Genomic DNA, 72,089 nt, shown 5'->3' with positions numbered 1-72,089 from the left:
GTTTAAGAGTATTGCATTTAAAGTGTCTAAATACTAAATGTTGGCTACCAGTTCTGTGATCACAAATGTAGTGTGTTGGTTTTTGTAATGCATATGAAATGACATCTTATTTCTCTGTACTATATGTTTTAAATGTGGAGAGTCTCGTCGTGCCATGACTTTCAGGAAGTTGGCTGCATTTAAGGCTCACATTTACAGGTATCATTAAAACAGGAAAACTGAAACTAGACCTAGGCTATATCATATAGGTTTTAATTTGACATGTCATTGAAAACTGCAATGGTAAATGTTGAAGACTTAAAATAATTTATATTCTCATCATTTAGGCAAGTGCCACAGTTGCTGATTTTGAAACCCTTAACCTGCTTGTGAGTCCTCTGATTTTTATTCTGGGTATGTATATATAATTGCAAGATACTCCAGAATGACAAAAGTTTAACATTTGAATTAATTACAGTGGAATTTTTGACCAATGCAAGATATTTGCTGACAGTGGAAGGACAAGTGACCTATGTTTGCTCAAGCCTCCATTAATTTCTGGAAAGGCAGCCCTATTCACCTTGTACTAAAAATTCAATTTCCAATATCGACAGGAAATTTCTTTCTTTCTCTCTCTCTACTTGTTTACTTCCTTCTCTGAATTAAACTAGCCTCTATTTAATGTTATCTTACCTGTAATTAAAAGTATTATTATATATAAAAACCTTGAAATATGATAACTTTACTGATGCAGAAACCCCATGTATGAAAATGGATTAAAAAATTCTAAAATTATCTGAAGGTAATTGCTTTTTAATATTTTGACCCGTTTCTGTTGGATAATTCTTTATGAAATTATTATGAAGGGCAGTTACTGTTTACTGTCATTCATTCATCTGTTGCAACCATTTAATTCTAATCAGGGTCATTTGTGGGAATCATTTGATGCAGTTGAAATTTGTGCTTTTGATATGTGAAATTAAAGGTCAAATACAGGATTTTCTGATTACTATGATACATTGAAATATTGCATAGCATATCAGTATACATGGCTTTTAGATCAGGTATCAAATTGAAATTGCAGTACTTTTGGGAAAAAAATGGTTTTGTTGAGTTCGTATTAATATCTATCCTCAGTCTTCACTACAAAAAGTGTGAGCAAGCGACAACTAGGGCTGGGCGATATGACCAAAAATTCATATCTCGATATGCCTAAAAGAAATGGAGATATATGATACGATATGACATTATGAAAGCCATAACAAAATACAATGTCAAAGTATTAGTGTTTATTTTTAGCACCAAATAGGACATGCTGCATTATCTAACTGTAATTATTAATGTAATTCACCCTTTACCTCACTCATTTGCTCTGATTACTTGCAGAAAAATAAAAATAAACATAGCACAAAAAGTAAGAAAATTTGTGTCTGGTTGATTATTTCTTTGTTGTAACAGTACTTCAATAAACCTTATACCATTACTGTTAATTTCTCTTTTAAATGGTGCTACATTTGTAAGAAACATGCTTTTGTGAGATGAGCAGTAGAGCTGAGTATGTGGATTGCGACAGTGAAAAATTTGTCAAATACTCACTGCCAGTGCCAAACAGCTTATTTTGTGTGATGGTGTGATGTGGCGTCTCTTTCACTTGAAAAATGAGGCTTATCGTCATTGCAAGCAATCTTAATGCAGAAAAAGATATTGAGATGAAATTCTACAACCAGTGGCAATCCCATATCTCCACAGTCTGGGACCAAACTCTAACCTCCAAAATGACAACACTTGCCCCCACAGAGCGGTGTTTATCAGAGACTACCTCCAGAATTTGGTAGTGGAGAGGATGGAATGGCCTGCTAGCTCCTGACCTCAACCCCAATGAACACTTGTGGGATCAGCTTGGGCGTGCTGTTCATGCCACAGTGACCAACACAACCATATGTGTGACCAGCAGTGTGTAACCAGGATGGTGACCATCATGAAGAGAAAGTCCTGGGCTGTTTTGGCTGTTTATGGTTCTTCCACACGCTACTGAAGCTCCTATTTGTTAAAAGAATACATTGTTAAATTGCCATTATGTCTTGTTTCTTCAAACTTCAGTCAGCCAGTCACAACTCACCAAACGAGTCAATGGCAGAATAAACTCTTTGGCATTGGCAGAGAGGATTGGGCTAATGTTTCATTGGCACAACCCACATACTCATTTCTACTGCTCATCCCACAAATGCATGTTCCTTATAAATGTGGCACCATTTCAAAGGGAAATTAACATGATTCCAACAGTATAAGATTTATTGCCAAGAAACATTGTTACAACAAAGATATAATCTACCAAACAAAAATATCCTTATTTTTGTGCTATGTTTAGTTTTAAAAAATATCTTGCCCATGATGTCATCTGATCTTCCCCTTACTGTATCCTCTTGTGTACAAAATTTTTATTGCAACGTTTTTGTACTTTTATTTCCACATGCTATGTTACTAACTGTGGATTTTTTATTTTTATAGACGCCTCATTGGTAAAAATTCCCAGGGGTGGTAAACGTAGAGAGCAACCAAGAAGTCCTCGACCATGCATCTGTGTGTATCCTTGCTTTAAAGAAACTGATGGACTTTGAATTAAATTTTATTTACAAACCGGATTCCAAAAAAGTTGGGCCACTAAACAAATTGTGAATAAAAACTGAATGCAATGATGTGGAGATGGCAAATGTCAATATTTTATTTTTAATAGAACACAGATGACAGATCAAAAAGTTTAATCTGAGTAAATGTAACATTTAAAAAAAATATATGTTCATTCAAAATTTCACAGTGTCAACAAATCCCAACAAAGTTGGGACAAGTAGCAATAAGTGGCAAAAAGGAGGAAATTGAGCATATAACGAACAGCTGGAAGACCAATTAACAATACTTAGGTCAATTGACAACCTGATTGGGTATAAAAAGAGCTTCTCATGGTGTCAGTGTCTCTCTGAAGCCAAGATGGTAAGAGGATCACCAATTCCACCATTGTTGCGCAGAAAGATGTTTGCTGTGCAGCGATACCAGAATGGTGTTACCCAGTGTAAAAAAGCAAAGATTTTTAAGTTATCATCAACCGTGCATAACATCATCAAAAGATTCAGAGAATCTGGAACAATTGCTGTGCATAAGGGTCAAGGCCGTAAAACTCTACTAGATGCTTGTGATCTCCGGGCCCTTAAACATCACTGCACCTTGAACAGGAATGCCACTGTCAAGGAAATAAAAGAATGGGCTCAGAAATACTTCCAGAGAGCATTGTCAGTGAACACAATCCACCGTGCCATCCGCCGTTGCCAGCTGAAACTCTACAGTGCAAAGAGGAAGCCATTTCTAAGCAAGCTCCACAAGCTCAGACATTTGCACTGGGCCAGGGGTCTTTTAAAATGGAGTGTGGCAAAATGGAAGACTGTTCTGTGGTCAGATGAGTCACGATTTGAAGTTCTTTATGGAACACTGGGACGCCATGTCATCCGGACCAGAGGACAGGATAACCCAAGTTGTTATCAACGCTCCGTTCAGAAGCCTGCATCACTGATGGTATGGGGTTGCATGAGTGCTTGTGGCATGGGCAGCTTACGTGTCTGAAAAGGCACCATTAATGCAGAGAACTATGTTCAGGTTCAAAACATATGTTCAAAACATATGCTCAAAACATATGCTCCCATCTAGACGTCATCTCTTTCAGGGAAGACCCTGCATTTTTCAACAAGATAATGCCAGACCACATTCTGCAGCAATCACATCATCATGGCTACGTAGGAGAAGGATCCGGGTACTGAAATGGCAGCCTGCAGTCCAGATCTTTCACCTATAGAGAGCATTTGGCGCATCATAAAGAGGAAGGTGTGACAAAGAAGGCCCAAGAGGCCTGTATTAGACATGAATGGGAGAGCATTCCTATTTCTAAACTTGAGAAACTGGTCTCCTCTGTCCCCAGACATCTTTTGAGTGTTGTAAGAAGAAGGGGGGATGCCACACAGTGGTAAAAAATGGCCTTGTCCCAACTTTTTTGGGATTTGTTGATGCCATGAAATTTTGAAACAACACATTTTCCCCTTACAAATGATACATTATCTCAGTTTAAACTTTTGATCTGTGATTTGTGTTATATTCTGAATAAAATATTAGATGTTGGCACCTCCAAATCATTGCATTCAGTTTTTATTCACAATTTGTTTAGTGTCCCAACTTTTTTGGAATCCAGTTTGTATTTAAAGGGTCATGTTCAACACAAAACTGACTCTAAGTCAGTAACATGTTGGGTTCACTGATGATATTTGAAATACAAAGTTTTAGCAATCCAGATTACATATTTTTTATTACATTTTTCATGATGTTTTACGGTCACTATTTGTGTTGTCTGGTAAGATCGAAATTCATGTGATATAACGTAATGTTTTACTATAAAGATTTGGGCACCTTTCTTGTAATTCATCAAGGCAATAATGTAATTGGATATTGTGAAGTATTTTTGGTTAGAAAAAAAAGCAAATATCATAAGGGGCAAAAATATTAAGTTCAAGTAAAAACATAAATGATTTGAACATGTTATGTAGTACTTGAAATTTGTCCACATTTTGCATATATTCAGTTTTAATAAAGCGTGTTACTGATTTTAATTCTGAATGTAGATTTGGACTTCTTTTGTGTATGTTATGGTTATAGTATTTTTAAAGTATTCATGCTTGGCAGACTTGATTTTTTTTTATTTAATAGTAACACTAATCTTAATACAAAAATATTACGTGCTGGTATTGTTCAGTATATATAAAGAATTGAATGTAATTTAGATACTGTTTGTAATTAGTGTTCCTCTGTAAAAAGGTATTGTTTCTGAAAAAGGCAGTAAATGGCTGGCAATTCTGCTGAAAATATTACTGTACATTTAAATATTTAGAGTAAAACATTGTATTATGCAATTACAGTAGTATTCTGTAAATTTTAAATGCAATCTTGTTCCTGTACAAATGCAGTAATTGGCTGGAAACTCTGTTGCCAGGTATTTACTGTAAATCCCAATATTTACAGTTAAGTTTTATTCATTTACAGTAGTATTTTGTAAAGTTGAAATACATTAATGTTCCTGTAAATATACAGTAATTGTCTGGGAGCTCAGCTGACAGTTATTTACTGTAAATCAGTTTTTACAGTAAAGTATTGTATTATTTAATTACAGTAGTATGCTGTAAATGTGAAATACGGTAGTGTTGAGGCTCTATGTCACACCAGTGTTGGGTTTAGACGTCGACCCGATTTTCATTACAACTAAAACAACATTGGAGCTTGACGTCACCCGAATGTTAATTTTTGAGTAATATCTTACTTTGATTACTAACCATAATTCAATGTCTAAACTACATTGAGTCTTGATGTCACACCAATGTTGGGATTTGACGTCAACCCAAATTTTCATTTCCAACTAAAAATCAACATCTATACAACATTGGAGCATGACATCATCCTGACGTTAAATTTTGAGTAATATCTGACTTTGATTACTAACCATACTTCAACGTCTAACCAATGTTGGTTCTTGATGTCACATCAATGTTGGGTTTAGACGTCAACCCGATTTTCATTTCCAACTAGAAATCAACATCTACACAACGTTGGAGTTTGACGTCATCCTGACGTTAATTTTTGAGTAATATCTGACTTTGATTACTAACCATATTTCAACGTCTAACCAACGTTGAGTCTTGTTGTCAAGGCAACGTTGGGTTTAGACGTCAACCCGATTTTCATTTCCAACTAAAAATCAACATCTACACAACGTTGGAGTTTGACGTCATCCTGACGTTAATTTTTGAGTAATATCTGACTTTGATTACTAACCATATTTCAACGTCTAACCAACGTTGAGTCTTGACGTCACATCAATGTTGGGTTTAGACGTCAACCCGATTTTCATTTCCAACTAAAAATCAACATCTACACAACGTTGGAGTTTGACGTCATCCTGACGTTAATTTTTGAGTAATATCTGACTTTGATTACTAACCATATTTCAACGTCTAACCAACGTTGAGTCTTGACGTCACATCAATGTTGAGTTTAGACGTCAACCCGATTTTCATTTCCAACTAAAAATCAACATCTACACAACGTTGGAGTTTGACGTCATCCTGACGTTAATTTTTGAGTAATATCTGACTTTGATTACTAACCATATTTCAACGTCTAACCAACGTTGAGTCTTGAAGTCACATCAATGTTGGGTTTAGACATCAACCCGATTTTCATTTCCAACTAAAAATCAACATCTACACAACGTTGGAGTTTGACGTCATCCTGACGTTAATTTTTGAGTAATATCTGACTTTGATTACTAACCATATTTCAACGTCTAACCAACGTTGAGTCTTGACGTCACATTAATGTTGAGTTTAGACGTCAACCCGATTTTCATTTCCAACTAAAAATCAACGTCTGTCCAACGTTGAAAATTGTTGTCAAGGCAACGTCGGGCTATGACGTCAACCCGATTTCATTTCCAACAAAAATTCAACGTCTGTCCAACGTTGAAGCTTGTTGTCAAGGCAACGTTGGGTTTAGACGTCAACCCGATTTTCATTTCCAACTAAAACTCAACGTCTGTCCAACGTTAGAGACCAACGCCTTTCTGACGTCAAATTGACGTCCTGTGCCTGCTGGGAAGGCTACACCCTGTTTCTGTGGTACTTGCATGTTTTATCAGCCTCTACCATAGCACTATCCCTCTGTATCTACATCACTATCACAAACACTACAGTAATGCAATAATTGCAATGCTTTGTTCCTCTTGAGTATAACTAATATAAAACAGCTTATATTTCATTCATTCATTCATACCTTTACTTTCCCACTGGAAGCATTTCATGGTTACAGAAGTTAATATTTCACATTGTGAGATTGTTCTATGAATATTACACGATATTCTGCTTGGTTTTTTCTTGAGACAAGTCACTGACAACATTCTGACAAAAGTTTCAATCATCTCACTGTAACGTGGCTGTGACCAGGGGTTCACAGATCTATAGAGGTCTTTAATATTAACAGGAGTGTTAAAAATTAGAGAAAGAGTGGAGGGAAAAGCCATGATTTATAGGAGCAATCACATAGGTGTGAGACAAAATGAAATTATTAAGGAGCAAGGTCAAATATCCAGAAGCACAGAGAAACAGCAAAATAAACAGAAGTGCAAAGCAAAAAAGAGAAAAGCAGTCAAGATACACAATAGCAACAAAACACTAGAAACTGCTCAGCATACACACACTAGAAATGTAAAAACACACAGGTGTATAGAATCACTGCTAATGTCAATATGATGAAACAGACTTTGATTGGATGACGGAGGGAATGTGACAAAGGCACATGAGTCAGAGGGATTATGGGAAGTCGAGAGAGTGGATAAGTTTAGAAGAGTGACACTCATATTAGTAAATATAAGATACATTAACTGTATTTCAGTTACTTTTATTTAAAATAATTTTGGCAAAGTATAGCCATAAACACAGATAAAGACATGGATAATACAGGCAAGCAACAATACATTCAATGAAAAGAAATAATACAATGCCTTAAAGTTGTTTGAAGCTTTCAGTTGATCTTTCTGCTGCATCTGAGTTCATCAGAAGATCTCTAAAATCTAACAATGTGTAAGTCTTTGTACAACAAACTCTCAAGGCTCAGAGTGAGCCATGAGTTTCCTGGACGTTGAGTGAAAGACTGGAGTAACACAATATAAACAGCTACTGATAACACAAAGTATATGATGATGAAATGAGGCGTGGGAATAGTAGACTGTCAAGAATGCTGCACTCCTGGCTGAGGAGAGGGAGTAGACAGAGGTGAGACAGTAGGTATTTCTTTGCCACATCATTAAATGCTGTTCAGATCAGGCTTGTGAGAATAACCTGTGCAGAGAGAGGAAGACAAATCTGTTTTTGAAGCTCCTTCCATCACACAGAGCCTGTGCCTAGTGGTAACAACCCTGAAAGGTATGAATATGGTTAGAATTGGCCTCATTTTCCTTTCAGTCAAGAGTCTCATTTTCTGGATCAGATATAATCAGAGATATTTATGTTTATGATACTAATAAACCAGTAACCCACATAAACATCCTCTAAAAGCAGATACTCACACGTAGCCTGGTTTTGGGCAGTTGGAATTTGTTTTAATTGTTGTTTTAATTTCTTTGGCTGGAATTTTAAAAGTGATGAAGGAGAAACAGCACAAATCAGGACCCGTGACTGCATAAGCTGAGGAAGAGGAGGGAAAAAGCTTTTTAAACCCATATAATTTAAGTGTGATTCTGCACACCTTTATTATTTTACTTTTTTTTAAATCAATGTTCTGTTGTGCACCAAAATGTCCTTTTGTATCTAATTTGATGATGCAACAAAGAACTGTTTTTGCTTCTCATTTAAATCATCAACATCCTATAATATAATCTGAATAACATGTAATCATACTATAATTTCATAACTGGGTGTAGATTATTTAAATTCCTGCACAATTTTGACATTAAGAAATTTTCTGAATGTCAATTATTTTTAGTGTAAACCTAAGAACCACAAACTGTTCTTGTGTTTCGATGTTAAGATCGTTACAAACAAAGGACATAACACATTTTAAAACTTCATATTTCATTATACGATGTTAGCCTCACTTGCAACAACAATTTGAGCAGTTGAAAGTCCATATACATTTTATCTTTAGGGTTAGGGTTAGGCCCTTTCCTTGTAGAGAGATAGAGTAAAATGTTTTCGAAAATAATTTCATGCAGAAAGTTTCAGAAAAGTCATTCAGCAACAAAGTGGGTAAATCAGCAGGCACCAGAAACAATTAAATCATTAAGAGGTGACTTTGGACAAAAATATAGTCACAGATGGACACAAATGTACATCTCTCTTGCTCTCGGGGGAGGCAGTCGCATTTTCTCCTGCTCGCTTCTCTCGTCTTGTCTTGTCTACCCTCGGAGTCTCTCTAATGCCGCTCTTCCAATTAAAATTAGAAATTGAATTGATCAGCTGGTCTCTCTACGCTATTGACACCATCTTCTCAAGGAGAAGCTTGGGCACGGGGGAGCCCACCTGCCCTGATGGAACGACACCGGCGGGATATGCCATGGATAGATGGGAGAAGTGGGGCGTGGTATGTCTGGCGCCTCTGTCCATTACGGACATTGAAGATGTATACCTATTTGGATTTATGATCAGGGGCTTTCTGCTTATTGGATTAGGCGGTGCCCTGGTCTATCGGAAAATTAAAAGAGTTGAGTTAGTTGTAAACAGCCCGAAGAAACTGACCAACATGATTGATGGGATGGGCAGAGCCATTGGCGCACAGACTGGGACTGGGACTATGAGTAGAAGCTTCAATTCCATCAAGGAGCATCTAATGGCTTTGAACTCCAAGATTGAACGTTTGGAAGACCAGAGCAAAAATGGAGTGGGAGGGATTACTAGCTCAAAATTCAGCTCAGGTCTCTTGTTAGGTGATCCTAACAAGCTGTTTGGATCTGTTTTGGCCGCCCCAGCTATTAACGGTTTTGGTGCTGCTGATAATTTCAACTCCTCCAGAGGAACGGTCGTCATGGAGATCTACTGCACTCCCCCTGTCTGAGTTGCAGGCTCAAGAACACATGACTGCTACTACATTCTTGGACATTTTCACAAATTAAACCTGCCCCCCCCCCCCCCCTCCCTTTTCCCCTTGAACACACCTCCTGCTTTTCTCTACATCACTGAAACTATTTGTGTGTATTGCTTTGTGTGCTAAAGGTGTTGTTTTTCTCAAGATCACACACTGTGCTTCTTTAAGGCACAGTCTGTGACCTTCTTTTTTTTAACACCACTTCCCTGTTGTAATCCAGCTGTTTTTTTTTTCTAGCTGTAAGATGGTGCAGGGCACCTGCTGCCATCACGGCTGTTGCATACACCTAACCCCTGTTTGGGTGAGTGGACAGACGGAAATGTAGTTTTGCTGCAAGCTGTACTTGTATATCTTTGTATGTGACAAATAAATCCAATTCAATTCAAAAGTACCACCTGCCTTTATTGATCCTAAAGTGAACAATGAGTCACTTACCACAAAATGACGCTTGTAAGGGGTTAATTAGGTGCTGTGTATGTAATTTGGATAAATGTACTGATGATCAGTATTACACAATTAAGCCATGATATTTGGCCACACAACGTCCCATTCTAATTCATCTTTAAAGTCTGGATAATCCCGCTTCCAAAACCAGTTTGGGTAACACTTTATTTAACTGTTTGATTCTTAATAGTTTATTAAATATTAACAAGCAGTTAATTAACAATAATAAACAGTCAATATTTACTTTTTATATATACTATGACATAGTTGTAAGAAAGTATGTATAAATGTATTTATATAATCTGTTGAATACTGGCAACTGAAGAGACATTCAGAATACCTGCTTTACTAAAGTTAGAAAACAACATGCAGTGTTTACCGCAGTTTTTATTTATTTATTTATTTCATCTTATTTTCATTGGTTAAAACTTCAGTGGTCATTAGATTGAAAGACCGTTTTTTTTTGTAATTGCACATCTAAAGTAAAACAGGCTCATTCTCACTTACAAGCACTTTTCTCTCAGTAAGGGCTTATTAATGTTGTGAAAATAGTTCATAAAGAACAACCTATATTAATAAAATATGTATTAAGGAATTTGCAAGAACACAACTGAGGTGTAACTTATTTATCTTTTATAACTAGTGATTTACACTTAGGAAGTGCTTATTAATGCTGTAGTTCATAGCAAAAATACAATAATGCACTGGAATATTAACCTGGTCTTGTAAATATTACTACATGCTAATCCTCAGATGCCTCCTCCAGGGTGTATTCCTGCCTTGCGCCCAATGATTCCAGGTAGGCTCTGGACCCACCGCAACCCTGAACTGGATAAGGGTTACAGACAATGAATTAATGAATGAATGAATAATCCTCAGATTTAGTAATACTAAATATTATTATATACTAATCCTACCATGCACAATTACTGCAAGTGTGTTCATTTACTAGCAATAACTACCATATTAGATCAGTCTGGATTTAAGTATTTTTAAATGTATTTGTCTGCCGTGACATTTGAGTTCTGCTTGCAATTTACAAAGCAAAAATATTTTGGACAACAATAAATAAACAGTTAATTACCATTGTAATTCATCTTAAAATACATTATATAAATAAATAATTTTTTATACATTTGTAAGTGCTTACAATGGATATGCTGCAATTAAATAAGCAATTGTTAATTAGCTTATTTAATTAGTTAATTAGCTTGCTAAAGTTAATTAGCAGTTAAGAAGCAAATTCGTCCAATCTCTGGTCAGGCACCTTGAAAGTAATAACTCTGTCATGTCCTACACACTTAAAAATGATGGTTCTACAAGGGTTTTTTTTTTTAGTAAAGTAAAGAACTTGAAGAACATTTTGCATGATGAAATATTGATAGAGAATGTGCAATAGCTGGATCTATACAGCATCTTTTACAGAAGATATTGGTATGGCCCCAAAACACAGTTCCCATATTGTTACAAGCTTGACATTGTAACAAAAGAAGAACCGTTGTTGGTGCCATATAGAACCCTTTTCTAAAAGGTGCTTTATAGAACCATCTATAGGCCATTCTCCATGCATTCAGGGTTTCTTTATAGAACCATTTTTGTTACTAAAAACCCTTGTAGAACATTCATTTTTACACATACTTGTATATGAAATTCTGAGCTTTGTTTTAAAATATGATTTGCCCCATGAACACTTTAAGACAACTGCTCTGCATTTTGATCTTAACCAACCTAGCAGCAAATAACAGCACTGCTAGATACTTACAGCTGCTGTTGGTGTAATAAAGTTGAATCTGACCCTCTCTTCAGAATCAAACCCTGAGTGAATCTGCTCTAAAGTGTTTGAGGTTTCAGCTGCAAAGTCACAAAAATGTGTTAAGCTATTATAAACTCACGCTGAGCATCTGAGGAGAAGGTTAATAGCAGGACCAGCCCCAGGACCAAACACACACAGCTCATCTTCATGTGCACATCATTTTCTTTGGAGATGCCAAAAGCTTCTATAATGTTTCAGCTTCTGAGTTGCTCTCTCTCTTTCTCTGCATTTTAAGCATAAATTTTGTATTTAACATGTTTAAAGAACAGGATGCTCTGCCCCCTGTTCACCACTTCCTCTCAGAGCACAGGTCTGGAGCTCTAATGTGAAGATCATCCATGATAACACGTCTAACATATCTGAGGTATCTGATAAACGCTGTGTAAGAGTCATCAGAAAGTTACAGAAAACTTATAACAATCTTCATTAAACAAGGAATGAGTCAAATGTTGTCTTTAAAATTCAGTCTGTGAAATCCAAACAGCTACACTACACATCCCAGTGAGGTCAGCTGTGTTCTGTTCACTCCTGGCCTTGGATGCAGTGTAAACCCTAATGTTCAAAGTAATTAACTGGACTGAGTGATTCTAACTTAAAATATATTGAAACATTCCCCTCAAATTAGCAATTAAATTATTTTCAACAATTTCTCCATTTAGAGTTTGTAAAAGTGTAAAAGTTTGCTGTAGCAGAAGCATGGCGTCTGAAGTCACAGACATGGGACCGTTGCAGCAATGAGATGGTGGATGGTCTGGGGTTCACTGCTGTTAGTGAATAGAGACAGGTTCATGTGTTTATTTCAGTGTGAGGGGCAGTGGTGCAGCAGGGACAATCACTGTCACACAGTTCCAGAGTCCTGGGGCCGTGGGTTCGAGACCTGCTTCGGGTCACTGCCCTGAGGAGTTTGGTGTGTTCCCCCACAGTGCAGAAACACACACTGGTAGGTGGACTGACCATGCAGGAGTGTCACTAGGTGTGAGTGTGTGGTGCCCTGTGATGGACTGTCGCCTTGGTTACAGACAATGAATGAATGTATGGTTAGATAAGTTAATAGTATTTAAGAGCATTCAGTACAAGAAATGCATGTTGTATCTGTGTATTTAAATACAGTGGAAATATAAATAATTCACTTGCACAGTTTTATTCCATGCACTGCTTTATTTCAATCTTCAGCATTAAACTCAACAAAACAATGGATTAATAACAATCATGTGGCGAGTGAAGAATCAGAAAAAATCATTAAGGCACTAAACAATTACAGACACAATACAGAGATGAAGTAGGATATTGATTGGTGTTGATCAGTTACAGTGTAGAAGCCACAGTGAGCTTTATTTGGTTTATGTGGAGCCTGCAGCACTGAAATATATTTTGTAATGAATTAACAGGGGTTTTTTTCAACACAGATTCTTTTCCCAGCCACCGTTGTGACCCTGAAAGACACAGAGAACACAGTGAGGATTAGAGCGGACCTTATTTCATCTGCTGATGTACAGGAGCTAATCATAAACACTGTGAGTCCAGTTTACAGACTCTTTTATGGTTGGTTAATTGAACAGCACATGCACCTACATCAATCAGCCTCAATAGAATATGGGGGATATAAAAACCCCCGACATCAGACTGAGTAGTGGAACTGTCAGAACCGTGTACACACTTTTTCTATAATTTGAAAATGCAAGGTGCTCTTTACACTTTATTAAAATATCTGATTGTTCCATGACTGATGGACTAATGGAATATATTGAAACTACGTTTGTGTGTGCGTGTGTGTGTGTGTGTGTGTGTGTGTGTGTGTTAAGGTAGATACTCACAGATAGCCTGGCTTTGGGCATCTTGCATCTAATTTTTCAACGTTTATCATTGTGCTGGTTGGAATTTTAATTGAAACAAATTCCCAACAGCAGGGATCAGCAGGAGGAGGAGGAGGAGGAGGAGGAGGAGGAACGACTGTGGAAGAGGAGTAAAAAGTAAATTTAGTTTATGTTTATTTACTGTAAAATACATTATGTTTTATATCTGTGTAAAACAATAATTTACTTGCAGTTTTCTGCCCTGAATTGCAATATTTCAATGTTCAACATCAAACAAGAACTGATCAAACTGAAGCTAATTAATGGATAAATATCAATTGTGTGAAGTGAAGGATCATAAAAAGCATTAAATCATTAAAAAAATCCTTGACATTAAAGAAATGAAGGAGGATATGGATCGGCTTTGATCACTGTACTTGTTTTACGTGGAGTCTCCAGCACTGACTCTTCATTCCACCTTGGACCGTGCTCCATTCCCGGGCTCCAGTGTGACCCTGAAAGACACAGAACACAGTGAAAACTAGAACTCTTTTCATCTGCTGATGTACAGGAGCTAATCATAAACACTGTGAGTCCAGTTTACAGACTCTCTACCAGTTGGTGAATTCAGACACTCACTGCAGACACAGGCATTAATCAACACAATGGGGCACACTGGAGTAGCTGCACATGTGCCTAACTTAAGTAGCCTCAATGTCAAGCATGGGGTATATAAAGACCCCCAGCATCAGGCTCTGAGTAGTAGAACTGTCACAGCAAAACTAGGTCTGTCCATTTTTGTGTGTAATTATAAATGTACAGAGATAATGCACCTGTTTGTGTGTGTGTGTGTGTGTGTGTGTGTGTAAGTAAGTAAAGTAGGCACTCACACATAACCTGGCTTTGGGCATGTTGCATCTAATTTTTCAACTTTAATTATTTTGTTGTCTGGAATTTTCATCGAGGCAAAGCTGAAACAGCAGAGATCAGGATCAATGTGGAAGAGGAGCAGAAAACATGTTAGTTGGTGTTTTCTACACTGTAAAACCAGTATGTTTTCATTATTGTTAAAAAGACTAATCCTTATTTAAAGCATAAAGTGATTAACAAAAAGTGTTAAGGATTAAATCAATCTCATATCATCTGATAAAGTCATGTTTATCTGTTTATTATGAAATGGCTGTAACTGCGCTCTGGCCAGAAACACACTGCGTAAAATGTTCTTAAAAAGTAGTGTCAATTTATTAATATAATTACAATTATTCATGCCACTCCTTGCAACAGTAAAATTATTTGATCAAACATAGAAATAATAATAATAATAATAATACGTAGTAGTAGTAGTAATTTTAAAAAATAGCATTATTGTTGTTAGTTATTATAGTAGTAGTCAGATCATTAGCATTTTATTTTTATTTGTTGAAATAAATACAGTCTGTCTAATAAAAGACTTTAAAAATTTTTAGTAAGGGCTGTGTTTTAATTTAAAACCTTAAATTTTATTATTACAACTATTATTGCTATTTTTATTAATAATTAAATAAAGAATATTGATAACAGTATGTCCATCCATCCATCATCTGTAACCGCTTATCCAATTTAGGGTCGCGGGGGGTCCAGAGCCTACCTGGAATCATCGGGCGCAAGGCGGGAATACACCCTGGAGGGGACGCCAGTCCTTCACAGGGCAACGCAGACACACACACAGTCACTCACACACTCACACCTACGGACACTTTCGAGTCGCCAATCCACCTGCAACGTGTGTTTTTGGACTGTGGGAGGAAACCGGAGCACCCGGAGGAAACCCACGCAGACACGGGGAGAACACACCAACTCCTCACAGACAGTCACCCGGAGCGGGAATCGAACCCACAACCTCCAGGTCCCTGGAGCTATGTGACTGCGACACTACCTGCTGCGCCACCGTGCCGCCCGATAACAGTATGTATTATTGTAAAATATAAATACATTTATTAATACTTATTTTAATAATACTATTAATACTACTAATGATGATTATAAAATAATTATTATTTACTTTTATCTTGTATAAAATGTTTGCCTTTGTAAGAGGTCGTATGAATTGTTTAATAATTACTCATATGTTATTGGTAATAAATTATAATCAGATTTTGGAATTGTGAATGAAAATTAGAGGTGACTGAAAATAAGAGCACTGTGATTATTAAATCTACTCTGAGTAAATCTGAGTGAATTCTGCTCTGAAGTGTCCAAGGTTTCAGCTGCAAAGTCACTAAAATGTGTTAAAATATTGTAAACTCACACGAAGCCTCTGAGGAGACGGTGAAGAGCAGGACCAGCCCCAGGACCAAAAACACACAGCTCATCTTCAGCTTGATCTTCGTTTTCTTTACAGACACCTGAAGCTCTGTTTCTATTAAGTTTCAGCCCCAGAGCCTCTCTCTCACTCTCAGTATTTTAAACATTAGTTTTATTTTTAATCATCCTGATTAAGGAGAGGTGGCCCTTCACCATTGCCTCTCCACGTTCATCACTTCCTCTCAGAGCACAGGTCGGGAGCCTAGTGTGAAGATTGTCTGTGATAGCATGTCTAGCAAATCAGAGGTATCTGATAAACACTGTGACAGTCCTTAGTAACCAAGAGTAAATTATATATGAATACTTTATTTACCTTCAAATTCACTTAAATCTCTCTTACATGAGAACTCAGCACTAAAGAACTCTTTTATCTCCAGTGTCAGATCTTGTTGTTCTGATGCTTGTCTCTGCCCTAGTCCCGCATTAGCTCCGCCCTCTCGTCAGTGTCTCCTTTGTAGTCCTGCCCTCTCGTTATTGTCCCCAGGTGTTCCTTGTCAGTGCTCTGTGTATATATAGTCCCTTTGTTTCAGTGTTCCCTTGTTGGTAAAGAAGGTTACACTGAGGATGAGGTTGTAAAGTCTGCATGGATTGTACATTAAATTTATTAACAGCACAAACAGATCCACAGATGATGCTCTTGCTCTGATGATACACACTGCCCTCTCACACCTGGACAGAAAAACACCTGCTGTTCATCCACCACAGTTCAACATTTATCACCATCACTCCAGCCAAGGTCCGTTATCATCATTTACAGCACTGCTCTGTTATATCTGTGTATTTCACTGTTGTGGAAAAATAAATAATTCACTTACACACTTTTATGCCATGTACTGCTTTATTGGATTCTTCAGCATTAAACAAGTGTTGTTAAAAAATGATCAAAACAATGGATTAATAACAATAGTGTGGTAAGTGAACTAAAAAAAAGTGAACAAAAAAATCAATAAAGCATTAAACCCTGACAGTACAGAAATGAAGTGGATATTGATTGGTGTTGATCAGTTAAAGCGTATTAAGCACAGTGAGCTGTATTTGGGTTATGTGGAGTCTCCTGCACTGAAATCTATTTTGTAATAAATTAACAGAGTTTTTTTCTAACACATCTTTTTCCCAGCCACTGTTGTGTGTGTGTGTGTGTTTAAGGTAGACACTCACAAATAGCCTGGCTTTGGGCATTGCACATCTAATTGTTCAGCGTTTATTTTTGTGTTGGTTGGAATTTTAATTGAGACAAATTACCAACAGCAGGAGGAGGAGGAGAAGAGTTAGGAGGAGGAGGAGCGGTAGGAGGAGGGATAGGAGGAGCAGGTGGAGAGGTAGGAGGAGGAGGAGCAGGTGCAGAGGTAGGAGGAGGAGGAGGAGGAGTGGTAGGAGGAGCAGTAAAAGAAGGAGCGGTAGGAGGAGGAGGAGGAGCAGGAGAAGTAGGAGGAGCAGGCGCAGAGGTAGGAGGAGGAGGAGGAGCAGTAGGAGGAGGGGTAAGAGAAGGAGGAGCCGTAAGAGGAGGGGTAAGAGGAGGAGCAGTAGGAGGAGGATGAAAGACTGTGGAAGAGGAGCAAAAAGTATCTTTTAGTTTGTGTTTTATTTACAGAAAATACCAATATGTTTTATAACTCTGTATTTTAATACTGAGCAACACTTAAAAATAAAACTGCTACAAAATGTTCTTTGAATGATGCCATAGAGTAATCACGTTGGTTCCATAAAGAACGACTTTTGCTGAAATGTTTAAATTGGTAAAGAACCTTAAGGTCGAGTGATGGATGTTTAAGCCTTTAAAATAATCTTCACACTCACACAGTCCTTAAACAAAAATGGTTCTTTATGGAACCAGACGTGTTTCCTCTATGGCAGCAATCAAAGAATCTTTTGTAGCAACTTTAATTTTAAGGGTGCAATATATAAAATTTACTTACACTGCCTAGCATACTGGACCAAGACGGTTTGTTTTTAACCCATTTACTGACATTGGTGCTTTGTAAAAACATTTGACTGGTTTTGAGTACGTAAACAGCCTGGAGAGCAGCAAATGATGAGGAAACATCCTCAGAATTAAATAAAAAGTGTTTTTTGATTTAAATTGTGAACGTCGCCTTTAAAGTGTTCCACAATAATTTACATTACAGAAATTAAACAGATTATGGATTGGCTTGGATTACTGTACTTGGGTTATGTGGACTCTGCTGCTTTGAGTTTGTACCAAATGAACCGAAGCTTCAAAACAGACCTTTTCCCCAGCCTCCGTTGTGACCCTGAAAGACACAGAGAGCACAGAGAGGATTAGAGCGGACCTCATTTCATCTGCTGATGTACAGTAGCTAATCAAATACTCTATGATTCCTCTTCCAGTTGGTGAATTTAGACACTGTAACGTCCTGTCTGTTTTCCTCACCATGTGCTCATGTAGCACATGGCTCTGGTTGTTGTTCTTGTCTCTGCCCTAGTCCCGCATTAGCTCCGCCCTCTCGTCAGTGTCTCCTTTGTAGTCCTGCCCTCTCGTTATTGTCCCCAGGTGTTCCTTGTCAGTGCTCTGTGTATATATAGTCCCTTTCTTTCAGTGTTCACTTGTCGGTACTTGTGTGCGAAGATGTGTGGTTCTCTTTCTCTGCGTCTCCCATGTCTACCCCGGTTCTCTGTCTGTTCCTGTTTCGTTCGTGTGGTTAGTTTGTGAAACTCCTTGCTCATGTTTGTATTGTTTCATGTCCTGTGTCTTGTTGTTTTCTAGTCTCTGTCTCCACTGTCTCTCCGTCATCGTTTCCCTGGTCAGTCTTTGTTTTGCCATCCTTGTTGTAAATAAAAGTCATTGTGTTTTAGCGTTGCCCCCGCGAGCCTGACAGACACTCACTGCAGACAAAGGCATTCAAACACAGCATTTGATTAGCCACCTATGAGCCTCAGTCGAACAGCCTCAATGCCAAGCATGTGGTATTAAAGACTTGTGGCATTATACAGTGGTTTTTTAAGGCTTTATGCAGTGGAAGTGTCAGAATAATCCTTGTAAATCCAATTTTTTTTCTCCTTATATTGTGTTAAAATATCACAATGAAAGAACCAATTAAAATTGTGTGTGTGTATGTGTGTGTGTGTGTGTGTTTGTGTGATGTACACACTCACAGATAACCTGGCAATTCCCATTTAATTTTTAACATGTTTATTACTTTATTGGCTGGAATTTTCATCGAGATAAAGCTGAAACAGCAGAAATCAGGATGACTGACACTTAGTGCTGTGTAAGAGAAGCAAAAAACCTTTATTAGTTTGTGTTTTATGTACTGTAAAAAAGAAATGATAATCCTGATAAAAACATAGAGAATTGAACAGATTTAGACTAGGATAAAGCCAATTCTAAAGCATCTTCTAAAATCATGATTAAATATAATTTATCAATTATTATACAGCTGTAAGAGCCTTCTAGGGAGAAACATACTGCTACGCCCATAAAATTATACAATTATTAACTATAATCTAGTATTAACTACTGCCATTATTAAACAACAGCATCAAAAATAACTGTAAACTCACGTAAAGCATCTGAGGAGGTGGCTATGAGCAGGACCAGCCCCAGGGCCCAACACACACAGCTCAACTTCATCCTCATCTTCTCTGCAGGGGTCTAAACCTTTCACTGGCTCTCACTTATTTAAAGACGAGTGGCTCTGTGCCTCCTCCTCCTGAGTTCACCACATCTTTCTCTCGGAGCAGAGCAGAGAACACGAACTCTAGTGTGAAGATCACCAAAGATAATATGTCTGATATATTTGATAGATACAGGACTGAGGGCCTTTGAAGCACTCAGTTTATTCTACAGGAACATTATAAAGAATCAGACGCTAAGTTCAGCACATTAATTTGTGAAGGATGCACGGACACACACACACACACATATGATAATTATATATTAAAAAAAAGATTATTCATAATTTGTACCTAAATGTGTATAATGCTATTAAACATGACATATATTTATCACACTACACCCTGTTTCTTTGGTTCTGCTTGTCTTTGCAAGTTTTTATGTTTCTAGCAGCCTCTACTAAAGCACTATCCCTCTGTATCTGTATCACTATCGCACACTATACGTAAACACTACTACAGTAAGGTAATCATTTCCCATGCTTTGTTCTATTTTAACATACACTGCAAAACATTGTGTTATCCAGTGTAGTCCTCTTCAGTGTAAGTAATATAATACAGCTTATATTTCATTCATTCATTCATACGTTTACTTTTCCGCTGGAAGCATTTCATGGTCGCAGAAGCTAATGTTTCACATTGTGAGATTGTTCTATGAATATTAAAAGATGTTCTGCTTGTTTTGTGTTCCAGAATCTAGTAAAACTGTCCTTTTTGTTCCTCAGATCATAATTCTTCAAAAAAGCAAAATTATCTACATGTGGAATTAGATATTTTCTTGAGACAAAATCACTGACAACATTCTGACAAAAGCTTCAATCATCTCACTGTAATGTGGCTGCGACCAGGGGTTCACAGATCTATAGAGAGATCTTTAATATTAACAGGATACTTAAAAAATTAGAGAAAGAGTGGAGGGAAAAGCCATGAATTATAGGAGCAGTCACATAGGTGAGACAAAATGAAATTATTAAGGAGCAAGGTCAAATATCCAGAAACACAGAGAAACAGCAAAATAAACAGAAGTGCAAAGCAAAAAAGGGAAAAGCAGTCAAGATACAGAGTAGCAACAAAACACTGGAAACTGCTCAGCATACACACACTAGAAATGTAAAAACACACAGGTGTATAGAATCACAGCTCACGTCAATATGATGAAACAGACTGTGATTGGATGAGGGAGGGAATGTGACAAAGACACATGAGTCAAAGGGATTATGGGAAGTCGAGAGAGTGGATAAGTTTAGTAGAGTGACACTCATATTAGTAAATATAAGATACATTAACTGCATTTAAGTTGCTTTTATTTAAAATAATGTTGGCATAGTATAGCAATAAACACAGATAAAGACATGGATAATACAGGCAAACAACAATACATTCAATGAAAATAAATAATACAATGCCTTAAAGGTTGTTTGAAGCTTTCAGTTGATCTTTCTGCTGCATCTGAGTTCATCAGAAGATCTCTAAAATCTAACAATGTGTAAGTCTTTGTACAACAAACTCTCAAGGCTCAGAGTGAGCCACGAGTTTCCTGGAAGTTGAGTGAAAGACTTGAGTAACACAATAGAAACAGCTACTGATAACACAAAGTATATGATGATGAAATGAGGCGTGGGAATAGTAGACTGTCAAGAATGCTGCACTCCTGGCTGAGGAGAGGGAGTAGACAGAGGTGAGACAGTAGGTAGTTCTTTGCCACATCATTAAATGCTGTTCAGATGAGGCTTGTGAGAATAACCTCTCTGTGCAGAGTTAGAAGACAAATCTGTTTTTGAAGTTCCTTCCATCACACAGAGCCTGCGCCTAGTGGTAACAACCCTGAAAGGTACAAGCCGGATTCCAAATTCACTAAACAAATTGTGAATAAAAACTGAATGCAATGATGTGGAGATGGCAAATGTCAATATTTTATTTGTAATAGAACATAGATGACAGATCAAAAGTTTAATCTGAGTAAATGTAACATTTTAAAGGAAAAATATGTTGATTCAAAATTTCACAGTGTCAACAAATCCCCAAAAAAGTTGGAACAAGTAGCAATAAATGGCTGGAAAAAGGAAACTGAGCATATAACGAACAGGAAGTCCAATTAACAGTTATTAGGTCAATTGACAACATGATTGGGTATAAAAAGAGCTTCTCAGAGTGTCAGTGTCTCTCTGAAGCCAAGATGGTAAGAGGATCACCAATTCCACCATTGTTGCGCAGAAAGATAGTGCAGCGATACCAGAATGGTGTTACCCAGCGTACAATAGCAAAGACTTTTAAGTTATCATCGTCAACCGTGCATAACATCATCAAAAGGTTCAGAGAATCTGGAACAATTGCTGTGCGTAAGGGTCAAGGCCGTAAAACTCTACTGGATGCTCGTGATCTCCGGGCCCTTAAACGTCACTGCACCTCAAACAGGAACGCCACTGTCAAGGAAATAACAGAATGGGCTCAGGAATACTTCCAGAAAGCATTGTCAGTGAACACAATCCACCGTGCCATCCGCCGTCGCCAGCTGAAACTCTACAGTGCAAAGAGGAAGCCATTTCTAAGCTCAGACGTTTGCACTGGGCCAGGGGTCTTTTAAAATGGAGTGTGGCAAAATGGAAGACTGTTCTGTGGTCAGATGAGTCACGATTTGAAGTTCTTTATGGAACAGTGGGATGCCATGTCATCCAGACCAGAGAGGACAAGGATAACCCAAGTTGTTATCAATGCTCTGTTCAGAAGCCTGCGTCACTGATGGTATGGGGTTGCATGAGTGCTTGTGGCATGGGCAGCTTGCATGTCTGTAAAGGCACCATTAATGCAGAGAACTATGTTCAGGTTCTAGAACAACATATGCTCCCATCTAGACGTCATCTCTTTCAGGGAAGACCCTGCATTTTTCAACAAGATAATGCCAGACCACATTCTGCAGCAATCACAATGTCATGGCTACGTAGGAGAAGGATCCGGGGACTGAAATGGCAGCCTGCAGTCCAGATCTTTCACCTATAGAGAACATTTGGTGCATCATATCCAGTTTGTATGAATGTGATTAGAATTGGCATCATTTTCCTTTCAGCCAAGAGTCTCATTTGCTGGATCAGATGTAATTTGGAATTCATTTTTATAATTTCTTTAAGTTTTTTGGGTAGAATTTTAAAAGTGATGAAGGAGAAACAACACAAATCAGGTCCCATGACTGCATAAGCTGAGGAAGATGATATAATTTAAGTGTGTATAATTTAACCCATATAATTTAAGTGTGATTTTGCACACCTTTATTATTTTCCTTTTTTTTTATATCAATGTTCTGTTGTGCACCAAAATGTCCTTTTGTATCTAACTTGATGATGCAACAAAGAACTGTTTTTGCTTCTCATTTAAATCATCAACATCCTATAATATAATCTGAATAACATGTAATCATACTACAATTTCATAACTGGGTGTAGATTATTTAAATTCCTGCACAATTTTGACATGAAAAAGAAAATCTGAATGTCAATTATGTTTAGTGTAAACTTAAGAACTACAAACTGTTCTTGTGTTACGATGTCGAGATTGTTACAAAGACATAACACATGTTTTAAAACTTCATATTTCATTATGCGATGTTAGCTTCACTTGCAACAACAATTTGAGCTGTTGAAAGTTCCATATACATTTTATCTTTAGGGTTAGGGTTAGGCCCTTTCCTTGGTAGAGAGATAGAGTGAGGTGGTTTGGAAAATAATTTCATGCAGAAAGATTCAGAAAAGTCATTCAGCAACAAAGTGGGTAAATCAGCAGGCACCTTCTTAGAAACAAATAAGATTATTAAGAGGTGACTTTGGACCAAAATATAGTCATGGATGGACACAAATGTACAAAAGTACCACATGCATTTATTGATCATAAAGTGCACAATGAGTCACTTACCACAAAATGACACTTGTGAGGGGTTAATTAGGTTCTGTGTATGTTCTGTGTACTACACACTAATCCTCAGATTTAGTAAAACTAAATATTACTATATACTAATCCTACCATGCACAATTGCTGCAAGTGTGTTCATTTACTACCAATAACTACCATATTACATCAGTCTGGATTTAAAGTATTTTTAAGTTTATATGTGTGCCATGACATTTGAGTTCTGCTTGCAATTTACAATGCAAAAATATTTTGGACAACAATAAATAAACAGTTAATTACCATTGTAATGAATCTTAAAATACATTATATAAACAAAAATTACATTTTATACGTTTATAAGTGCTTACAACGGATACGCTGCAATTAAATAAGCAATTGTTAATTGCTTTTAATACTTCATTGACTACTTGCTAATGTTAATTAACAGTTAAGAAGCAATTTTGTCCAAACTCCGGTCAGGCACCTTGAAAGTAATAACGCTGTCATGTCCTACACACTTAAAAATTATGGTTCTACAAGGGTTTTTTTTTAGTAAAGAACTTGAAGAACCTTTTGCAAAATGAAAGATTGATAGAGAATGTACTATAGCTGGATCTATACAGCACCTTTTACAGAAGATATTGGTATGGCCCCAAAACACAGTTTTCATATTGTTACAAGCTTGACATTGTAACAAAAGAGGAACCGTTGTTGGTGCCATATAGAACCCTTTTCTAAAAGGTGCTTTATAGAACCATCTATAGCACATTCTCTATGCATTTTATAGAACCATTTTTATTACTAAAAACCCGTGTAGAACATTCATTTTTACACATACTTGTATATGAAATTCTGAGCTTTGTTTTAAAATATGATTTGCCCCATGAACACTTTAAGACAACTGCTCTCCATTTAAGGTGGAATTAATAGTTTTGACCTTAACCAACCTAGCAGGAAATAACAGCACTGCTACTTACAGCTGCTGTTGGTGTAATAAAGTTGAAACTGACCCTCTCTTCAGAATCAAACACTGAGTGAATCTGCTCTAAAGTGTTCGAGGTTTCAGCTGCAAACACCAAACAACATTTATTTAATATGTTTAAAGAACAGGATGCTCTGCCCCCTGTTCACCACTTCCTCTCAGAGCACAGATCTGGAGCTCTAATGTGAATATCATCCATGATAGCACGTCTAACATATCTGAGGTATCTGATAAACGCTGTGTAAGAGTCATCAGAAAGTTACAGAAAACCTATAACAATCTTCATTTAACAAGAAATGAGTCAAATTTCTTGTCAAAGTCCATGAAATCCAAACAGCTACACTACACATCCCAGTGAGGTCAGTTGTTTTCTTTTGACTCCTGGCCTTGGACGCAGTGTAAACCCTAATGTTCAATGTAATTAATTGGACTGAGGGATTCTAACTTAAAATATATTGAAAAATTGCACTCAATGTAACAATTGAATTTTTTCAACAATTTTTTCTTTTTGAGTTTGTGAAACTGTATAATATTGATTTAGCTGAGTCCTGTTTTGTGTTTTGAGTAAAAATAGCTGTATAAGCTTGATTTAACTAAAATTAAATGCTATGAGTTTGTGTGGCATGGCGTCTGAAGTCACAGACATGGGATCAGTGCAGCAGTGTTCAGTCGATGGTCTGGAGTTCACTGCTGTTGAATAGGGACAGGTTCATGTGTTTATTTCAGTGCGAGGGGCGGTGGCGCAGCAGGGACAACCACTGTCACACAGCTCCAGAGTCCTGGAGTCGTGAGTTCGAGACCTGCTTCGGAATATAAATAATTCACTTGCACAGATTTATTCCATGCACTGCTTTATTTCAATCTTCAGCATTAAACTCAACAAAAACAATGGATTAATAACAATCATGTGGCGAGTGAAGGATCAGAAAAATCATTAAGGCACTAAACAATTACAGACACAATACAGAAATGAAGTAGGATATTGATTGGTGTTGATCAGTTACAGTGTAGAAGGCACAGTGAGCTTTATTTGGTTTACGTGGAGCCTGCAGCACTGAAATCTATTTTGTAATAAATTAACAGGGGTTTTTTTCAACACAGATTCTTTTCCCAGCCACCGTTGTGACCCTGAAAGACACAGAGAACACAGTGAGGATTAGAGCGGACCTTATTTCATCTGCTGATGTACAGGAGCTAATCATAAACACTGTGAGTCCAGTTTACAGACTCTTTTATGGTTGGTTAATTGAACAGCACATGCACCTACATCAATCAGCCTCAATAGAATATGGGGGATATAAAAACCCCCGAAATCAGACTGAGTAGTGGAACTGTCAGAACTGTATTTACATTTTTTCTGTGATTTGAAAATGCAAGGTTCTCTTTACATTTTATTAAAATATCTATAACTCTTCCATGACTGATGGACTAATGGAACGTATTGAAACTATGCTTGTTTGTGTGCGTGTGTGTGTGTGTGTGTGTGTGTGTGTGTGTGTTTAAGGTAGACACTCACAGATAGCCTGGCTTTGGGCATCGCACATCTGATTTTTCAACTTTTATAATTGTGCTGGTTGGAATTTTAATTGACACAAATTCCCAACAGCAGGGATAAGGAGGAGGAGGAGGAGGAGGAGGAACGACTGTGGAAGAGGAGTAAAAAGTAATTTTATTTTATGTTTATTTACTGTAAAATCCAATATGTTTTATATCTGTGTAAAACAATATTTTACTTGCAGTTTTCTGCCCTGAATTGCATTATTCCAATGGTCAACATCAAACAAGAACTGATCAAACTGAAGCTAAGTGATGGATAAATATCAAATGTGTGAAGTGAAGGATCATAAAAAGCATTAAATCATTAAAAAACATTGACAGTACAGAAATAAAGCAGGATATGGATTGGCTTTGGTCACTGTACTTGGTTTATGTGGAGTCTCCAGCACTGACATAATGGGGTTGTTTTCAGAGCAGATCTTTTTCCCAGCCTCCGTTGTGACCCTGAAAGACACAGAGAACACAGTGAGGATTAGAGCAGACCTCATTTCATCTGCTGATGTACAGGAGCTAATCATAAACACTGTGAGTCCAGTTTACAGACTCTCTACCAGTTGGTGAATTCAGACACTCACTGCAGACACAGGTGTTCAAACACAGCATTTGATTAGCCACCTATGAGCCTCAGTCGACCAGCCTCAATGCCAAGCATGTGGTATTAAAGACTCCTGGCATCAGGCTTTATGCAGTGGAACTGTCAGAATAATCCTTGTAAATCCAATTTTGTTCATGATTTCAGAATGCCAACTTTGCTATATTATGTTAAAATATCACAAAGAAATAACCAATTAAATTGTGTGTGTGTGTGTGTGTGTGTGTGTGTGTGTGTGTGTGTGTGTGTATGATGTAGACACTCACAGATAGCCTGGATTTGGGCAATTCCCATCTAATCTTTCAACTTTTATTATATACTTTTCTGGAATTTTCATCGAGACAAAATTGAAACAGCAGAAATCAGGATGACCAAGACCTGGTGCTGCGCAAGGGAAGCAAAAAACCTTTTTAGTTTTTGTATTATTTACTGTAAAAAAGAAACCAAAACATGGAATATTGAACAGAATGTATTTAGAAATCCACCAGTCTTTATCAATTATTAAACTGCTGTATCTGCAATAATTTAGCATTAACTACTGCTATTATTAAACAACAGCAAAAAAAAAAAAACTTGTAAACTCACGTGAAGCATCCGAGGAGATGGCCATGAGCAGGACCAGCCCCAGGGTCCAACACACAGAGCTCAACTTCATCTTCATCTTCTCTGCAGGGGTCTAAACATCTCACAGGCTCTCACTTATTTAAAGAAGAGTGGCTCTGTGCCTCCTCCTCCTGAGTTCACCACATCTTCTTTTCAAAGCACACACTCTAGTGTAAAGATCACCAAAGATAATATGTCTGATATGTTTGATAGATACAGCACTGAGGGCATTTGAATCACTCGGTTTATTCTACAGGAACATTATAAAGAATCAGCAGATTAATGTCTGCCAGTGATATAGCTGTTTCAGTACTGAGTTACTGTAGCTGACCATTTAAAGTCAGTACAGGTCAGAAACCAGTGAGGGAGGGTTTTACATAGCAACCACATAATCTCTGCAAACTAACGCCCTGTGTTTGAGGTAATGAGCAGAATATTACACATGTATTATTTAGTAACAACTAGAAATCTGACACTTCAACTTTAAAATGTTATCAATGTACTACCAATCTGCTCTATTCAGTATTGCCAAGCCCTTGAATTTGCAATAAGAGTAAGAGACCAGAATGCATGTAGTTTATCTTCTGTTTAGTAATGGAACGCTCATATTCCACTTTTGCTTTTAGACAAACAACACACAGTTCTGTTCCTATTGCTCTGTTCTTGTTGCAGCCGTATTCTGAAAAGTCACCTCTTGCTCTTAGAACAGTTGGTTTGCAGAGGTATGGACGAGATATACTGAAACCTTTCTGAAAAGTGTTAAACTTTTTTGTAAATCAAAGGGGAATGATTAGCACACGCTGACACACTTTATCTTTTTTTTTTTTTTTAACTATTATTCAATTAAAAGTCTTGCTAATTAAAAGACAAAGTTTTACTGTTTTAGGCTCTTCCCATTTTTGGCCCATTTCAAGTGTAGGGTTCACATTATAGAGATGGTTCAGACACAAGTGGCAAAGCGTTGATTCAAAAGCCAAAACAAAACAAAAATGCAGCATTTCAAAAACTAAACAGAGAATAAAACAGCTGATGAAACAGGCTCGCAAAGGCTCGTCTGTTTAATGCTCATTAAATAGCTGTTTCTGTACCCGTTTGGAAGCTGTTTTTAATGCTCATTAAATAGCTGTTTCTGTACCCGTTTGGAAGCTGATTTTAATGCTCATTAAATAGCTGTTTCTGTACCCGTTTGGAAGCTGTTTTGATCGCTCGGGTTTTCCTGTTTACTCGTTTCTATTGTTATTTCTATATTTATATCTGTTTTTATAACCTACTAACCATCCATAGATCTATCTTTTAGATTGTCTCCGCAGGAATATTCATTACAGAGGCACTAAAACTGCCACCGGACCCTGGAGTAACGTTCTTGGTGTAAGTTACTAAAATTCACTAAAAGCGGTAAGTACCTGCAATTCCATGGCTACTACTGGCTGTTTTGCCTGCTCAGAGTGTGGCATGTTTAGTTTAACGCCCTTTTCCACCTCTAGCGATAAATATAGTGGTTGTATTTGTAGTAAGTGTCAGCTAGTTAGCTCTCTGGTGGATAAAGTGGACCAGCTAGAAGTGCGCATCCGGAGCTTATTATTGTTGAGGGATAAACAGCGAGATTCAGTGTTAGCAACTCCGGGTGCCTTAGGGAGAGTTAGCACCCCCACGACTCCGGCGTTAGAGCCCTCACAGCGGGGTGAATGGGTGACGTCTCGGCGTCATAGCCGGAAAGCTAAGGCTGATGCTAACGCTGAGGCCAAAGCTAGCCCACCGGGACACCACGCTCCTCCGATTCGCGTGTCAAACAGGTTTGCCCCGCTCAGCGAAGCACCCGCTGAGGAGCCTGTTCAGAGTGCTCTGGTTATAGGAGACTCTATTGTTCGGCACGTGAAATTAGCTACTCCTTTAGGGGCGCCGGCAGTAACAGTTAACTGTTTATCGGGAGCCAGAGCGCCGGATATTAGTGGCAACCTTAGACTGTTAGCTAATAGGAGATATTCGAGGGTAGTCATTCATGTAGGGGCCAATGATATTCGTCTGCGGCAGTCTGAGGTAACTAAGGGTAATATTACAGAGGTGATTAAACTGGCCCAGACGATGTCCGATGCCGTAATCTGCTCTGGCCCCATACCAATGCGGCGTGGCGACGAAGCTTACAGCAGACTTTGGGCGTTAAACTGCTGGATGTCCAAGTGGTGTTCCGAAAATCAAGTGGGCTTTATAGACAATTGGCTACGTTTTGAGGGCAAGCCTGGTCTTATAGGTAGGGATGGTATCCACCCCACGCGGGAGGGTGCTGCCTTACTTTCTTGCAGTAAAGCACATAGTCTTTTAGTTAGTCAGCAGAGTAGTGTAGATAGCTGCTGACAATCCAGAGCCGGGACCAGGCCGCAGACAGACAGGCTAAACCGACCGTCTGCGAACTGTCTTGAGACGTCACCCAGGTTCAACTGTATTGAGACTGTGTCTTTCCCCCGAACTAAATGTAAAAGTAGAAAAACAAAATCAGCCTGTTTCAGCAACCTAATCAATATTAAATCATACACAACACCTAGCAGCAACACCTCAGAACTAAAATTTGGGTTACTCAACATAAGATCACTAAACTCAAAAGCACTCATCGTAAATGATATTATAAGTGATCATAAATTCAATGTTTTCTGTCTCACGGAAACGTGGGTTAAACCAAATGAATATTTAGCACTAAATGAAGCCACCCCCCTAGGCTATAATTATGCACATAGCCCAAGAATATCAGGCAAAGGAGGTGGAGTATGTGTAATTTACCAAAATACCCTAGAAATTAGTCTTAAACAATGTGACACCTTCTCTTCTTTTGAGGTTCTCTCCACTATTATTACAAATCCGGTCACAAAAAAGGACGCATTTTTATTATGCAACATTTACAGACCACCAGGGCCTTACTTAGAATTTCTGAAAGAATTCAGCAATTTTGCTACAAACCTAGCGGTGTGCAATCATAAAGTTATAATTGTAGGAGATTTCAATATCCATTTTGAGAAGGAAAGTGACCCACTAAAAAAGGCATTTACCTCAATCTTAGACTCTATTGGTATTACTCAAAATGTAACAGGGCCTACACACTACTGCAGCCACACTTTAGACTTAGTTCTGACACTAGGTCTTAACATTGACAAAATTAATATCTTACCGCAATCCTCAGCAATCTCCGATCATTACTTAATTTCATATGAGCTACGTTTTATCCATAATATATGTAAGAACCCTCGCTATTCTACAAGGCGTATAATAAAACCATCTACCGCCCTGCAATTTATAGAAAACCTACCAGAACTATCGACCCCAGTTCCAACTCCATCAGACCCAATAGACCTAGATGTACTAACTGATTACCTAGAAAATACCTGTCGATCTACTTTAGAAAAGGTAGCACCACTTAAACATAAAAGTATAAGACAGAAAAAGCTCGCACCATGGTATAACGATAAGACCCGTACTTTAAAACAAACATTACGAAAACTAGAGCGGAAATGGCGATCAACCAAGCTTGAAGTGTTCCATTCTGCCTGGAAGGACAGCCTTATAGAGTATAGAAATGCCCTCACTAAAGCTCGCTCAGCATATCTGGCCTCGCTGATCTCCCATAATAAAAATAATCCGAGAGCACTGTTTAGTGTGTTTTCTAGAATTACAAAAAATCAAGCAGGTTCTGAACAACTAATTCCAGCAACTCTCACCAGTAAAGATTTTATGGACTTTTTTAATAATAAAATTGAGAATATTAGACAACAAACTCTAGCCACAGGATCAAATCCATCCTGGCTGCCACCTGATGTGAATGAAATAAAACATAATATAACTGTAAAAGAAAGACTTGAAACCTTTTACCCACTCCCACAATTAGAACTAGAGAAGATTATCACCTCCGCAAACTGTACAACTTGCACACTTGATGCAATTCCCACAAAGTTGCTCAAAGAAGTACTACCAGCTATTATTGATCCTCTTTTAACTATAGTAAACTCATCGCTTAGTCTGGGCCATGTACCCAAAGCTTTTAAACTAGCAGTTATTAAACCTATGATCAAGAAACCAAATCTTGATGCTAGTACACTGTCTAATTACAGGCCTATTTCTAATTTGCCATTTCTGTCTAAGATCTTAGAAAAAGCTGTGGCCCAACAACTTAGTTCATATCTACATAAGAATCATATATATGAAAAATTCCAATCTGGATTCAGGCAACATCATAGTACAGAGACAGCTCTAGTCAAGATAACAAATGATCTTCTTCTTGCCTCTGATCAAGGCCACGTATCCCTGTTGGTGCTTCTTGACCTAAGCGCAGCCTTCGATACAATAGACCACAATATTCTCATAGAAAGGTTAGAAAACATGGTTGGAATCACAGGGACAGCCCTATTATGGTTCAAATCTTACTTAACGGAACGTTATCAATTCGTAAAAGTAAACAATCTAAATTCAAATTATTCTAAAGTAAGATTTGGAATTCCACAAGGCTCTATTTTAGGACCATTATTATTTACATTATACATGTTACCGCTAGGCACAGTTATAAGAAACCATGACATTAACTTTCACTGTTACGCAGACGACACACAATTGTATATTTCAGCCAAGCCCGATGACAAACACAGATTAAAGAAAATAGAGGACTGTGTAAAAGACGTGAAAGGCTGGATGTTGCGTAACTTCCTCCTTCTAAACAGCAACAAAACAGAGGTCCTGCTTTTGGGTCCAAAAGTGACAAGAAATAAATTATCAGACTTAATTTTAAATCTAGCTAACTTTCCAGTTAAACCTGGTTCAGCAGCAAAAAATCTTGGTGTCATAATTGACCCGGATTTATCATTTGATCAACACATAGGTAGTATCACTAGGACAGCTTTTTTACATCTTCGCAATATTGCTAAGATTAGAAATGCCTTATCCCTCCAGGACGCAGAAACATTAGTACATGCCTTTATTACTTCAAGGCTTGACTACTGTAACGCACTACTGTCAGGATGCACCAGCAGCAATTTAAGAAAACTTCAACTAGTTCAAAATGCTGCAGCTAGGGTCCTCACTAAAACTAGAAAATTTGAACATATCAGCCCAGTTTTATCATCACTTCATTGGCTGCCTGTTAAATTCCGCATTGACTACAAAATTTTGTTATTAACATATAAAGCTCTACATGGGCTTGCTCCTGAATATCTTCAAGATACAATTTCCTATTATGAGCCTCCATGTTCACTCAGATCACAGAATACTGGATTTTTAAATGTTCCCAGAATTCAGAAGGCCTCAGCTGGGGGAAGAGCCTTTTCTTATAAAGCCCCCCAACTCTGGAATGATCTTCCAGAAAATGTTCGGGACTCAGACACAGTCACAATCTTCAAATGTAGGCTAAAAACTCATTTGTTTAGTTTATCATTTGGTAGCTAATGCTCCCCCATAGATAAAGGCGGCAGATCCGGGGAGTCCATGGACACAGGGAATTATAGTAAACTGAGACGCTGGTGCTGTCGTCCCGCCGCTTCTCGCGATCACTCAGGTTTGTTGACGGTGGAGCGGAGGGATGCCAGTGTTTCAGGATGCTCCCGTGTCTGTGTGTCCTCCTGGTTCTCTCCTTTTAGTTAATGCTGTCATAGTCAGATCTGCCGGAGTCATTAGCCACACTCTGGAAATTTTCATATTTTCTACTTTACAAACACAAAACAGTTCAAAACTAATTCCATCCCTTTACATCTTTCCGAGTAAACGACTGCCCACCTGTCTGTCTGGACACTGATGGATGACTGTCGAGATCCTCCTCCACGCTTCAGACCAGCTGCCCACGCTCCAGCAACCACCAAGTGCCTTGAAGCTGTCCCTACACTGAAGTTCTCATGGACTACTAACTATCATCACCAGTAGATTGACCAGAGGAGGATGGGTCACCCCTTGTGAGCCTTGGTTCCTCCCAAGGTTTCTTCCTCAGCTGGGGGAGTTTTTCCTTGCCACTGTCGCCCCTGGCTTGCTCACTTGAGGGTTTTACATTTGTCTTTACATTTCATGTCAAATCTTGTCTTACTGGAATTCTGTGAAGCTGCTTTGTGACAACATCAGTTGTGAAAAGCGCTATATAAATAAATTTGATTTGATTTGATTTGAAATACATGTTTGGATTGTCTGAGTGCCACATTATCTTCTTACAATGAATGAGTCTCAGTTTAAACTTCAATTCACTGTTGTGTATATATATATTATTGCATTATATGCATAATGCTATTAAACATGGCACATTTTTATCACAAGACTACACCCTGTTTCTGTGGTTATGCTGGTACTTGCATGCTTTTATCAGCCTCTACCATAGCACTATCCCTCTTTATCTATATCACTATCACACACACTACGCAAACACTACAGTAATGCAATAATTTTCCATGCTTTTTTCCTCTTCAGTATAACTAATATAAAACAGCTTATATTTCAGTCTTTCATTCATACCTTTACTTTCCCACTGGAAGCATTTCATGGAAGCTAATATTACACATTGTGAGATTGTTCTATGAATATTACACGATATTCTGCTTGTTTTGTGTTCCAGAATCTAGTAAAAGTTTTTCTTCCTCAGATCATAATTCTTCAAAAAAGCAAAATTATCTACATGTGGAATTAAATATTTTCTTGAGACAAAATCACTGACAACATACTGACAATAACTTCAATCATCTCACTGTAATGTGGCTGCGACCAGGGGTTCACAGATCTATAGAGAGATCTTTAAGATTAACAGGAGTGTTAAAAATTAGAGAAAGAGTGGAGGGAAAAGCCATGAATTATAGGAACAGTCACATAGGTGTGAGACAAAATACAATTATTAGGGAGCAAGGTCAGATATCCAGAAGCACAGAGAAGTAAACAGAAACATAAACAAAAGTGTGGTACGGTGGCGCAGCAGGTAGTGTTGCAGTCACACAGCTCCAGAGACCTGGAGGTTGTGGGTTCGATTCCCATTCCGGGTGACTGTCTGTGAGGAGTTGGTGTGTTCTCCCCGTGTCTCTGTGGGTTTCCTCCGGTTTCCTCCTCTGGGGGTGCTCCGGTTTCCTCCCACAGTCCAAAAACACACGTTGCTAGGTGGATTGGCGACTCAAAAGTGTCCATAGGTGTGAGTGTGTGTCTGTGTTGCCCTGTGAAGGACTGGCGCCCCCTCCAGGGTGTATTCCCACCATTGCGCCCAATGATTCCAGGTAGGCTCTGGATAATGAATGAATGAAAAAAGCAAAAAAGGGAAAAGAAGTCAAGACATACACACACTAGAAATGTAAAAACACACAGGTGTATAGAATCACTGCTCAGGTCATTATGATAAAACAGACTGTGATTGGATGAGGGAGGGAATGTGACAAAGCCACATGAGTCAGAGGGATTATGGGAAGTCGAGAGAGTGGATACGTTTAGTAGAGTCACACTTATATTAGTAAATATAAGATACATTAACTGTATGTAAGTTGCTTTTATTTAAAATAATGTTGGCCAAGTATAGCCATAAACACAGATAAAGACATGGATAATACAGGCAAGCAACAATACATCCAATGAAAATAAATAATACAATGCCTTAAAGGTTGTTTGAAGCTTTCAGTTGATCTTTCTGCTGCATCTGAGTTCATCAGAAGATCTCTAAAATCTAACAATGTGTAAGTCTTTGTACAACAAACTCTCAAGGCTCAGAGTGAGCCATGAGTTTCCTGGAAGTTGAGTGAAAGACTTGAGTAACACAATAGAAACAGCTACTGATAACACAAAGTATATGATGATGAAATGAGGCGTGGGAATAGTAGACTGTCAAGAATGCTGCACTCCTGGCTGAGGAGAGGGAGTAGACAGAGGTGAGACAGTAGGTAGTTCTTTGCCACATCATTAAATGCTGTTCAGATCAGGTTTGTGATAATAACCTGTGCAGAGAGAGGAAGACAAAAGTGTTTTTGAAGTTCCTTCCATCACACAGAGCCTGTGCCTAGTGGTAACAACCCTGAAAGGTATGAATGTGGTTAGAATTGGCCTCATTTTCCTTTCAGTCAAGGGTCTCATCTGCTGTAAATCAGATGTAATCAGAGATATTTATGTTTATGATACTAATAAACCAGTAACCCACATAAACATCCTCTAAAAGCAGATACTCACACGTAGCCTGGTTTTGGGCAGTTGGAATTCATTTTTATAATTCCTTTAATTTCTTTTGGTGGAATTTTAAAAGTGATGAAATAGACACAGCATAAATCAGGACCCGTGACTGCATATGCTGAGGAAGAGGAGGGAAAAAGCTTTTTAAACCCATATAATTTAAGTGTGATTCTGCACACCTTTATTATTTTACTTTTTTTTTAAATCAATGTTCTGTTGTGCACCAAAATGTCCTTTTGTATCTAACTTGATGATGCAACAAAGAACTGTTTTTGCTTCTCATTTAAATCATAAACATCCTATAATATAATCTGAATAACATGTAATCATACTATAATTTCATAACTGGGTGTAGATTATTTAAATTCCTGCAAAATTTTGACATAAAAAAGAAAATCTGAATGTCAAATACTTTTAGTGTAAGCTTAAGAACCACAAACTGTTCTTGTGTTACACTGTTGAGATTGTTACAAACAAAGGACATAACACATGTTTTAAAACTTCATATTTCATTATAAGATGTTAGCTTCACTTGCAACAATAATTTGTGCTGTTGAAAGTTCCATATACATTTTATCTTTAGGGTTAGGTTTAGGCCCTTTCCTTGTAGAGAGATAGATTGAGGTGGTTTCGAAAATAATTTCATGCAGAAAGTTTCAGAAAAGTCATTCAGCAACAAAGTGGGTAAATCAGCAGGCACCTTCTCAGAAACAAATACGATTATTAAGAGGTGACTTTGGACCAAAATATAGTCACGGATGGACACAAATGTACAAAAGTACCACATGCCTTTATTGATCATAAAGTGCGCAATGAGTCACTTACCACAAAATGAAACTTGTGAGGGGTTAATTATGTTCTGTGTATGTAATTTGCATAAATGTACTGATGACTGATGACACAACTAATGACACAACGTCCCATTCTAATTCATCTTTAAAGTCTGGATAATCCCACTTCCAAAATAAGTTTGGGTAACACTTTATTTAACTGTCTGATTCTTAATAGTTTATTAAATATTAACAAGCAGTTGATTAACAATAGTTAACAGTCAATATTTACTTTTTGAAATACTACAACATAATGTCGAACAAATTTGCATTGCGTTTTGTCTCTCACCCATCCAGCTTTTTCCTGCCACCATGGACAGCGCTCTCGTCGCCTCCAATGACGAATTATTTTCAGCATCCCCCGGTCCCTCATCTGTCAGTTCACAACCTACCCCTAGGCTTCGCTCGGTGGTCGAGGTTCCGGCCGCACCTGCTTCGGCCGCCTTGGGCTCCCGATCTGCCTCTCCTCCTCCTTCTCGACGCTCTCTTTGCTCCGGTCGCTGGACTACTCCTCCCGCCAATTCTACCGCTCATGGCAGGCCCCGCATTTCAATTCAGTTCACTGGTGTTTGGTTTCATTGTACATATCACATTTACAATATATATATTCTATTAATTATCCATTCTGTGTTTCCGTTTGTGTCCTTTTTGTTTCACCATTTACATCTGTTACAGTTATTCCCTTCACATATATTAATTTCAACCCATCCCTCATTCTGTTACGGCTCAACCCTAGACTGGGTCGTAACACCACTGCTCGCGCTGCCGTGGATTGGACAGTGGCCGGACTCCGGAGGGCCTTGCGGGATCGCAGCATTTCATTTTCCCACTCAGCCAACAAGAAAACACTATTTTCGCTACTCCAGACTTCCTCCACCGGCCCCAGGCCCACTGCAGCCCAGCCCACCATTCTCGATCATGACACACCGATTCCGCCTCCTCGCCGCAGAGGCCGCCCTCACCGGCCGCCCCACGGAGCTTCCACTTTACGTCCCGATCCAGCGATCCCAGCCTCGGACCCTGCAGACGCCTCCATACCATCGGACCCTTCAATCCACGCCTCAGGTCCAAGCCTGCCCGCTGCTACTTCCGCCTCCAACTTTCTCCTCCCCTCTCTGCCACCTTTGTTTCAGATTCTCTCTCTCTCCCTCCTTCTACTCTACCTGCCTCTATCTCTTTTATTCCTCTTCTGCTGCCCTCCTCTTCCGCTCTTTCCGCTTTCTCGACATTTCGACCCCCTCCCCCTTCATCCCACCCCATCCCTATTCATCCATCCCCTGCTCCCCATTCATCCCACCCCTGTTCCCCATTCATCCCACCCCGACCCTATTTCGTCATCCCAACCATTTCCATTTCCGGGTGCATCTTCTCAGGCCCCTCACCTTCTCTCACTCTCTCTGCCTACAGGTGCTGCTGCTGAACCGTCCCAGCTCCCCGTGCATCGGCCTCTTTTTCCTTGGCTTCAGCTCCCTCTGCTCCGCCCCCTCCCAACGCTCAGCCGTTCAATCCACCGCTCGTGCCCCCCAGTCTGAGAGAAAGGATCTTGCAAGGTGCAGACATCAATCTTTCAGCCTTACTACACACTTCTTCAGCCCCTGTGGCCCCTCGCACAATTGACATACTTATCCATCATCCTCGGTCTCGCCGTTTGCTTCAGGGGTTCCGCCTTTTATGAGTACCATCGGCAATTCTCTGCCCGGGCCACTGCCCGCCTGCAGCAATGGAACATCGCTTGCTACTGGGGCGCTCTGGATCTAGAACTGTACTGCCGCGTCTTTGCAGGTCGCATCGCCCTTTCGTGCGATGTGTGCGGCAACCCATCCCATCCCGCCGCATCATGTTCACTTCTCTTACAAACTCCCATTGCTGCTACTGCCATCGTCCCCACTTCATCCACAGCCACCATCGCACCATGTGTTACAACTTCCAGCTCTCAAGATAGTCGCGGACGACGCCTGTCCTACCTCAACGGCCAGATGATTTGCAAAAACTTTAACTCAGGTGGATGTTTTGCACACTCATGCAGATTCCTGCACATCTGCACATACTGTGGCCAGGCTCACACCCGACCCAGCTGTACCCTTAGACCACCTACATTCGGCAGCAGCTGCTTCATTTCCTTTCCACTCCCATCAACGTGCCGGAATTCGCCACCTCCCGACTCCACTTTCGCCTGTTTCCATCTCGATGGCCTTCTCTTCTGCTTTTCTCCCGGTCTGGTAGTCCTCCCCAACTCCTCCTTCTCCGCTCGCAATCTGCTATCAGCCGAAGCGGAACCTGACGTCGTTTCGTCACTCCTAGACAAGGAGGTCTCAGGCGGTTTCATGATTGGCCCCTTCTCCATGACTCCTTTTTCTTCCTTCCGCATCAACCCCATCGGTATCACCACCCGAATGTATTCAGGCAAAAACGCCTCATCATAGACCTTTCGGCTCCCCACGGCTCCTATGTGCCGTCCATCAATAGTCTCATCCCCAGCACGGATTTTTCCCTCTCCTATACTCACGTCGAGGACGCTATTGCACTCATCAAGATCATAGGACACGGCGCCTGGTTGGCCAAGGCGGACATTGTCTCCTCCTTTAAAATCCTCCCACTTCATCCTGATTTCTGGCACCTTTTCGGCATGCACTGGCGAGGTTCATATAATTTTGCAGTCTGACTGACCTTCGGTTGTAAGAGCAGCCCCAAGATTTTTGACTCCTTGCCCAGGCCCTATCTCAGATATTGCCGAACGTCTATCACCTGCCTACGTCATCCACCTCCTCGATGACTTCCTGTTGCTCAAAATCATCCAGTTCCTCTCTGACTTTCTTACCCAAGCTAGTTGCAATAAGCATCAACTCCTCTCTCTGTTGGGTCACCTAAACTTCGCCATGGGAATTATACCCCAAGGTTGTGCTTTCGTTTCACACCTCCTTAATCTCACCTCTTCGGTCTCCTCTCTGTTCCAGGTCGTTAACCTAGACCACGCTTGTAAATCCGAGCTGAACTTCTGGCTCCTCCTCCTCCGTCACTGGAATGGCATCTCATTATTTTACAACAATGCTCTTTCCAATCCCGAACACCCCTCCATATTTCCAGATGCCGCTCCTTCTACAGGTTTTGGCTGCTACTACGATGGTCACTGGTTCGCATCCCAGTGGCCCTCAGAACTCTCCTCCTTCTCAATCGATGCAGGCGATTCAATCGTGTTGCTCGAGTTGTACCCCATCGTGGCCACTGCCATTCTTTGGGGGCACGAATGGGCTCATCGCGCCATTATCATTCATTTAGACAATGCATCAGTCCTAAACATAATTAACAAAGGGCATTTAAAGTCACTGCCACTCATGTTCCTTCTCCACCGTCTCGTTTGGCATTCAGTTATGCACCAATTCATTTTAAAGGCTACTAACATCCCAGCCATTTGAATCCAGTAGCTGATTCACTCTCTCGTTTTCAATTTCAGTGATTCGGAGCATTAGCACCTGAATTGGACCTTCATCCCATGCAGACTCCTCCATTTTCAGAAATCAACTTCCCACTTCATCCCGGCTCCGCCATCTTTCAATCAGCTCGCAAGACCTCATCCTCCAGGCCGTAGCACCCAACACCATCCCTACATACTGGACCATCAACTTCATAACATTCCGTTTCCATGCTTTGACTTCCAAACCACCTCCATCTCCGTCACATCCTTTCTCTCAGTGGTTTCAATCCCGCTTACTTCTCTGCTCACTCCTTTAGGATCGGTGCGGCTTCCTCAGCCTCCCACCAAGGAATTCCTGACCACACCGTCCAAGTCCTCGGCAGCTGGTCCTCACAAGCCTACCACAGATACATCCGTACCCACGCCCACGATCTGCTCGCTGCCCGTGAACGATTGGCAACCGTCTAATTTTAGGGGCACGGCTTTTACGCACACGCCTCCGAGCCACCTCGAATTCCAGCTCTCACGCTTCTCTGGGTGTGGTCTATGCTAGTAAAGTGAAGTCACCACGTGACTACACCATGCCCCAATTACCTCTTCACAGCTCTATTTATACCCCTTCACTCTCACTCAATCCCTGCGTCGAACAACATCGCACCCACCATCACCCCATCTCACCCCTTTTTCATTCTGACCACTTTAAGCCCCGAGGGGGGGGGCACGGCTTTTACGCACACACCTCCGAGCCACTTCGAACTCCAGCTCAAACCTTCTGAGTTCGCCCCCCTCTCTGACGCTTCTCTGGGCGTGGTCTATGCTAGTAAAGGCTTATTAATGTTGTTAAAATAGCTCATAAAGATACAACCTATATTAATAAAATATGTATTAAGGAATTTGCAAGAACACAACTGAGGTGTAGCTTATTTATCTTTTATAACTAGTGATTTACACTTAGGAATTGCTTATTAATGCTACAGTTCATAGCAAAAATACAATAATGCACTGGAATATTAACCTGGTCTGGTAAATATTACTACATACTAATAATAACTAATACGTAATACTAAATATTGTTATATACTAATCTTACCATGCACAATTACTGCAAGTGTGTTCATTTACTAGCAATAACTACCATATTAGATCAGTCTGGATTTAAGTATTTTTAAGTTTATATGTGTGCCATGACATTTGAGTTCTGCTTGCAATTTACAATGCAAAAATATTTTGGACAACAATAAATAAACAGTTTTTACCATTGTAATGAATCTTAAAATACATTATATAAATAAATTACATTTTATACGTTTATAAGTGCTTACAACGGATACGCTGCAATTAAATAAGCAATCATAATTTAATTTTTAATACTTCATTAACTACTTGCTAAAGTTAACTAACAGTTAAGAAGCAATTTTGTCCAAACTCTGGTCAGGCTTCTTGAAAGTTGTCTTGAAAGAATGCTGTCATGTCCTACACACTTAAAAATTATTATTTTTTTAGTAAAGAACTTGAAGAACATTTTGCATGATGAATGATTGAGAATGTACTATAGCTGGTTCTATACAGCATCTTTTACAGAAGATATTGGTATGGCCCCAAAACACAGTTCCCATATTGTTACAAGTTTGACATTGTAACAAAAGAGGAACCATTGTTGGTGCCATATAGAACCCTTTTCTAAAAGGTGCTTTATAGAACCATCTATAGCACATTCTCCATGCATTCAGGGAATTCGGCTGCCCTTGTAGAGCATTCGTTTTTACATATACTTGTATATGAAATTCTGAGCTTTGTTTTAAAATATGATTTGCCCCATGAACACTTTAAGACAACTGCTCTACATTTAAGGTGGAATTAATAGTTTTGATCTTAACCAACCTAGCAGGAAATAACAGCACTGCTAGATACTTACAGCTGCTGTTGGTGTAATAAAGTTGAAATTGACCCTCTCTTCAGAATCAAACACTGAGTGAATCTGCTCTAAAGTGTTCGAGATTTCAGCTGCAAAGTCACATATATGTGTTAAGCTATTATAAACTCACGCTGAGCATCTGAGGAGAAGGTTAAGAGCAGGACCAGCCCCAAGACCAAACAACATTTATTTCAACTTAAACTCAAATTTTGTATTTAATATGTTTAAAGAACAGGATGCTCTGCCCCCTGTTCACCACTTCCTCTCAGAGCACAGGTCTGGAGCTCTAATGTGAAGATGATCCATGATAGCGTGTCTAACATATCTGAGGTATCTGATAAACGCTGTGTAAGAGTCATCAGAAAGTTACAGAAAACCTATAACAATCTTCATTAAACAAGGAATGAGTCAAATTTTGTCTTTAAAATTCAGTCTGTGAAATTCAAACAGCTACACTACACATCCCAGTGAGGTCAGCTGTGTTCTGTTGACTCCTGGCCTTGGATGCAATGTAAACTCTAATGTTCAAAGTAATTAACTGGACTGAGTGATTCTAACTTAAAATATATTGAAAATTCCACTCAATTTAACAATTAAAATTTTTTTCAACAATTTCTTCTTTTTGAGTTTGTGAAACTGTAAAATGTTGATTGAGTTGGGTCCTGATTTGTGTTTTGAGTAAAAATAGCTGTATAAGCTTGATTTAACTAAAATTAAATGATATGAATTTATGGGGCATGGCGTCTGAAGTCACAGACATGGGACCAGTTCAGCAGTGTTCAGTTGAGATGGTGGATGGTCTGGGGTTCACTGCTGTTAATGAATAGGGACAGGTTCATGTGTTTATTTCAGTGCGAGGGGCGGTGGTGCAGCAGGAAAAATCACTGTCACACAGCTCCAGAATCCTGAGGTCATGGGTTCGAGACCTGCTTCGGGTCACTGCCCTGAGGAGTTTGGTGTGTTCCCCCACAGTGCAGAAACACACGTTGGTAGGTGGACTGGCCGTGCAGGAGTGTCCATAGGTGTGAGTGTGTGGTGCTCTGTGATGGACTGTCGCCTTGGTTACAAACAATGTATGGATAGATAAGTTAATAATACTTAAGAACATTTAGTACAAGAAATGCATGTTGTGTCTGTTCATTTAAATACAGTGGAAATAATTCACTTGCACAGTTTTATTCCATGCACTTCTTTATTTCAATCTTCAGCATTAAACTCAACAAAAGCAATGGATTAATAACAATCATGTGGCGAGTGAAGGATCAGAAAAATCATTAAGGCACTAAACAATTACAGACACAATACAGAGATGAAGCGGGATATTGATTGGTGTTGATCAGTTACAGTGTAGAAGCCACAGTGAGCTTTATTTGGTTTATGTGGAGCCTGCAGCACTGAAATATATTTTGTAATAAATTAACAGGGGTCTTTTTCAACACAGATTCTTTTCCCAGCCACCGTTGTGACCCTGAAAGACACAGAGAACACAGTGGGGATTAGAACGGACCTCATTTCATCTGCTGATGTACAGGAGCTAATCATAAACACTGTGAGTCCAGTTTACAGACTCTCTTCCAGTTGGTGAATTCAGACACTCACTGCAGACACAGACATTAATCAACAGAATGGGACACACTGGAGTAGCTGCACATGTGCCTAACTTCAGCATCATGGGGTATATAAAGACCCCCAGCATCAGGCTCTGAGCAGTAGAACTGTCACAGCAAAATCTTGTCTGTCCATTTTTGTGTGTAATTATAAATGTACAGAGATAATGCACCTGTGTGTGTGTGTGTGTGTGTGTGTGTGTGTGTGTGTGTGTGTGTGAATCTTAAATTAAAATTAGATTAGATTAGATTCAACTTTATTGTCATTACACATGTACAAGTACAAGGCAACGAAATATAGTTTAGCACCTAACCAGAGTGCAGTAAGCAGTAAGTGCAGAATGTACATATATAGAAGATATGGGCATGAAAATGGACAAATATATCATAAATTAATAAATATAGTTTGGCGAGAAAGACAATAAATGTATAAAAGGTTTGCCTGTCACGCCTTCGTCTCGTCATGTCTGTTGTCCCCAGCCATGTGCTTTTAGCACATGGCTATGTTTTGTTTATGTCCTTGTCTCCGCCCTCGTCCCGCCTTTGTTCCGCCTCCTCGTCCGTGTCATGTGTTAACCCGTCCTCCTCGTTATCTGTCCAGGTGTTTCTCATTTGTGTCTGTATTTAAGTCCCCTTCCTGCACTTCCTGTTGTTGGTCATTGTTCTCATGTTCTCTCGTTCTTTGTCATGTCAGTCGTGTTATCAAGTCTGTCTCTGTAAGTTTCCACGTTGTCGTTTCATTTCCTCTGTCGTTTCGTTCTTTCGTCTGTCTGTCCCGTTAGTCCTGTTTAACTCCCCGTGTCCCGCTTATCCTGCTTGAATCCCCGTTTCTGGTCTTTTTGTTAAAGGTCTCTGTTTTGTTATTATTTGTTATTAAAAGTATATCTGTGCTTTAGCGAATGCGTCCGCCCTCAGTCAGTCCGTCCCTCGATCCTGACATTGCCTTGGTAAAAGGTCGTATGAATTATTTAATAATTACTCATATGTTATTGGTAAAATATTATAATCAGATTTTGAAAATGTGAATAAAAATTAGAGGTGACTGAAAATAAGAGCACTGTGATTATTAAATCTACACTGAGTAAATCTGAGTGAATTCTGAAGTGTCCAAGGTTTCAGCTGCAAAGTCACTAAAATGTGTTAAAATATTATAAACTCACACAGAGCCTCTGAGGAGACGATGAAGAGCAGGACCAGCCCCAGGACCAAAAACACACAGCTCATCTTCAGCTTGATCTTCGTTTTCTTTACAGACACCTGAAGCTCTGTTTCTATTAGGTTTCACCCCCAGAGTCTCTCTCTCACTCTCTGAGTATTTTAAACATTCATTTTGTTTTTAAACCTGATTAAGGACAGGTGGCCCTTCACCATTGCCTCTCTGTGTTTACCACTTCCTCTCAAAGCACAGGTCTGGAGCTCTAGTGTGAAGATTGTCTGTGATAGCATGTCTAGCAAATCTGAGGTATCTGATAAACACTGTGTAAGTGTCTTTTACAGTTACAGAAAACCTGTGATAGTCCTTAGTAACCAAGAGTAAATTATATATGAATACATTATTTACCTTCAAATTCACTTAAATCTCTCTTTTATCTCCAGTGCCAGATCTTGTTGGTAAAGAAGGTTACACTGGGGATGAGGTTGTAAAGTTTGCATGGATTATACATTAAATTTATAAACAGCACAAACAGATCCACAGATGATGCTCTTGCTCTGATGATGCACACTGCCCTTCACACCTAGACAGAAAAACACCTGCTGTTCATCCACCACAGCTCAACATTCATCACCATCACTCCAGCCAAGGTCCGTTATCATCATTTACAACACTGCTCTGTTATATCTGTGTATTTCACTGTTGTGGAAATATAAATAATTCACTTACACAGTTTTATGCCATGTACTGCTTTATTGGATTCTTCAGCATTAAACAAGTGTTGATAAAGATGAATCAAAGCAATGGCTTAATAACAATTGTGTGGTAAGTGAACTAAAAAAAATCAATAAAGCATTAAACCCTGACAGTACAGAAATGAAGCGGATATTGGTTGGTGTTAATTAGTTAAAGCGTATTAAGCACAGTGAGCTGTATTTGGGTTACGTGGAGCCTCCTGCACTGAAATCTATTTTGTCAGAAATGAACTGGGGATTTCTTTAAAGCAGATCCTTTTCCCAGCCACCGTTGTGACCCTGAAAGACACAGAGAACACAGTGAGGATTAGAGCAGACCTCATTTCATCTGCTGATGTACAGGAGCTATTCATAAACACTGTGAGTCCAGTTTACAGACTCTCTTCCAGTTGGTGAATTCAGACACAGGCAAATACAGTTTGTATCACCTCCACAGAGAAGCATTCATCAACAGAATGGTGCACACCACACATGAGCAGTGGGATGAGGTGGGGGTGTTAGGGATGAGGTGGTGGTGTCTGGAATGAAGTGGGGGTGTTAGAGATGAGGTGGTGGTGTCTGGAATGAAGTGGGGGTGTTAGGGATGAGGTGGGGGTGTCTGGGATGAGGTGGGGGTGTTAGGGATGAGGTGGTGGTGTCTGGAATGAAGTGGGGGTGTTAGGGATGAGGTGGGGTGTCTGGGATGAGGTGGGGGTGTTAGGGATGAGGTGTAGAGTTTGGGATAAGTTGGGGGTGTTAAGGATGAGGTGGGGGTGTCTGGGATGAGGTGGGGGTGTTAGGGATGAGGTGTAGAGTTTGGGATGAGGTGGAGAGTTTGAGATAAGTTGGGGGTGTTAGGGATGAGGTGGGGGTGTCTGGGATGAGGTGGGGCTGTTAGGGATGAAGTGGCGGTGTCTGGGATGACGTGGGGCTGTTAGGGATGAGGTGGCGGTGTCTGGGATGAGGTGGGGGTGTTAGGGATGAGGTGGGGGTGTTAGGGATGAGGTGTAGAGTTTGGGATAAGTTGGGGGTGTTAAGGATGAGGTGGGGGTGTCTGGGATGAGGTGGGGGTGTTAGGGATGAGGTGTAGAGTTTGGGATGAGGTGGAGAGTTTGAGATAAGTTGGGGGTGTTAGGGATGAGGTGGGGGTGTCTGGGATGAGGTGGGGCTGTTAGGGATGAAGTGGCGGTGTCTGGGATGACGTGGGGCTGTTAGGGATGAGGTGGCGGTGTCTGGGATGAGGTGGGGGTGTTAGGGATGAGGAGGGGGTGTTAGGGATGAGGTGGAGAGTTTGGGATAAGTTGGGGGTGTTATGGATGGGGTGGGGGTGTCTGGGATGAGGTGGAGAATTTGCTCAATGTAATTAAATCCTCAGAGCAGGATCAAAATGCTTCTCTACAGAGTTACTCCAACAAAAGCAGGGTGAGCTCTTTAACACCCCTGATTTCTGCAGAAACAATGAATGAGAAGTTTCCTAATACTTCTGTCCATTATCTCCACTATTTTCCAATGTCTAATTAGTCAATCGGCAATAGAGCAGCACACTTTAACACCCATCCACAACTGTTGTTTCCGGAGCATTTACACTCAGTGCCCACTTGCTAGGGCACTCCACTCTCTGTGTTCCCTAACCTCATGATTAACCAGTTAAGCACTGCACATGAGCCCAGGTTCTCTTTGCCTCAATGCCAAGCATGTGGTATATAAAAAGACCTCCAGCATCAGGCTATGAGCTGTGAGAACCTGTCAGAACCAAAACTTGTATGTCCCTTTTCGTCCCTAATTTGAATATGCAAGTTCCCCTATGCAATGTGCTAAAACGTCATGATGAATGAACCAAAAGAAACGGCTCAGTGCTTCTCTTGTAAAGATGTTTTATGCAGATATGTAATTCATTATTATTTTATTCAGCCTCAACATCAAACAGGAGTGGTGTATATAAAACCCAGTACTGTCCAGGATTTGTGTGTCTGTGTGTGTGTCTGTGTAAGGTAGATACTCACACGTAGCCTGCCTGTGGGCACCTCCCATCTGTTGTTTGTACTTGTTTTATTTTATTTGCTGGAATCTTCATTATGACAAATTTGAAACAGCACAGCTCAGGGTGCCCAATACCAATTGCTGTGGAAGAAGAGCAGAAAACATCTTTTAGATTATGATTTAAGCACTGTTCTAATATAACAATCAATAGGTTTTCTTCTCTATAACAAAGTCTAACCCTGAGTAAAAGCACGAAGTGCTGAATATAGATGTTTAGTGTTTACTCAGTCTTATATCATCTACATTAGCACCAATGAAACAGATGTAACTGCGTCTTGGGAATAAACACTGCTACGTTCATAAAAAAGGCCAATACCACAACATTAATTACATCCATTATTAAATAACACAAAAAAAAACGTTAATGAACTCACGCTCAGTGTCTGAGGAGATGGCTATGAGAAGGACCAGCCCCAGGGCCAAACACACACTGTTAATCTTCATTTTTCTTTGAAGAAGTCTAAACCTCTCACTGCTTGACAGTTGTTAAAAAGTGTGTGGCTCTGTTCCTCCGCCTCCTGTGTTCACCACATCTTCCTCTCTGACCAGAACGCAGTGTGTGAACTCTAGTGTGAAAATTAGCATACACAGCACATCTGACCTATCGGTTAAACACTGTGCCGAGGGCCTTTTAAGTGCTCAATTAACTAACTCTGTCTCTGTAAGAGTTGGGCATTTTGTAAAGTTGAGTAAATACGAGAATCTGCAATGTGTTAAATGGGACTTATTATACATCTTTTTAAACAAGTTAGAATAGGTTTATTGGCTACAAAACATGATGATAAAGTCCTTCGCACAAAATTACTCTCACATAAAGGGATCTCAGCAGCTCTATTCTTGCCAGTTTCAGTCCCTTTCAGACTGAGCCATTTAAGGGCTCTGTCACTTTTATGCAAATAAGCTGTTGCTAGCCATCCCCACCCATACCATGTTTATGCAGGTCAGGGGTGGAGCCAGGGTGATTCTATGCAAATTTTCTTATTGTGACATCAAAAGTAAGGGAGCCATCCAAACAGCTCATAGAAGCATGTGATTCCTGACACCAACTATCCAAAAGTGATCTCTGAACACTTCTGTTGTAATACTGGATGTGTGACCAGCACCATAAGTACTCTGTTATATCGGTTTATTAAAAAAAAATAATAATAATAAAAACACACTTGCACAGTTGTATGCCATGCATTGCTTTAATTGAACTGACTGATTAATACACAAAACTACACTCTGTTTTGTGGTTTTGCATTAGCATCAACTTTATCAGCCTCTACTTTATCACTATTATGTTACTATCTCTCTCCATCACTGTTGTTATCACACACAGTATCCAAATACTACAGTAATGCAATTATATTAAACCAGTGGTTCTCAAACTTTTTAGACCAAGAACCACCCATTATCAAACCAAAACCTCCAAGTACCACCCATGATTTTTACCACAGAAACATGTGGCCCCTGGTTCTCCCTCTGTTCCAGGGGCATAAGGCAAAATCTTGTTGCATTTGTTGCATTTTATTTACTTTAAATTTGCTTAACACAAAATGATCTAAAATAATTACTAAACATTATAGAGAGAATACAATAATTATAGGCCTAAAGGCCTGAATGCTTTAAACACAATTATACATTTATGAACATATAAAATTTATGGGCAATAATCATTTTGAAATAAATAATAAATGAGAAGAGATCAATGAAAAATCAGTTATGTGTTTAAAAGGTTCCAGGTGAAAACAGCATGGCGCTGGGGGCAGGTCACAGCGGCTCTCGGCACTTGTAGCAGTAGGTGAAGGAGGGGCGCTTTGTTAAAACTTGTTTTAGGGCTGTAATGATGCGAAGAACGGCCACATTTTTCTTCAGCCGAGTGTTTTTTTCTATTTTGTCTTCACGTGTACAGAATTCTCACTTAGTTTCTCTTTATTTTTGCCTCTAGATTTAGTCTTTTTGGGCTTTGAAGAATTTTTTGGGCTTGGTCTCGGCTTGTTTTTCTCGTTTTTGCTTTGCCCTTTTTACAAACCGGATTCCAAAAAAGTTGGGACACTAAACAAATTGTGAATAAAAACTGAATGCAATGATGTGGAGGAGCCAAAATCTAATATTTTATTCAGAATAGAACACAAATCACAGATCAAAAGTTTAAACTGAGAGAATGTATCATTTTAAGGGAAAAATATGTTGTTTCAAAATTTCATGGCATCAACAAATCCCAAAAAAGTTGGGACAAGGCCATTTTTTACCACTGTGTGGCATCCCCCCTTCTTCTTACAACACTCAACAGACGTCTGGGGACAGAGGAGACCAGTTTCTCAAGTTTAGAAATAGGAATGCTCTCCCATTCATGTCTAATACAGGCCTCTAACTGTTCAATCGTCTTGGGCCTTCTTTGTCGCACCTTCCTCTTTATGATGCTCCAAATGTTCTCTATAGGTGAAAGATCTGGACTGCAGGCTGCCATTTCAGTCCCCGGATCCTTCTCCTACGTAGCCATGATGTTGTGATTGCTGCAGAATGTGGTCTGACATTATCTTGTTGAAAAATGCAGGGTCTTCCCTGAAAGAGATGACATCTAGATGGGAGCATATGTTGTTCTAGAACCTGAACATAGTTCTCTGCATTAATGGTGCCTTTCCAGACATGCAAGCTGCCCATGCCACAAGCACTCACGCAACCCCATACCATCAGTGATGCAGGCTTCTGAACGGAGCGTTGATAACAACTTGGGTTATCCTTGTCCTCTCTGGTCCGGATGACATGGCGTCCCAGTGTTCCATAAAGAACTTCAAATCGTGACTCATCTGACCACAGAACAGTTTTCCATTTTGCCACACTCCATTTTAAAAGACCCCTGGCCCTCTTTGCACTGTAGAGTTTCAGCTGGCAACGGCGAATGGCACGGTGGATTGTGTTCACTGACAATGCTTTCTGGAAGTATTCCTGAGCCCGTTCTGTTATTTCCTTGACAGTGGCGTTCCTGTTTGAGGTGCAGTGACGTTTAAGGGCCCGGAGATCACGAGCATCCAGTAGAGTTTTACGGCCTTGACCCTTATACACAGCAATTGTTCCAGATTCTCTGAATCTTTTGATGATGTTATGCACGGTTTATGATAATAACTTAAAAGTCTTTGCTATTTTTCGCTGGGTAACACCATTCTGGTATCGCTGCACTATCTTTCTGCACAACAATGGTGGAATTGGTGATCCTCTTACCATCTTGGCTTCAGAGAGACACTGACACTCTGAGAAGCTCTTTTTGTACCCAATCATGTTGTCAATTGACCTAATTAGTGTTAATTGGTCTTCCAGCTGTTTGTTATATGCTCAATTTCCTTTTTCCAGCCACTTATTGCTACTTGTCCCAACTTTTTGGGGATTTGTTGACACTGTGAAATTTTGAATCAACATATTTTTCCTTTAAAATGTTACATTTACTCAGATTAAACTTTTGATCTGTCGTCTATGTTCTATTACGAATAAAATATTGACATTTGCCATCTCCACATCATTGCATTCAGTTTTTATTCACAATTTGTTTAGTGTCCCAACATTTTTGGAATCCGGTTTGTATAATAAAATCAAAATTGCTCACGTCTGACTCTAGCCTTTGCTTACATCCAATAAGCAACTGAAACTGAGCTATTTTTACACGGATTTCTTAAAAAACTGGGGGATTGTGTTCAATTTCATTGGGGCATATTATGTAATTTACACATAAAAACTTTAGATTTTCAGTTATGAATAAATAAAAAAAAAGTCATTTGGATTACCACCTCTTGCTGCTTCATGTTCCATTAGTAATATATATACAACAGTCTGAGGACCACTGTAATAAACCTTGCATTGTTATACTATCTTTCATTAAATAAAATAGCGAGTGAAATCACCATCAGGTTTGTTCATAAAACCAATATTTCACATTGTGGAATTGATCTCATATTACAAAACTAATCCGTTATTTTATATGATTTTTTTCTAGAATCTATTTCTAAATAATGTTCATCTTCGTACACTTCTGCTGTGATTCTGGATTTTTGTGTAAACACTGCCATAATCATCATCTCCACTGCTGCTCTGTTATATCTGTTTATTTCAAAAGTGTGGCACTATTTAAAAAATAAAATATAAACATCTCTTGCACAGTTTTATGCCATGCATTGCTTTATTTAAATGTTCAGCGCATAACAATTGTAGATAAAAACTACACCTAAATGACAGAGTAATAAAGGACCATATAAACCATTAAAGCATTTAACAATCACTGAGAGTGCAGAAATGAAGCGGGATATTAATCAGCATTGATCAGTTAAAGCGTATAAGGCACAGTGAGCTGTATTTGGGTTACGTGGAGTCTCCAGCACTGAAATCTAGTTTTTCAGAAATCACCTGGTGATTTTTCCAAGCAGAACTTTCTCTTAGCTTCCGTTGTGACCCTGAAAGACACAGAGAGCAGAGCGAGCATTAGAAGGTTAGTGTTTTTTTATTTTTACTCTAGACTTCACCTTCTGTTCTGTTTCATTATTTGATGGAAGTGTTGCACAAATCTCAGTATTTGGTTTTGTTTGAACAGAGGATAATGAGTGTGCTGCAGAATGTTATAATAATCTACTGCCTCTGAGTTAGAGGCTAAAACATAATGGAGTAACACATTCTCTGCTGCCTGTGACCTGGGTGTGACCACAAGTGCTGGCTGTGACCTGCCTGTGACCACAGTGGAATAATTACAGTATATGTATGTAAACATCCTCCAGCTCCTGGGGCAGGTTCTAAGACTGAGAGTAGTACAGGACTGTAGCTACTAAGAAATTATTTATATATATATAATTAGAAACATTTATACCAAAGACATTATGGGCAGTCAGAGCAGGTGGTATAAACCATGGGTGTTTATATCACTGTATTTTAAAATCTCCACCCAGTCACCTTTAAACACCCTCCTTTTGGCTGGTAACCAATTATTCTTTCTATATCAGAGGCAGTGCTGCCTTCAGAACAATTGTGAGTAGCAATTTTGCACACAAGCCTCATTTCATCTGCTGATGTACAGGAGCTAATTATAAACACTGTGAGTCCAGTTTACAGACTCTTTTCCAGTTGGTGAATTCAGACACTCACTGCAGACACAGGCAAATACAGTTTGTATCATCTCCACAGAGAAGCATTAAACCATAGAATGGGACCCATTAAATTCACCAGAATCAGTGCCAAACATGCAGTATAAGGACCTTGACATCAGGCTCTGAGTAAAACCTGATATTTTTGCCCATAACCTAAAAATACCAATAATCCTTTGTACTGTGTTAAAATAAATTATCTAGTGTTAGTATATTGTGTGTGTGTGTGTGTGTGTGTTTAAGGTAGACACTCACACGTAACCTGGCTTTGGACATCTCCCATCTAATTTTTCAACTTTAATTATTTTTTTGGTTGGAATTTTCATAGAGGCAAATTCGAAACAGCAGATCTCAGGATGAGCAATTGTATCTGCCATGGAAGAGGAGCAGAAAATAAAACTGTGTTTACATCTCTGTAACAAAAGCCTAATCCTAATTAAAATGCACGAGGTGTTGAACACAAAGGATTGGTTTCCCAGACAGGGATTAAGCCTAGTCCTGAACTATATCCTCCCTCTAATTGACAATCACAGTTTGAAATGCTGTGTAGTCCAGGGCTAGGCTCAATCCCTGTCCTTAGTGTTTAGGATTAATTCAGTCTTAAATCATCTTATAATATCATCTGTTTATCCATTATTAAACAGCCATGACCACATCCAGGGTAGAAACACACTGCTACATCCATAACAAAAGCCAGAACATTAATATTAACTGTGGCCATTAAAAAACAACTACCAACAAAATGAAGATGATATTGTTAACTCACCAAAAGCATCTGAGGAGACTGCTATGAGCAGAACCAGCCCCAGGGCCCAACACACACAGCTCAACTTCATTTTCGTCTTCTCTGCAGGGGTCTAAACTTCTAAGTTAACTCGAACTTATTTAAAGGTGTGTGGCTCTTTGTCTCCACCTCCCATGTTCACCACATCTTCCTCTCCAAGCAGAATAAAGAGCATGAACTAATGTTAAGATTACTAAATATAACACGTCTGATCTGTCTGATAAACACAGGGCTGAGTGCTTTTAACCACCTAATGTTGTCTGCAGTAACACCCTTATGAAACAACTGTTTAGAAATGTAATGCCTGAACCCCACCCATACCCAAAGTGTTAGCTAGCTATAAGCTGGTTCCTATGTAGATAAGGCAGTAACATACTGCATTTATAATGATGTGGAACAGCACGATGGCACAGTAGGTAGTGTTACAGTCACACAGCTTCAGCAACATGAAGGTTGTGGGTTCAAGTCCCGCTCTGGGTGACTGTCTGTGAGGAGTGTGTTGTGTTCTCCTTATGGCTGGGTGGGTTTCCTCCGGGTGCTCCAGTTTCCTCCCATGCTCCAAAAACACACATTGGTATGTAGATTAGCTACACAAAAAAAAATTGTCCATAGGTGTGAGTGTGTCAGTGAATGTGTGAGTGTGTGTGTCGCCCAATGAAGGACTAGCACCCCCTCAAGGGTGTGTTCCTGTCTTGTGCCTAGGGATTCTGGGTAGGCTCCAGACAACCCACCACATAACTGAATGAAAATATACATATGGACACAGCCAGAGCCTAAGTGAACTTGCTGCATGCTTAGAGTGCTTTCTCACAACCTGAACACAGCTAATACTTTCTGTATTACACCAACAACACGTTACATAAAAGCCACATTCAAAACTGTAATTATCCGTCATTGTTATCTGTTGTGCTTTTGTCACTGACCTCAAGCCCAGATCTGGTAAACACTTTCATGCATTTGTAACATCTAGAATTGACTACTGCAATGCTGTACTGCATGGACTCCTGGCTCGAGTGTTGAACAGGCTCCAGTATTTGCAAAACTCAAGGGTCATGACCCATACTGGATCCTGGGAGCACATTAGTCCAACCTTGAAACATCTTCATTGGCATTCAGTACAGTATATTGCAGAGTACAAGCTAATCGTGCTGGTATTCACATCTTCTCATTGTTTTTGATTGAGCAATACTGACACATTTTTCTGTGAATAGCTCCAAGGCTTCAACATTAAAATAAATGAAGGAATTCTGTCCCATGCTAAATCACTTTATCTCATTTTTAAATCTTGCTCATATATTGTTGAATACAAGCTTAATTTTTTTTATTTATTTTTGGGCTCTGCCCATTTTTTTGGTCCATTTAAGTTAAGGGTTCACATTCTGGAGACACTTTAGACAAATGGATAAGAATTTATTCAATCAAAGCAAAGGTTCTGTGTAGCACCTCTCTTTAATGATTATATCAAAACAAGAGAAAGGTGCTCTATAAATACATAAAAAACAATTTCACCAAATAATTCTATATAGAACTCATGGTTTTAAACAGGAACATAGCCTTATCTTAAAAATGAATAAAATAAAGTTGAGTTTATTTAATTATAACTATTAATAATGATACAACTACTAAGTAATGAAATAATAATGAAATGCAAAAACTGCAGCATCACTGTCCATCTCGTCGCCTTCGATCATCAGACTCCAATCTCCTCACTCCCATCACCAAAGCTAAGCACCGTACCTCTGGGGACAGGGCCTTTGCCATAGCCGCTCCCACCCTCTGAAATTCTCTCCCTTCACACATCCGTGCTTCAGACTCACTACAAACATTTAAAAAACAATTAAAAATGTATCTTTAAGCAAGCTTTCACCATCCACTAACAACCCTCCTTTCTGTTATTGTTTCTGTCTTGTTATATGTGTTTTATTTTCTGTAAAGCATCTTTGAGTTGCTTTTCCCCCATTGCCGCTCCCTGTTTTCCGCTTCCTCTCAGACTCCAGATCTGGATCTCTAATATGAAGACTACGCTAGCATGTTTAGCATATCTGATAAACAGTGTGCAAGTCATCAGAGTGCTACAGATTGCCTGTGATGTCTGAACAGCCTGCAGTCCCATGTCACGTTTTTCAGGAAGAAGTGGCCAAACTAGCGGGGGTGACCTACTCAGAGAAAATGAGGATCAGTTGTTTCCTGGCCTTGGACAGCTGAGATATTACCAGGGATTGAACTCTTCCCCTTGTGGTTGAACCAAAATGAAGAGTCGAGCAACAGAGCCACACCTATTTTTTGTACCCATTCCCACGTCTTTATCTGATCCATGCTAAACATGCTGTTCCCTTCATAACACTTGTCTCGTCAGGACAATATCAAGGTTTTAAATCCATCATCAGTGGAAACTCACAGCACCCAGACAACTGAGCAACATAAAAACTTGCTTCTCATAGACTACACAATCAAGATTCCATGCACCTGTCATGCCATTTAAAGTGGAATGGGACACTAGTGAATTAAAACCTGACTTCAGCCTCATGAGGCTTTGAGAAGTGAGGATTGGGTTTTGTGTAGCTCTGTCAGAGCTTGTATGCTGGTGGTAGATTTAAAACAGCTCAATTTGCATAAGAAGATTTTGTATAGGAAGCTGTCTCAGTTAACGCAGGCAGTGGATCTTAAGTCCACTTCTTGCACAAATTCTTGCACTTTTCTCCCTTATTAACAACAACTATCTGTACATGATACATGCTCCTTTTGAGTTATCTATTAAAATGTTGACTGACCATAACAACGAAAGATCCCATTGTATGAAACCTCTTCCTGCCCTCCATCTGCAGTTAACACAGTGATGTGACATCATCTGGAAACCACCTATTGTCTTTCTAGCTGTAAATTTCATAAGGTTTCTGTTGATCTTAGTAGACTTTGTGTATGTATGAGTTAATGTATTATTTTGGTCTGAGTTAAATGTATTATTTTCTGTTCTTTCCACCTAATAGTATGTTATCACTTTTAAATATGTGATGGTTACTGTGGTTTAATGAATCATCCTCATATCTGCACACTGCTACTGGATGTGTAAACTACTCCATAACCATAATCTACAACGCTGCTCTGTTATATCTGCACAATAAAAATGAGATTTCAAATATTGGAAACATAAAGGTACAAATAATTTCAACTTAATAGCAGCAGTTCAATTTTCCCAACGTTTTAAACCATGTTATCCAAATTTACAGCATGGAAAAATGTGTTGAACTTAAAATGTTGTGAATTGAAATGTTTGTCTGCAACTGGGCATGTGCAGAAACTTCTTCCACAGGTGGCTGAACATCAAAGCTGCAAATCACTGTGACCTTGAAGAAACTACTTTACTTTACTTTACTTTTTTTTACTTGCGATATTTTTTTTAACTTCTGCAAATCTGAATTTATTAAAATAATTTAAGCAGGTTTTTGACATTATTTTCCATTATAGAACTATTGTGATGCTAGATAGCTTTCTAAATACTTCCTGCATGTCCTATGCCTAAATTCGCTGATAATAATCTTATTAAACAAAACACATGCTACAAGCTTCACAAAACCAATATGTGTTGATAGTTTTTAAAACGTAATTTCACCTGCTTGCATAGTAAAGATTTGTATAAAAACAATGCATTTTTTTCAAGTGAGTTCTAGACTATTATTTTAAAAACTTCACAAGTTCAAAAGACACAGATTCATAAATAATCACAGAATCAAGCACTGCATTGAAATGAAGTGTTTTTGGGTGGCAAATAATTAAAAAGAAAAAGGCATATTTAATTTTTTAAACACAGAGTTCTGAAGCTTTCAAATTAATCTATCTTAAACAAATGTGTTAAAAAGTTAAGGCGTTTTTGTTTGCTTGTTTAAAAAAATAATGCAGTTATAGAATAGCATAGACAAATAGCTAAAATGAACACCAGTTCTTTCTTTCTGTATATGAGTAATAATATTATTTTGACTATGTTTAGGATGGTCTCACATGCCAAGGCATAATCTGTTGTCTGTATCTGTAGTACACAGTAATGCTCTGGAGAAGGAATGTTGATGCTTGTATTATTTCTTGTCTAGGGAAGAAAATTATTTTACAGAAGACAGAAAAAATTTCATTCTGGAAATAACCAATGCCAGAGTTGAGGAAGACCCCTCTGAATATTTTACTGTTGTGATAGAGGTGACTCTTGCTCTGGAAGTGCTTGCTGTTTTCCCACAGCATTTATGATATTATTTGGACTTCTTTTTGCACTCAACATTGAATACACTAAAGCATTTGAAACATTTTAACAAATGTTTTTTAAAAGTGGTCTTTCATTGTACTGTTAATAAATATTTAAATATATCTGTGTCTTTATTTAAGCAGTTTGGATTAATAAAAAGTTCTGTTTTTATTTGTTTACTGCTTTTGCCAACAACCAATTTTGGGTTTCTCTGACTTAAAATGTTTTAGTAACTAATTTCAGAGCTTTTTAGTTGGCAAATGCAACATGTAATTAAGAGTCAGCTTTCATTTATATATCAAGTTCAGCCAAATTAAAATATTAGGTTATGATTACCTATTGAAATAAAAATATTTGAGGTGACATAGCAATATAAGTTAAACTAACCTTGAAAGAACTGTTATGTGTCATGCCTTTGCCCTGTGTTTTCCTGTTCTGTTTTTGTTTTCCTTTGTCCACCATGTGCTCAGTTAACACATGGCTCTCTGTTTGTTTTGTTTTTGCCTCCACCCTAGCCCCACCCTAGTCCCGCCTCAGTCTCTGTCATCTCATTATCCTTCCCAGGTGTTCCTTGTCTGTGGTCTATGTTCCTGTGTATGTATACCCCTTGTTTTCAGCACTTGTCTGGTCTTGTGTGTGTAGATGTAGATGTGTTTCTGTTTTTTTTCAAAGTGCCACTAGTTCACAGTTGTTTTTTGTTTAGTTATGTTTGGTTTAGTCAAGCTCACGTTTGGTTTCTCTGTTTGTTTTCTTTTTTTGCTTTGGTTCTGTTAAATTACAGATTCCCTTGCATTTATTCCCTTCCTGCCCAACCATGATGATATATCAACTTAAATCTGTGATTAGGGCAACAAATTAATAAATGTTCAGAGTGGACAGTGGGAACATGTTCAAAGCAGAACTTTTTACCAGCCTCTGTTGAGACTCTGAAAGACACAGAGAACACAGTGAGGATTAGAGCTGACCTCATTTCATCTGCTGATGTACAGGAGCTAATCATAAACACTGTGAGTCCAGTTTACAGACTCTCTTCCTGTTGGTGAATTCAGACTCTCACTGCAGACACAGACATTCAAATGCAGGTTGTATCATATCGATCAATGGGAGTAGCTGTGTGTAAACATAAATTCATCTGCATTAATGCTAAGTATGTGGTGCATAGAGACACCCGGGATCAGGCTGTGGGTAGTGCACTGTCAGAACTAAAACTTGTATGAATATTTATGTCCATGAATGAAACTTGCGCCTCTTGACAATGTGTTAAAATGTCACACTGAATGGATGAATAGAAATGATCTAGTATTAGAATAATGTGTGTGTGTGTGTGTGTGTGTGTGTGTGCGTGGGTGGGTGGGTGGGTGTACTCACACATAACCTCGCTTTGGGCACCTCCCATCTAATTTTTCAACTTTTATTATTTTCTTGGCTGGAATGTTCATAGAGACAAAGTTGAAACAGCAGTGTTCAGGAGGAACAAGAGCATGTGCTGTGGAAAAAGAGGAGAAAACTTTTAGTTTATATTTTAATTACTGTAAAAACATATACATTTTAATCCTTGTAACAAAAGCCTAATCCTGATTAAAATGCATGAGGCGTTGAACAGATATTGTTTAGGATTAAATCATCTTCTGAAATCATGTGTTTATCCATTATAAAACAGCTGTAACTGCATTCTGGGTAGAAACACACTGCTCTGTCTATAAAAATGCCTATACGGTAATATTAACATATTTTACTCATATATTTAAATAACATGAAGAAAGGCACTAGAAACTGTGAACTCACGTGAAGCATCTGAGGAGACGACTATGAGCAGAACCAGCCCCAGGGCCAAACACACACAGTTCAACTTCATCTTCACCTTCTCTGCCGGAGTCTGAATTTCTCACTGGCTCTTATTTATTTAAAGGCAAGTGGTTCTTGTGCCTCCTCCTCCAGTGTTCACCACTTCTTCCTCCCAGAGCAGAGAATAAACTCTTAAGTGAAGATCATTAAAGATAACATGTCTGATCTAACGCACGGCTGAGGGCTTTTGGGCCTCAGTTTATTCTACAGTAACACATTAATAAATATTACAATAAATTCAGCACATTAATACCTGACTTTTATGCAACTGTTTCAGTGGTGATTTACTGTAGCTGACCATTTAAAGAGAGAAAAGTTCAGAAAAAAAAGCAGGAACAAGTCAACAAAAATTTTAAACTGAAACCACATCATCTCCATAGAACCACAGTATATTACACTCTTCACTTATTCAACAGCTACTGAATTACTTTTTAATAACAAGTAGACACTGACACTAAGAAATTTAAACCAAAATATTTTAAACTTATTACCAAGCTACACTGCTTCAGCTTCACCAAGCCCTTTTAAAGAGCACACAAGAGCTGAATAAGGAACAGTATTAATATTACAGAAATATTGTACTAATACATGTAGGCAAACAACAGAATATTTGTTGCTGCCCCATTTTTAAGTCAACTTTTGTTCTTACAACTGATTTCAGACCAACATTCTTCAAAAGTGGAATTGTGGAATGGAATTGTTCAGTGGAACTCATTCTCACAGTGTGAAATATTAGATATATGGACTACATTTAAGATATTGTCATTTTAAATAATATTGTCAGTATACAGCCTTAAGTATTGATAATTATACTGAAAATACCGACAAATAACCTTCATGTCTTCTCCTGTGCTACAGTTTGTCCTTGTCACGTGCTTGTTTATTTGTTCTATGTTCTTCAGCCACTCCTATATACATGTGACCCTCTCTCATCATGTGGCTGAAGTTCACAGCTGTGCTTTGTTAGCTAGAAGGCTTAGAAGCCATTTCCCTAGTCCTAGTCTAGCCTTGTTGGTTATTATAACTGTGTTCCAAAGCCTAGGCTGCAGCTAAGCTTGACTGCATTTCCCGACTGCTACGTCACAGAAGGTGTGAAGGTTATGTGAAGGATAAAGCCAAAAATGAAGCCTATATTTGGAGTGATCTGAAGGACGCAACAGACGTATCCTTTGTGACCCTCAGTTACCCACAATTCTCTGAGCACGTTGGAGATAAACAAGACACACCAAAAAAAATAAATAAATGAATAAATAAATAAATAAAGGACCTTGTCACGCCCTTGTCCTGTCATGTCTGTTTTCCCCCGCCATGTGCTCCCTTGGCACATGGCTCTGTTTGTTATTGTCCATGTCTCCACCCATGTCCCCCCTTTGTTCCTCCTCCTCGTCAGTGTTATTTGTTTCCTGCCCCTTCATTATCTGTTCCAGGTGTCCATTGTCTATGTTAGGTATTTAAGTCCCCATGTCTTACTTCCTGTTGTTGGTCATTCGTTTCTCAGTCATCATGTTGCTAGGTCTAGTCTGTCTGTCTGTCTGTCTGTCTGTCTGTCTGTACGTACGTACTATCATTCATTTCATTTCCAGTTGTTGTTTCCTTCTGTTTGGTTCCTTGGTCCTCGATTTGTTTCCTTTGACATCATTTTGTTTCCCATGTCATGTTTCCCAAGTCTAGTCCGTCCATCTCTGCTGTTCTTCATTTAGTCCGCTTTTGTTTTGTAATCTTAGTCTGTCTTAGTTTTGTTATATCCTGTAAATAAAAGTCTTTTGTGTTTTAGTGTTTGCATCCACCTCCGTCAGTCCACCCCGCGTTCCTGACAGACCTTCAGAGTTTGTTTACCTTGTTAAGTGTAAAATAGCTAATTAAATAAACTATATAACTCTATACCATATTAAATCAAAAAGCTTACTGGCATATTACAGTAGCACAAAAAGCATATATTTATTAGTATGTGATTTTTAATCCCAGTTGAAATGGTTTAAAGATGATGTTTGAGTGTTTATAGGCTGACGTATGAGTTTTAATACATTTATTTTAGTAGTATTGCCATGCAGAATAATATTAATAAGCAAATACAACTTTTTATCTGAGTTATGTTAATGCTTCAAGAAAGATAAGACCTTTCCAGTGACTCAATGACACAGCATCCTTAGACCGTTCAACTTGTGTGATCGGGTAACTAAGAAGGAGTCTTTAGAGGACAGTCCTACCTTGGTTTTCTAGTTCTAGTGTTTTCATATCCTGTAGTTCCTGTTCCATTGTTCCTTAGAATCTGTTTATTTCCAGTCTATGATTGGTACTGTATCATTAATTAAATCATTAACCCTTGTGACCAGCCCCACACTACATCCATTCCTGACATGCAGGTGAAATTTGTTTGGCATGTGATATTTTATATCTAATAATCTAGTTACCAAACACAGAGTTCATCTTAAACGTTATATTCACCTTCAGTCTCTTTGCAGATGTCTTTTCAGTGTTATTAAGGATAGGAAGCTCTGCACCCTTTGCCTCGCCCTGCCAACCACTTCCACTGAGAACACCAATCTGTAGCTTTAGTATCTTTTTTACTACAAGAACACAATATTTTGTCCATAAAATTCAGTCACTGAAATGCCAACAGCTACACTACACATAGCAGCATTGTAACCTCTGTAGTGTGTAAATGTACTCTAAAGTGTCTTGAATCAAAGTCACATCTTTCTGCTAAGGCAAAGCATCAGCAATCAGCAAACCTGAGATGCACTTGAAAATTTTGAACAACTCCTTGTGCATCTTCTCCACCATCCACAAGCTAAAGTGTCATTCTTCAACAGGCATCTCAAACTCTACCTGAAGTGATCAACAGAAAACAGGTCTACAGACAGCCTGAAGTCCAAGATCAAGTTGTTTTCAGGAGGAACTGACAAAATGTGTGGCAGTGTTCTCACATTACCTGAACAGTAGCCTGTGATTGTGTAAATACTTCTGAAACCTGAATGAGGTGTATGAGTTTCATCAGCAGAGTTCAGCAGAAGATCAGTCAGTCGAGTTAATATTGAAGTACTATTTTATCCTCAGTGTAAGATCTTGCTCTCTCACATCTGGACAGAAATGCACCTGCTGTTCATCCATCACATTTATCACTATCACTCCAGCCAAACTCATCATCAAGATCATACCAGCACTGTGCTGAGTAACGGGGGAGACCCACGCAGAGAGAGCGAGGTCAGTTGTGTTCTCTTGACTCCTGGCCTTGAATGACTTACGTATCACCAGGGATTGAATTCATCTTCTCTTATGACTATTCTATTCTGTGTAACTAACTATTAAATGTGATGATAACTGCAGTGTCACACATCATCTGCATACTTCTGTTGTGATACTGGATGTGTAAACTGCTCCATAATCATCATCTGTAACTCTACACTGATATGTCTGTGTATTTCAATACTGTGGATATATAAATAATTCACTTGCACAGTTTTATTCCATGCACTGCTTTATTTCCGTGCACTGCTTCAGCATTAAACATGTGTTTATTCAACTGAACCAACAAGACAGATTAATAACAATCATGTGGCAAGTGAAACATCAGAAAAATCAATAAAGCATTAAACAAACTGATACAATACAGAAATGAAGAGGGATATTGATTAGAGTTGATCAGTTAAAATGTGTCAGCGCGATGTGTTTGGGTTAGGAGTTGGTGACACTGAAAGGTTTGTCCAAAATGAACTGGGGATTTGTTCAAAGCAGATCTTCTTCCCAGCCTCTGTTGTGACCCTGAAAGACACAGAGAACACAGTGAGGATTAGAGCTGACTTCATTTCATCTGCTGATGTACAGGAGCTAATCATAAACACTGTGAGCCAAGTTTACAGACTCTCTACCAGTTGGTGAATTCAGACACTCACTGCAGACATAGGCAAATACACTTTGTATCATCTCAAACAATGAGAGTAGCTGGCACTGTCAGAATTAAAACTTGTATATATATATATATATATATCTTTGTCCATAATTGAAACTTTCCAGACAATTTGTTAAAATGTCACACTGAAAGAATGACTAGAAGCAGTCTAGTGTTAGAATATATGAAGATACTCACACATAACCTGGCTTTGGGCATCTCCCATCTAATCTTTCAGCTTTTATTATTTTGTTGGCTGGAATTTTCATAGAGACAAAGTTGAAACAGCAGAGCTCAGGTTGAACAGGTGCATCTGCTTTGGAAGAGTAACAGGAAATTGTTTTTGTTTTATTTACTGTAAAAACCAACCTGTTTTCATATCTGTGACAAAAGCCTAATTCTGATTAAAAAGCACGATGTGTTGAACAGAAAGTGTTTAGGATTACATCTATTTTAAATAATGTTATAACATCATCTGTTCTACACAGATGTAACTGCATTCTGGGTACACTGCTATGTTCATAAAAAGAATAACAGAAATATAACTCACATAAAGCATCTGAGTAGGCGGCTATGAGCAGGACCAGCCCCAGGGCCCAACACACACAGCTCAACTTCATCTTCTTTTTCTCTGCAGAGGTCTAAACATCTCGGTCTCACTTATTTAAAAGTTAGTGTTTCTGTGTCTCCTCCTCCTCTGTTCACCACATCTTCCTCTCTGAACAGAAACAAAACACAGGCTCTGCAGTAAAGATCACCAAAGATAAAATGGCTGATCTATCTGATAAACACAGGCCTGAAGGCCTTTGAACTGCTTGATGTTTCTACAGTAACGCATTAAAGCACACTCAGTTCAGCACATTGTCTGACTCTGATATGTCTGTTTCACTACTGCTTTACTGTAGCTACAAAGCAGAAACAAGTGAGGGAAGGATTTACACTGAATTTACATATTTTGAGCAGAATTAATGCTGTGTGTCTGAGGTAATGACCCAAATATTACACACTCCACTACAGCAGCAGCTATTTTAGTAATTATTAATTATTATTTAGTAACAAATAGAACACTGACACTTCAACATAATACCATCATATTATCTATTTATTACCAATCTGTCCTAATTTAGCCTCACCAGACCCTTTTAAGTTGTAGCATTGAAAGGAAAACACTGTTCTGTTGGGATCTTTTGGACCTGTGACCATACACTTGAGCGTTAAACTTTGAAGAATATCATTCCTGTATGCAAGAGTAAGCATCCCAGTGTGCTCAATGATTTCAGGTCAGTCGCATTAACCTCACATGTTATTAAGACTCTGAAGCATTTGCTTCTACATCTTTTCAGACCCCAAGTTCAACATGCATTGGACCCACTACAGTTCGCCCTACAGGTAGAAGTTGAGAGTATATTCTACTTGCTCCAACGTGCACACACTCATCTGGACAAGAGTGATAGCATGATTTACAGTGCCTTTAACACTGCTCAGCTCTTCTTTACAAAGAGTAACAAATTAAATTCAGCCACAAAACAATGGGTTCAATAGGTAGAGGTTACAAAGAATAAGAACAAGCAGAAAAAGGCATTCTGTACATAAGTTTATGTAAACCATAAACTGTGTGTAATTGGTGAAACAAAGTCAAATTTTCCCACCTCTGCAGATACTTCAAACTTTTTCCTTTTCACACTGTACACTTCAGACTTTATGTATAACTTCCACATGCAGAATATTTTGGACAACACTACCATTATGTCATGTGTAAAGAGGACAGGAGGGGGAGTGCAGGAGCTTAGTGAAATAATTTGTGTCATGTTGTCGTTGCAACAACTTACAGCCGAACACATCCAAAACCAATATGAATATGAGTACCTTTATTCTCATTCTACAGGTACAACTATATTCAGGTTGCTGTCTCTACCATAACTATAAAAATAAATAAATAAATATAAAGAAAATAATAAGAAATATATATATGGTAAAGTTTGGACACAATATATACCCACAATCCAATGGAGGAGTGCTCAAGGTGCAACATTCTAAATATCAGTCCAGTGGTAGGAGTACATAACATGCACATCAGTTCATTGGAAAGTGCAGAGAAGCACCGCCACATACCCAAACAAGGAGTTGGTGTTGGAATTTCCTTAGACCAGGCCAACACCACAATCAATCTGCATTGAGGAGTTAAGACCTACAGGTACCTCAGGCTGCAACTGGAAAATAAGCTGGACTGGTCAGCTAACACAGACATCTTTTAAAGGAATAGACAGAGCTAGGTTCATTTCCTGAGGAGGCTGAGGTGATTTAACATCTGTAGGCAAGTTGGTCAGAAGAGTGGGGTCAGTGGTTGGAGTGGAGTTGACACTGTGGTGAAGGTTGCTAAGAGACAGACACTGTGCAAACTGTTCTCCATCATCAAAAAATTTGTAATTTCAGTAACAGGTTGCTGTCACAGAGCTGCTCTATGCCTCTGGAGAACTTTGGCCTCAGAGCCACTAGGATCTTCAACACATCCTTGTGGGGCCAGCTACTCAGGAGCCTCCCCAGATCTGTTTCTACAGATTCCCAGACATTAATCTGACCATTTCTAAACATGTTCTTTACTTCATAAGACTTATTCTATCATTATGTCCATCTTTAGGATAGTTTTCTCTCCTCACATCTATATATCAGGGGTGAACAGCTGCAGTTCTGGGGGACCTGTTTCCAACAAAGTTTGGTGACCCCCCTCCTAAAATGCGCCTATTAAACTGGCAATTAGCAGATTATTTGAATTAGGTGTGTGCGGAGAAAGAATAACAGCAAGCTGGACAGTCCCTTAAGGATTTGAGTTTTATGGCACCTCATCCTCATCTCTGCACACTGCTGTTGTGATACTGGATATGTAAACTGCTCCATAATCATTCTTTGTAACTCTGCTCTGTTATATCTGTGTATTTCAGTACTGTGGAAATATAAATAATTCACTTGTACAGTTTTATTCCATGCACCGCTTTATTTGAATCTTTAGTATTGAGAAAACTGAACCAAAAACAAGGGATTAATAACAATCATGTGGAGAGTGAAGGAGCGTTAAAATCAGTTAAGAATTAAACATTGACAGGACAGAAATGTTCAAGGTATTGATTGGTGTTGATCAGTTAAAGCATTTAAGGCACAGTGAGCTGTATTTTGGTTACATGGAGTCTGCTGCACTGAAATCTATTTTGTCAGAAATTAACTGGGAAAGTTTACATAGCAGATCTTCAGAAACATCAGAAAAATCAATAAAGCATTAAACAATAACTGATACAATACAGAAATTAAGAAAAATATTGATTGGCATTGATCAATTAAAGTGTTTCAGCGCGATGTATTTGGGTTAGGAGTCGTGACACTGAAAGGTTGTTTGTCAGAGATTAACTGGGGATTTGTTCAAAGCAGATCTTTTTCCCAGCCACCGTTGAGACCCTGAAAGACACAGAGAACACAGTGAGGATTAGAGTGGACCTCATTTCATCTGCTGATGTACAGGAGCTAATTATAAACACTGTGAGTCCAGTTTACAGACTCTCTACCAGTTGGTGAATTCAGACACTCACTGCAGACACAGGCAAATACAGTTTGTATCATCTCCACAGAAAAGCATTAATCAATAGATCGGTGTGCATTTGATTAGCAAAATATGAGCTATAGTTTACCAGCCTCGGCACTAAGCGTAGTGTATTTAAAGACTCCCAGCATCAGGCTCTGAGTAGTGGAACTGTCAGAACAAAACCTTATATGTCCATGTAGGTCAATGATATCAAAATGCATAAAAAAGCTCAGTTTTTAAAAACTCTAACTCTGAAGTTAAAATTTCGCAATGAAGGGACAAATAGAAATGGTCTAGTATTTGAATTGTGTGTGTGTGTGTGTGTGTGTGTGTGTGTTAAAGGTAGACACTCATACATAGCCAGGCTTTGGGCATCTCCCATCTAATTTTTCAACTTTAATAATTTTGTTGGGTGGAATTTTCATAGATTCAAATATGAAACAGCATTGCTCAGGATGAACAGGACCATGAGCTGTGGAAGAGGAGCAGAAAACACTTTTAGTTTATGTTTTATTTACTGTAAAAACCTGTGTGTTTTCATCCCTGTAACCAAAGCAAAATCCTAATTAAAAAGCATGAGGCGTTCAACAGTAAGTTTTTAGGATTAAATCTTAATCATGTGTTTATCCATTATACAATATCCATTAACAGCTGTAACTGGATTCTATGTAGAAATACACTGCTCTGTCCATACAAAAGCTTACACCATAATATTAACTATTTCCATTTTTATACATGACAAAAGAAGCAGAAGATATTGTAAACTCACGCGAAGCATCTGAGGAGACGGCAATGAGCAGAACCAGACCCAGAGCCCAACACACACAGTTCATCTTCATCTTCTCTGCAGGGATCTAAAGTTCTCACAGACTCTCACTTGCTTAAAGAAGAGTGGCTCTGTGCCTCCTCCTCCTGAGTTCACCACATCTTCCTCTCTGAGCAAAGCAGATAGTACAAACTTTAAAGTGAAGATTACCAAATATAATATGTCTGATCTATCTGATAAATGCAGGGCTGACCGCCCCTAATCACTTGATGGTGAAGAGTAACACAGTAATGAGTCAGACACTCAGTTCAGTACATTAATGTCATACACTGATGAAACTGTTTCAGTACTAATTTACTGTAGCTGACCATTTAAAGACAGAGCAGGTCAGGTTCTATGGGTCTGTTTTTGTTGCAGCTCTATTTTCACCCTGAATGAGGCGTATGAGTTTAATTAGCAATTACCCAGTCAAGTCAAGTTTAAAAGTACTCTTTTATCTCCAGTGTCAGATCTTTTTGTTAAAGAAGGATACACTAAGGATGAAGTTGTAAAGTCTGCATGGATTGTACATTAAATTTATAAACAGCACAAACAGATCCACAGATGATGCTCTTGCTCTGGTGATGCACACTGCCCTCTCACACCTGGACAGAAAAACACCTGCTGTTCATCCACCACAGCTCAACATTTATCACCATCACTCCAGCCAAACCCCTCATCAAGATAATACCAGCACTGTGCTGAGTAACGGGGGAGACCCACTCAGAGAGAGTGAGGTCAGTCGTGTCCTGGCCTTGGATGACCGAGGTATCACCAGTGACCGAATTCATCTTCTCTCACTGGCCTTGCAACACTAACGGAGTCAAGAAAGTCAGGAGTCGCCCAGATCTTTTTCTACCCATTTCCACACCTTTATCTTACCACTTCTAATCCTGTTGTTTCCTTCATAAAACTTTGTCTTTAGGACTTTTCTGTCTACCTAACTATTAAATATGTGATGGTTACTGCAGTGGACACATCATCTTCATCTCTACATACTGCTGTTGTGATACTGGATATGTAAACTGCTCCATAATCATCCTCTGTAACTCTGCTCTGTTATATCTGTGTATTTCAATACTGTGGAAATATAAATAATTCACTTGTACAGTTTTATTCAATGCACTGCTTTATTTGAATCTTCAGTATTGAGAAAACTGAACCAAAAACAAGGGATTAATAACAATCATGTGGAGAGTGAAGGAGCGTTAAAATCAGTTTAGCATTAAACATTGACAGGAGCGAAATGTTCAAGCTATTGATTGGTGTTGATCATTTAAAGAATTTAAGGCACAGAGAGCTGTATTTTGGTTACATGGAGTCTGCTGCACTGAAATCTATTTTGTCAAAAATTAACTGGGAAAGTTTTCTAAGCAGATCTTTTTCCCAGCCACCGTTGAGACCCTGAAAGACACAGAGAACACAGTGAAGATTAGAGCGGACCTCATTTCATCTGCTGATGTACAGGAGCTAATCATAAACACTGTGAGTCCAGTTTAAAGACTCTCTTCCTGTTTGTGAATTCAGACACTCACTGCAGACACAGGCAAATACAGTTTGTATCATCTCCACAGAAAAGCATTGATCAACAGAATGGGTTTCATTTGATTAGCGAAATATGAGCTATAGTTTACCAGCCTCGGCGCTAAGCGTAGTGTATTTAAAGACTCCCAGCATCAGGCTCTGAGTAGTGGAACTGTCAGAACAAAACCTTATATGTCCATGTAGGTCAATGATATCAAAATGCATAAAAAAAGCTCAGTTTTTAAAAACTCTAACTCTGAAGTTAAAATGTCACGATGAAGGGACAAATAGAAATGGTCTAGTATTTGAATTGTGTGTGTGTGTGTGTGTGTGTGTGTGTGTGTGTGTGTTAAAGGTAGACACTCACACATAGCCGGGGTTTGGGCATCTCCCATCTAATTTTTCAACTTTAATTATATTCTTGGGTGGAATTTTCATAGAGACAAAGTTGAAACAGCAGAAATCAGGATGAGCAAGAGCATATGCTGTGGAAGAGGAGCAGAAAACACTTTTAGTTTATGTTTTATTTACTGTAAAAACATGTATGTTTTCATCCCTGTAACCAAAGCCAAATCCTGATTAAAAGCATGAGGCGTTCAACAGAAAGTTTTAAATCAATCTTAATCATGTGTTTATCCATTATACAATATCCATTAACAGCTGTAACTGCATTCTGTGTAGAAACACACTGCTCTGTCCATACAAAAGCTTACACCATAATATTAACTATTTCCATTATTATACATGACAAAACAAAGCAGAAGATATTGTAAACTCACTTGAAGCATCTGAGGAGACGGCTATGAACAGAACCAGCCCCAGAGCCCAACACACACAGTTCAACTTCATCTTTATCTTCTCTGCAGGGGTCTAAAGTTCTCACAGACTCTCACTTGCTTAAAAAACAGTGGCTCTATGCCTCCTCCTCCTGAGTTCACCACATCTTCCTCTCTGAGCAAAGCAGATAGTACAAACTTTAAAGTGAAGATTACCAAATATAATATGTCTGATCTTTCTGATAAATGCAGGGCTGACCGCCCCTAATCACTTGATGTTGAAGAGTAACACAGTAATGAGTCAGACACTCAGTTCAGTACATTAATGTCATACACTGATGAAACTGTTTCAGTACTAATTTACTGTAGCTGATCATTTAAAGACAGAACAGGTCAGGTTCTATGGGTCTGTTTTTGTTGCAGCTCTATTTTCACCCTGAATGAGGCGTATGAGTTTAATTAGCAATTACCCAGTCAAGTCAAGTTTAAAAGTACTCTTTTATCTCCAGTGTCAGATCTTGTTGTTAAAGAAGGTTACACTGGGGATGAAGTGGTAAAGTCTGCATGGATTGTACATTAAATTTATAAACAGCACCAACAGATCCACAGATGTTGCCTGTCACACCTGAACAGAAAAACACCTGCTGTTCATCCACCACAGCTCAACATTTATCTCCATCACTCCAGCCAAACCCCTCATCATCAAGATCATACCAGGACTATGCTGAGTAAAGGAGGAGACCCACTCACAGAGAGTGAGGTCAGTTGTGTCCTGGCCTTGGATGACTGAGGTATCCCTAGGTATTGAATTCATCTTCTCTCACTGGTCGCGCCAACACTAAGGGAGTCGAGAAAGTCAGGAGTCGCCCAGATTTTTTTTCTACTCATTTCCACACCTTTATCTTACCACTTCTAATCCTGCTGTTTCCTTCATAAAGCTTTGTCTTTAGGACTTTTCTGTCTACCTAACTATTAAATATGTGATGGTTACTGCAGTGTGACACATCATCCTCATCTCTACACACTGCTGTTGTGATACTGGATGTGTAAACTGCTCCATAATCATCATCAGTAACTCTGCTCACATGAGTCAATTTTAAATGATCTCATGAAATCATGTCTTTATCCATCATGAAACAGCTGTAATGCATTCTTCATAGAAACACACTGTTCTGTCCATAAAAATCTTAAACCATAATATTAACTACTCACATTAAAAAAAAAGAAAAGAAAGAAAAGCAGAAGACATTGCAAACTCATGTGGTGCATCTGAGGAGACAGCTATGAGTAGGACCAGCCACAGAGCCCAACACACACAGCTCATCTTTATCTTCACCTTGTCTTCCGGGGTCTAAACTTCTAATTGGCTCTTTTTTATTCAAAGACATGTGGCTCTGTGCCTCCACCTCCACTGTTCATCACTTCTTCCTCTCTGAGCAGAGCACAGGGCACACAAGATAAACATGTCTGATCTATTAACACATGGCTAAGGGCCTTTCTACAATAACACAATAGTGAGCCATTTAATTAATTCAGCACATTAATACCTGACTGTGATGTAAATGTTTCAGTAGTGAATTACTGTAGCTGACCATTTAAAGATAGAACAGTTCAGAAACAAAGCGAGAACAAGTGAAGGAGTGTTTTAAACTGCATCCACCATCATTTCAGTAGAACCACTGTATATTACACACTTCACTAAAGCAGCAGCTACTTATAGCATCATTACCTGTCCAATTTCATCTTGGACAAAGATGCCATCATGTTGGGTGACTTTACATATAATATAGTGGGATTAGCTATAATTCATTATTATTAATTTATTACTATGCTTACTGATCCGCTGAAGGGTTCATGGCTCTGAAATTCCATACAAGAATAGTGCAAGCACAAATTAATAACCAAGGACTGGTTTTATCAACACAATTGGTTTATTAAATGTAATATAAAATAATGAATATCGATTACAGACAGCATGAAGTCCACGGTCAAGTTGTTTTCAAGAGGAAGTGATCAAAATGTCTAACACTGTTCTCATATTACCAGAAATCAGCCTGTGGTTCTTTAAATATTTCTGAAACTTGAATGAGGTGTATGAATTTAATTAGCAGAGTTCAGCCGAAGAGCAGCCAGTCAAGTCCCGTTAAGACTGAAGAACTCTTTTATGAATGTCCTCACAGACAGTCAACCAGAGCGGGGCTGCACTGTGACAAATCACCCTCATCTCTACACACTGCTGTTGTGATACTGGATGTGTAAACTGCTTCATAATCATCATCTGTAACTCTGCTCTGTTGTATCAGTGTATTTCAGTACTGTGGAAATGTAAATAATTCACTTGTACAGTTTTATTCCATGCACTGCTTTATTTCAGCATTAGAAAAGTGTTGATTCAACTGAAAAAAAAAGCGATGTATTAATAACAATCATGTGGTGAGTGAA

At 38.9% G+C, this 72,089-nt stretch overlaps 5 long non-coding RNA genes across 5 annotated transcripts in view; 1 reads left to right on the top strand and 4 right to left on the bottom strand.

The window, feature by feature from the left end:
* Positions 1-2,555, top strand: part of LOC136673200 (uncharacterized) — a 2,663-nt gene extending 108 nt beyond the window's left edge. The window contains exons 1-3 of the long non-coding RNA XR_010795901.1: positions 1-198; positions 327-393; positions 2,488-2,555. The exon at positions 1-198 is cut by the window's left edge and continues 108 nt beyond it. This is a non-coding gene — a long non-coding RNA (uncharacterized lncRNA). The remainder of the gene's footprint in view (positions 199-326; positions 394-2,487) is intronic.
* Positions 2,556-45,187: 42,632 nt separating this feature from the next.
* LOC136674145 (uncharacterized) lies at positions 45,188-47,679 on the bottom strand. The gene is made up of 3 exons (XR_010796002.1): positions 47,492-47,679; positions 47,081-47,198; positions 45,188-45,377 (listed from the first exon to the last, which is right to left on the bottom strand). It is a non-coding gene; the product is annotated as an uncharacterized lncRNA (long non-coding RNA).
* Positions 47,680-51,286: 3,607 nt separating this feature from the next.
* Positions 51,287-53,111, bottom strand: LOC136674144 (uncharacterized). The gene is made up of 3 exons (XR_010796001.1): positions 52,989-53,111; positions 52,478-52,592; positions 51,287-51,541 (listed from the first exon to the last, which is right to left on the bottom strand). It is a non-coding gene; the product is annotated as an uncharacterized lncRNA (long non-coding RNA).
* Positions 53,112-62,586: 9,475 nt separating this feature from the next.
* Positions 62,587-63,602, bottom strand: LOC136673222 (uncharacterized). Its single transcript, XR_010795907.1, has 3 exons — positions 63,522-63,602; positions 63,170-63,284; positions 62,587-62,844 (listed from the first exon to the last, which is right to left on the bottom strand). It is a non-coding gene; the product is annotated as an uncharacterized lncRNA (long non-coding RNA).
* Positions 63,603-68,451: 4,849 nt separating this feature from the next.
* Positions 68,452-69,813, bottom strand: LOC136673894 (uncharacterized). Its single transcript, XR_010795978.1, has 3 exons — positions 69,651-69,813; positions 69,239-69,356; positions 68,452-68,751 (listed from the first exon to the last, which is right to left on the bottom strand). It is a non-coding gene; the product is annotated as an uncharacterized lncRNA (long non-coding RNA).
* Positions 69,814-72,089: the final 2,276 nt, after the last annotated feature.

Source organism: Hoplias malabaricus, chromosome 17, assembly GCF_029633855.1.
Source record: "Hoplias malabaricus isolate fHopMal1 chromosome 17, fHopMal1.hap1, whole genome shotgun sequence".
In the NCBI taxonomy this organism is placed as follows: domain Eukaryota; kingdom Metazoa; phylum Chordata; class Actinopteri; order Characiformes; family Erythrinidae; genus Hoplias; species Hoplias malabaricus.
The sequence above is the reverse complement of the archived record's forward strand: the minus strand, read 5'-3'. Positions and strand labels throughout refer to the sequence as shown.